The 69,863-nt window shown below is 39.2% G+C and overlaps 8 protein-coding genes and 1 pseudogene across 15 annotated transcripts in view; 2 read left to right on the forward strand and 7 right to left on the reverse strand.

The window, feature by feature from the left end:
* Positions 1–8,972: 8,972 nt before the first annotated feature.
* LOC133727116 (probable mannitol dehydrogenase) lies at positions 8,973–16,208 on the reverse strand (annotated as a pseudogene).
* Positions 16,209–20,368: 4,160 nt separating this feature from the next.
* Positions 20,369–24,295, reverse strand: LOC133714074 (GCN5-related N-acetyltransferase 6, chloroplastic). Of its 5 annotated transcripts, none has more exons than XM_062140118.1 (10): positions 24,074–24,295; positions 22,554–22,771; positions 22,224–22,434; positions 22,058–22,110; positions 21,618–21,654; positions 21,462–21,527; positions 21,207–21,311; positions 20,959–21,112; positions 20,798–20,874; positions 20,369–20,684 (listed from the first exon to the last, which is right to left on the reverse strand). In XM_062140118.1, the coding sequence occupies exons 2-10, from the start codon at positions 22,655–22,657 to the stop codon at positions 20,619–20,621; spliced, it is 873 nt and encodes a 290-aa protein (XP_061996102.1). In that variant the 5' UTR covers positions 22,658–22,771; positions 24,074–24,295; the 3' UTR covers positions 20,369–20,618. The 5 variants fall into 5 exon arrangements, with proteins under 5 accessions (XP_061996102.1, XP_061996092.1, XP_061996111.1 ...); XM_062140108.1 differs by having other exon boundaries at positions 22,554–22,774; XM_062140127.1 differs by lacking the exon at positions 24,074–24,295 and adding an exon at positions 23,438–23,593.
* An 847-nt stretch (positions 24,296–25,142) lies between these two features.
* LOC133736091 (uncharacterized) lies at positions 25,143–25,628 on the reverse strand. The gene has a single exon (XM_062163554.1). The coding sequence runs from the start codon at positions 25,626–25,628 to the stop codon at positions 25,143–25,145; it is 486 nt and encodes a 161-aa protein (XP_062019538.1).
* Positions 25,629–26,063: 435 nt separating this feature from the next.
* Positions 26,064–28,139, reverse strand: LOC133727117 (uncharacterized). 2 transcript variants are annotated; one of them, XM_062154740.1, is made up of 5 exons: positions 27,895–28,139; positions 27,359–27,511; positions 26,956–27,131; positions 26,429–26,576; positions 26,064–26,241 (listed from the first exon to the last, which is right to left on the reverse strand). In XM_062154740.1, exons 1-5 carry the CDS (start codon positions 28,027–28,029, stop codon positions 26,224–26,226), a joined length of 630 nt encoding a protein of 209 aa, XP_062010724.1. In that variant the 5' UTR covers positions 28,030–28,139; the 3' UTR covers positions 26,064–26,223. The 2 variants fall into 2 exon arrangements, with proteins under 2 accessions (XP_062010724.1, XP_062010723.1); XM_062154739.1 differs by having other exon boundaries at positions 26,064–26,244.
* Positions 28,140–30,908: 2,769 nt separating this feature from the next.
* LOC133736175 (uncharacterized) lies at positions 30,909–31,709 on the reverse strand. Its single transcript, XM_062163652.1, has one exon. It carries the CDS (start codon positions 31,707–31,709, stop codon positions 30,909–30,911), a length of 801 nt encoding a protein of 266 aa, XP_062019636.1.
* A 1,026-nt stretch (positions 31,710–32,735) lies between these two features.
* Positions 32,736–35,519, reverse strand: LOC133714085 (protein OXIDATIVE STRESS 3 LIKE 1-like). Its single transcript, XM_062140154.1, has 2 exons — positions 34,841–35,519; positions 32,736–33,440 (listed from the first exon to the last, which is right to left on the reverse strand). Exons 1-2 carry the CDS (start codon positions 35,125–35,127, stop codon positions 32,960–32,962), a joined length of 768 nt encoding a protein of 255 aa, XP_061996138.1. The 5' UTR covers positions 35,128–35,519; the 3' UTR covers positions 32,736–32,959.
* A 2,293-nt stretch (positions 35,520–37,812) lies between these two features.
* Positions 37,813–42,661, forward strand: LOC133714088 (uncharacterized). The gene is made up of 15 exons (XM_062140165.1): positions 37,813–38,214; positions 38,328–38,561; positions 38,654–38,778; positions 38,881–39,097; positions 39,291–39,416; positions 39,514–39,770; positions 39,891–39,998; positions 40,114–40,255; positions 40,360–40,525; positions 40,731–40,888; positions 41,092–41,415; positions 41,572–41,646; positions 41,746–41,815; positions 41,940–42,097; positions 42,201–42,661. The coding sequence occupies exons 1-15, from the start codon at positions 37,936–37,938 to the stop codon at positions 42,348–42,350; spliced, it is 2,589 nt and encodes an 862-aa protein (XP_061996149.1). The 5' UTR covers positions 37,813–37,935; the 3' UTR covers positions 42,351–42,661.
* Positions 42,662–50,758: 8,097 nt separating this feature from the next.
* On the reverse strand, positions 50,759–52,884 carry LOC133714096 (trimethyltridecatetraene synthase-like). The gene is made up of 2 exons (XM_062140175.1): positions 51,928–52,884; positions 50,759–51,586 (listed from the first exon to the last, which is right to left on the reverse strand). The coding sequence occupies exons 1-2, from the start codon at positions 52,828–52,830 to the stop codon at positions 50,960–50,962; spliced, it is 1,530 nt and encodes a 509-aa protein (XP_061996159.1). The 5' UTR covers positions 52,831–52,884; the 3' UTR covers positions 50,759–50,959.
* A 14,694-nt stretch (positions 52,885–67,578) lies between these two features.
* The window catches only part of LOC133727118 (uncharacterized), a 3,252-nt gene continuing 967 nt past the window's right edge, over positions 67,579–69,863 (forward strand). Inside the window, exons 1-6 of one of the 3 annotated variants that reach the window (XM_062154742.1) lie at positions 67,579–68,176; positions 68,299–68,896; positions 69,015–69,278; positions 69,389–69,480; positions 69,587–69,679; positions 69,787–69,854. In XM_062154742.1, the coding sequence (XP_062010726.1) occupies positions 68,563–68,896; positions 69,015–69,278; positions 69,389–69,480; positions 69,587–69,679; positions 69,787–69,854 (851 nt within the window). In that variant the 5' untranslated portion in view covers positions 67,579–68,176; positions 68,299–68,562. The remainder of the gene's footprint in view (positions 68,177–68,298; positions 68,897–69,014; positions 69,279–69,388; positions 69,481–69,586; positions 69,680–69,786; positions 69,855–69,863) is intronic. The other 2 variants (XM_062154741.1, XM_062154743.1) reach the window with 2 other exon arrangements.

Below are 69,863 nucleotides of genomic sequence, written 5' to 3' on the forward strand. Positions count from 1 at the left end.
CTATGGAGATCTGGAAGATGAGAGCTTCATCTGTCCACCTTTCAGCTTTCACCTTTCGTTATATTGGGTTCAATGTTAAAACAGCTTATGCAGGTGCAAATATAAACTATATCTTTGCTTTTAGCAACCTCCAATTTTAGACATGCAGCTTCTATGTTAACTGTTATGGAGTGATTCTTTTAACCACCACCATGTTATCAACCCAGTCAGGGGTGGAGCTAGTATGGCTGCAGAGTATGTGCAGCTGCACACCCTCACTCTTTAGTTTGTTTCATTACTTTACATGTCTATGATGTTTCATTGATTCAGTTTTGTTTTTTCTTTGATTCTACTTTTGCAACAAGGAGCTCTACTGCTTGTTTTCTTTCTTGTTGGTTTTATTTCTCGGTATCAAATTGATTTTGACACCTTTCCCTTCTTTCTTTGGTCTCTATTGGTGCTTCATCTGGGATCTAATTAACATAATACATTTCTCTACAAAAATGCTAATTTTATTTTGTTTCTGCTTCTGCTTTCATTTTCCTATCAGCATTGTATCATTGGGATTTTACTTGGTTTGAGCTATTTAGCTCAAAAATTTGGGAACTTCACGAGTTAATTAATGAAAAAAAAAATTAGGATTTCGCACCCCTTGGTATGAAATATTCCTAGCTCTGCCACTGGACCCTGTTTATGCACATTGTGACATTGATATCTATGAGGCCTGAATCGTTGTATCTTTATTAAAATGTACACTTGTGGCTTTTATTCTATCATTTTGAAGTTCCCTCAACTCTGCATGTCATATAGATAAATACTGGAAGCATTAGTTTCTTTATTATTCTGTCAAGGCCACTGCTGCTTACAGCTCTTCTCTCCCCAAGTTCATTTGGTGTGGGTAAGTCTTGACAGATCAAATCTGTAGGCACTTTTGCTTGTTTATAAATATTTGTGAAGTTAACAATTTTCATGTCTGAACAATACCAAGAAAAGAGGGCTCAGGAGATGCCTGTTGGTAATGAGTTCATCATCTATCCATTAATTAAAATGATAGAAAAAAGTTGGAAATATAGATTAGTTTGTGCTAACTGGGGAAACTGAAATGCGCCTGAGCTTAATAAAATATCACTGGCCGGCCTGCCAGCCATATTCCATCGGAATTATATATACTTCAACCGGTGCATTATTCTTGATGATACAAATTATCTGTTAGGTTAAGTGCATTGTTTTTTTTTGGTCAACTATAATATTAAACAAATTCTGTAGTTAGGTAGTTGAAGCCTTGAAGGTGTATATCATGCTAGATGTGCATATGGCAAAGTTCACAAGGCAAATACCCCACAGGAAGGGCCTAAGATAATCAAGTCACTAAATAAAGTGGTACAACAAAGACCATAGCGTGTCCCATTCTGCATTTCTTACTTCAATTCTCCCTTTTCTCTGTTCACTCCAATTCTGTTATCAAACTTGTTTTCATTAAGAACATGGCTAAAGCTCTAGTTGACACTCTCTTGCAGCATTTGGCTTCCATCACCCTTGACAAGGTTGAAAGAGAGCTGAGACCGGTTGTAGGTGTTGACACAGAAGTTGCAAACATTACTCGCAATCTTGAAGCTGTTCGAGCTGTGCTTGAGGATGCTGAGAGCAGACAACTGAAGGAGGACAATGTGAGGCTTTAGCTGAATGATCTTACACAACTTTGCTAGCAGACAACTGAGTTAGTCGACATCCCCAGAATTTCATGTTTCTCTTTTGTGCTTTAAAAACTAATTTGTTGAAATGTGTGCTTTATCTACTTTCTTGCAGGCACTATGTAGCTTTACAGAAAATCTACCAAGCCAAGGCTAAGGCTGATTTTCTAGTATTGACCAAAGGGTTAGGACTCTTCTAAAGAGAATTAGTAGAGATCCTAGTAGCAACTCAAAGGCAACTGTTATAAGTTTCTGCAAGAATGCTAGAAAACTCAAAGTAAGTGTGTGGAGTTTTAATGTTTTATAGTGTCATTTACTTGTATTTGATCTGTTTGATTGTTGGTTTGATCTTATTTGAGCTCCTGAATTTGTTTCTTTCGTTCAAATTTTGAAGACTGTAAAGAGTTAATTGGGACGGGGCTTGGCAATTGGATCCATATAGATTCCAAACTACTTTTATTTTCCCTTCATCTTCTGTTTTGAAATTGGTCTTTGTTGTTTGGTTTTTAAAATGTTGGACGGCCATTTTGATTGAGTTCTTGTTGTTAGATAGTTTCTTTTGATTCCTCGTGCAGTTCGCATCTGTTTCGTTACTTTTTCTAGAGCTATGAATTAAGTATATGTGATTTTATTTTCTACTAATTATGTAGGCATTATGCTATTTGAATTTGAGTTTCTGTAATTATATATGAGAATAGGGTGAAGTTTTTGAAGAGTTTCAAAGAGGCTATGGGCTGCTGAGCTAGAGTGGAATATAGGGCAGCCTATAGCCTCTTTGAATCTGATTGTTTGGAAGCTTAAGTAGATCAGTTAGGGATTTGAGTATTTCTTCGATTTCTGATTCTTTGGAGGTTGGAGAGGATACATTGTGTCGGGATTTGCAGTTTCTGATTCTTTGATTTCTTTGATTTTTGATTCTTTGGTGCTGTTTGAATTTGGGTTTCTGGATGCAGGTTTGAGATGGTTTTGATTTGTAGTGACTTCAGTCGAGATTTGCAGCATTTGTTGCTGTCTTCTTTGCTGTTGGTGTGTTTTGTCTTTGTCTTTTTTTTCTTGTTTTGGGTACAAAGGAAGCCTAAGGCTTGGGAAGGGGAGGGCAGGGGCTAAGCTGGCTCAAATTTGTTAGATCATGCTGAGAGATTTGTATAATCTGAAGTTTGGGTTTGGTGCAATAGCTTAGGATATTTTAACAAAAGTTTTTGGCATGTTTGGAATATAAATAAGAAGGTAAAGATAAATTAAGTTCCTTGCAACTAAATGGTGCTCTGTTCTCTCTATTTGTAGGTAGATTTCCAAGGACCGTCTCCTTGATGCTCTGTTTGGCCGCTCAGGTAAATACCTGTAATTAACGTTCTCTTATATTTTGGATGTCAGAAAATTTAAATACCTGCAATGGTGTTGATTACTTTCTGGTAATGTCCAACGTAAAAACAGTAGCAGCCATAATACCTGCAATGGTGTGGATTGTTGCCAAACGTCTCTGTTAATTGCTTCTTTTTCCTTCTCTCTTAAACTATCTGCAAGTAGGTAGCTAGCTGGAAAAGCAATTATATTAATTCTTAATCTTTCTTAGAATAGAAATAAGAAGGTAAAGAGAAATTAAGTTCCTTGCAACTTGTTGCTGCTTTGTTCTCTCTATTTGTAGGTAATTGATCTTTGTAATTTTTACATGTGTTGGTAAGTCGTCGATGAAATTGATGAAAACTCGGATCAATGTGATTTTCAATATTACCTACAAATTTCTGAAATAATTGATTTGTACAATGCAGATGGGCTACATGCACTTTGGCACAGTCAAGATATATGGTTCTGAGGCTGCCCTTATAAACACTTTTAACAGAGACGTACGTTTCAAGATGGGACTATAAAAAGAGAGGACATTTTTGTTTCCTCTAAATTATGGGGTAGTCATCACTCATCACCATGACCCTATTTCAGCTCTGAGACAAACTCTAAAGTAAGCACATATACTAGATTACTATACCTACTAGCACCAAATTCATTTCTTAATCTACTAGAATTAGATATGGAAGAATTGGATTATTTGGTTTAGGATTATTGGTCTCAATAAACCTTTTCATTTTTCCTCACATTTTTATGTAAATATCGAGTCTTTAGCTTCATTTTGATATTGGCTTTTGCTATTACTATGTTTGTCTCACTTTCTGCAATCAAGTTTATGTTTTTGCTGCTAAGGTTTGGAATTCTCAGCAGTATATGTTATGGGTTGGCATCAAGTTTGGTATTTGAGTCTTGGCAAAGCATATTGGTATTATCTGCAGGGTTATGCATATATGCTCACGCACCCCGGAATACCTTCCGTTTTCTATGACCCCACTTCTATGATTCGGGTGATTCCATTCATGATCAGATCGTGAAACTTGTACAATTAGAAGTTCTTCCTTTATTAAGCATTTGGACTTCCAGATTAGTATATATGGGCCATTTTGAACTGATGCTCATTATTAGGTTTGTGTACATGAGACAATTGTGGATTAATGGAAATTGCAATGAATGATTTTGGATGTGGATTTTATGGTTTCATGAATGGGCAATTTTAATTTCCAAAATGCATGCATACCAATTGTAACAAAGGACTACTACTATGTGTTATCTCAAATTGCAAGCTACAACAAAAGCACACTAATGTGTGGTTGCAGCTGCACAAAAGCAACACAAAAACCAATTAAAATTCTATTGTCTTTTTGGCTTTGGGACGACAGAAAATTGTAGTCTAAATGGTAAAACAATAACATAAGTTAGATGGAATTGTTGGATGAAGCATATAATAACAACAAATAAGTGTGGTTGGACTTGATCACAGACAATATAAAACACGTACTATTAGTGGTCTTTTTTATATTCAGATCACAAATATTTGTTGTCTTAAATAACCTCAAACGACAGTAAATTGTCGTTGTAATGAGACTGACATAACAGAAAGAATATGATATCTATTGTCTAAACCATTTCCTAACATCACATACGTATAATTTCAAAACCTTTCACACAACACTTAAATGTCATATAAACCTACCCTAGAACGACACTTAATTGTCCTCTGATGCGCTTTACGACCACAGATAATTGTCGTTTAAAGTCAATTGGCACAACATTTAATTGTTGTTGTATGAGAGATCACAATGTTCCCAAAATGCAAAACTCATCAGACGACACATTTTTTATGTCGTCTGAAAATTCAGACGACAGAACTCTTCTGTCGTTTGATACGCCCAAGACACGACATCGTACTAGACGACACATTTTGGTTCGTTCAGACGACAGAACTGTTCTGTCGTCTGAAGGCCTTTTTGACATAGTGTACGTCCACTTGAATGTGTACTAGTGTGTCGAGCCTTGCGGCCTAACAAGATTACAAGAGATGTAATGGAGTTGTGATGGAATGAATGGTGTTTAAGTGGGAGGAGAGTTCCTTTTATAGGTAAAGGAATGCTCTTCCTTTACATGGTTTTCGATGTGGGACAAGCAACCACACAATTCTAGCTAGTCCAAGAAGCATGTAGAAAGCCATGTTGTGGAGGCATCTTGGCAAGGGCGGAAATGTGGCTTCCCGGCGTCGGATTTGCGACTTCCGGATACCGTGGCGTAGCTTGAACATAGGGCTACACGATGGATGTCGCGGTTGGGCCTTGCCATGTCTCGTGGATGTCCCAAAGTGGGTGTTACTTATGCTTGGTGATGTAGGGAACTAGCTTGCTAGTGTAGGTATAAACACCCCGCCAGCGGAACTTCTCCCTTGACATCTTCCAAGTGACGAGGTCTCCGCTGAGCGAAACCCCGCCAGCGGAACTTCTCCCTTGTCATCTTCCAAGTGACGAAGTCTCCGCTGAGCGAAACCCCGCCAGCGGAACTTCTCCCTTGACATCTTCCAAGTGATGAAGTTTCCGCTGAGCGAAGCTCCGCCAGCGGAACTTCTCCCTTGTCACCTTCCAAGTGACGAAGTCTCCGCTGAGCGAAACCCCGCCAGCGGAACTTCTCCCTTATCATCTTCCAAGTGACGAAGTCTCCACTGAGCGAAACCCCGCCAGCGGAACTTCTCCCTTGTCATCTTCCAAGTGACGAAGTCTCCGCTGAGCGAAACCCCTCCAGCGGAACTTCTCCATTGTCATCTTCCAAGTGACGAAGTCTCCGCTGAGCGAAACCCCGCCAGCAGAACTTCTCCCTTGCCATACTGCAAGCGGGGCGTCCTCCGCTACACACCCCTAGCGGAACCCCCTTCATCTTGCAAACTGCGTGCTTTGTTCAGCGCAGTATCGCTCAATAAAGTACCGTCAGGCACGTCTACTGGACGCTGCTTCCTGCTACAGTCAGCGGGGGGATATCCGCTAGCGGCGGATCCCGAGGCCACGCCTCACTCTGACAACGCCCGCCACGCGGCGTTACGGTCAGACCTGTTTGGCTCCAGTTTTTCTTGAGCTGGTCAACAGTCTCTTTTCTTGCGTGGGCGTGCCAGCACCGTTTGGGTGCGGTCGTTGGGGTGTCCCTTGACCTGACTTCTTTTGAGCAACTGTAGACGAGGAGAGCACCAACCTCGTCGCAGGATTCTTTGTGCCTCGTGCTGGAGGACTTTGTCTTGTGTCACCAAGTCGATACTTAATGTTGTAGGTTAAGCAGAGCGAAATCACCGGGAAGTAGAGAGAAGTACTTGCTAAAGCGTGACTTTAGCTTGGCTGGGTTGCTAGGGCGTTACCCTTGCTTGGCTGGTTCCGTAACCGTTGTGGTCGCGGTACTACAGTCGGCTCCCGAGGAGACTAGGACCGAAGCATTTTGACAGAGGGTTTGGTGGCACTGATAGTCGGCTCCTGAGGAGACTAGGACTTAGAGTGTGATCACCTATAAGAGAAAGAGAAGGAAAGGAGTTGCTCTTAGAGAGGTTTGCTCTAGAGAGAACTTAGATCATCTTAGAGATGTTTTGATGTATGAATGAGTCTTTTGTATTGGTTGGTCGTGGTACTACAATCGGCTCCCGAGGAGACTAGGACCGAAGTACGTTGACAGAGGGTTTGGTGGCACTGATAGTCGGCTCCTGAGGAGACTAGGACTTAGAGTGTGATCACCTATAAGAGAAAGAGAAGGAGAGGAGTTGCTCTTAGAGAGGTTTGCTCTAGAGAGAACTTAGATCATCTTAGAGATGTTTTGATGTATGAATGAGTCTTTTGTGGTGTTTTTGGTCGTGGTACTACAATCGGCTCCCAAGGAGACTAGGACCGAAGTACGTTGACAGAGGGTTTGGTGGCACTGATAGTCGGCTCCTGAGGAGACTAGGACTTAGAGTGTGATCACCGATAAGAGAAGGAGAAAGAGAGGAGTTGCTCTTAGAGAGGTTGCTCTAGAGAGAACTTAGATCATCTTAGAGATGTTTTGATGTGTGAATGAGTGAATTGTTCTATGTTGTAGCCTCTATTTATAGGCTACCAAGCAACACTATTTGGCATTTAAACAAATCATAATGGAGCACTTATGAGTTTATGGAGCACTTATGAGTTTATGGAATTGTTAGGTTCAAGCACTTAAACACTAATGGAATGTTAGGTTTAAGTCATTTTCTGCTCCCTTATCCCTCAATTTTTATCTCCACTAAGAACTCAGATTCAACCTTCGATTTCTTCATATGAAATGATCCACCATGAATGTAGATTATTGTGGTAAAATTTCAGAATTTATTTCCATGTGGTTGGGCCAGAAATGCTGCTGGACCTCTTACAGGTCCAGTTTCCAAGTTTTGCTTCTGCAGAAAATTGGACTGTTTGTTTGAAGGTTTTCCACTCCGAACGAGCTTTGGCACTCTTCATAAGAAATGATCAATGGGATGTCTAGAATGAATCTGGAAAGTTTCAACTCATTTGGAGTTCGGATGGTTAGTCCGCCATCCCTCATTTCTTGTCTAGCTCGCTTTCTCCTATCTGAAGTAGGAAAATGTGCTAAAGTTGATTTTTCATTTCCATGTGTGGTAGGCCTTATTTAGCCTCTTAATAATATATTTTTGAACTTATCGAAAATATATATGTGAGCCACTGATATTGGCTCAATTTCTCCAAGACACGCTTTGTCAAACCAAAATGCTCATTTTGGGTCCAAACAAGACCGTCCCTACGGGACACGGGGACTTATCAACAGTCTACGACGGCCCTGATCAGGCACGTTGACCCCCGTCACTCGGGTACTAAGATTGGGTTCGCTACCCAACACCCTCTGCTCTGAGCAGCTCCCCCTCAACAAACAAATTGCCGACCATCAGGAGGTCTATCTTAGCCGGGGAGTGGGGGACTCCCTGGGGGGCCTAGCAGGGGCCCACCCGAAAGGGTATAAAGCGTTTGCTCATTAAATCCATGGTTGACAACGCACTGACGCTAATTATGCTCTTGCAAGTCTAGCGGAACAAAACGCTTCAAACCGCCGAGCAACTCCCCAACCAAGATTGCCCTCCTTGACTGGGGACTTGGGGGACTTGTACATACATGTACATTTGCAAGCATAATTAGCTATAATGGGCCACGCTCATTGTACCGCCAAATGTACTAATTCCAACCAAAGGAGTGACATGCAGATACACCGCCAGGCGGGCTACAACCTCAGCGTCGGATCACCCCCAGGTCACCGCCGACGCGCCGCCACGCGCCGTGCCAAAATGGCATCAGTAGCTCCCAGAGCTGGGAACTGAAGCACATCAGTCCCACATCGAAAACAAGGAGGAGGTCAGCCTCCTCCTCACCTATAAAAGGTTCTCTCCTCTCTCCTCATTAATGACGCATTCAATACTTACCTACTGTTACTTTGTCAACATAAATACATTGACTAACTTAGGCATCGGAGAGTTGAAGACCGCCCAGCGCGGTCTCCCTCTGACGCCCTTTGTATTTTACTTGACAGGTAGCAGAAGCTTTGAGAACATCACAAGTATCAATCCGCCCACCGGATCAGCGTTAACAAAGGTTCAGCTACCGCCGAACTTTTAGACATTAACATGTAGATATTTAATTGGGTCACCTGTTGACCAGTTCAATAGGTTTTCACTGTATTAATTTATTAAAAGTAAAAAAAATAAAAAATAAAGATATGACATACATCAAGGTACTCTAGACGACCCCCACTGAAATATATTGCCTTTTCATGTATTCATTTATTCAAATCATCACAGAAGGCAGTAACATTATTCATGTAATCATTTATCTCAAATCATCACATTACATTCTGCTTATACTGTGATGAGGATAAGAGAGTTTAAAAGAAGAAGAAGAATGAATGTAGCGAACAACAAAAAATGCTCTGGAGAAAGAACAACACTGAATATGACCCCGAATCAGTCTCGACTTTCTGTTCTTGTTTCTTCATCGATACAATCTGGGTTGCAGAATTTAAGGGTTGGCCTTCAGTGTGTTTCCAATGTCAATGACAAAACGATATCTGACATCTGCTTTGGCAAGGCGCTCCATGGCATTGTTCAAGTAGTCAATTGGGATAACCTCGATGTCTGCTGTTATGTTGTGCTTGGCTGCAAAATTGATCATCTCTTGTGTCTCCTTCATACTGTTTAAGCCCAAAAGTATTTTTGGCAAGATCCTTTAGTGGATTTAGCATAGCGGGCCGATACCTGCGGCCCAAAAATAAGTCTACTTGGGTTTTGGGTTACAGCTTCACCCATTCCAAGATCCATAAGGAAAACGAGCCCTTATTGGAGTGAAGTAGCGGAGATTGAATAGGAAACTTCAATCAATAATCCTTCTATGGCAAGGAACAGTCGAAACCCTAGGTATAAATACCAGGTTTCAAGGACGAATCAAGGACAAATCTCAAATCAACTAATCGCACAGATTATCAAAGCCTCTCCGGAGCAAACTTACCTGCAACCTAGTTGCAACCCAGCAAAGCAAGGGTAACGCCCTCGCAACCCAGCGAAGCTAAAGATACGCTTTAGCAAACCCGTGCTTTCTCCAAACTTCCCAGTGATTGCTCTGTTCAACCTACAACGTTGAGTATCGATTCGGTGACGCGAAGAGATCACAACACAAGTCCTTACCAGTAAGGCAAGAAGTCCTTTTCCGGAAGGCATAGAGAAGAACCTGGTGACGAGGTTGGTGCTCTCCTCGTCCACAACGTTTGATTCAGAAGTCAGGTCAAGGGATTCTCCGACGACTGCACCCCATGGTGCTGGCACGCCTGCGCACACGCTCAAAAGAGACAGTTTGTACCCTTACTAGTTTTGGAGCCAAACACATACCTCCAATGAAGCTACTAGCTACCATCTTCCTTCCTGTTAAGTCGACCATTAATAACCCTACACTGCAAAAGACAACAGGTAAAGGCACCTACGTACTCCTAGTTACATGCTTACCCATGATCGAGTAAAGGAAAAACTGGAAGCTCAGAGGCTTTTCTGGTGCACCAACCATAACAACTTTCCATGAGACTTCAACAAACCAATCAAAGGCAAGAGAGGATGTTGTGCAGAAACCATGTCAATGATCTCATCCATGGTACCAATGGCAGCCTATAAATTAATCAATGAAACAAACATTAAGTAACTTGTTCATTGTTTAATCCACTTAAAAGTCGTAAAAGCAGTAACATTACCTGCATTAGATCTTGGTCACGACTAACCAAAAACGAGTCAGCTCCAAGGTGTTTAATAGCTTCCTCCTCTTTCTCAGGGGAAGTACTGATCATTGTAACCTTCACTCCCATAGCCTTGGCAAACTTCACCGCGATGTGGCCTAAACTGCCTAGGCCAACCACACCCACTTGCATTCCGGGCTTGTCTAGTCCATAATATCTCAAAGGGCTGTAGGTTGTAATCCCGGCACATAGGAGTGGAGCAGCACTATCAAGCGGTAGGTTGTTTGGGATGCGGACTATGAAGTGTTCATCGGCCACCATAATGTCAGAGTACCTCCATAGGTGGTGGTTTCGTCGTAGTACTTGGCACCGTACGTGAGTATTTGTTTGGGGCAGTAGTTCTCAAGGTGGTTTGTACAACTATCACAAGATTGGCAAGCTCCCACTAAGCATCCAACACCGACTCTGTCTCGAACTTTGAATTTTTGTACATTGCTTCCTACTTCCGTTACTTCACCAACAATCTCATGGCTGCATTGCCGAATTGTTTTCCTATTAGATTACTGAGGAGGTCTCATAATTCAAGCAATAAAACGTAAACATCTTTTACTAGTATAACTAGTAAAGTGTGTCCTGGAAAATCCGAAAAAAAAAGTCTATCGTACCCGGGAACCAGAGCATAGGTAGAGATGCCCCATTCATTCTTGACATTGTGAAGGTCCGAATGGCAAATCCCACAGTACAACACTTTGAACGTCACGTCTCTCTCCGGTTTCCCTGCAATCAAATCGTTCCGACTTTAGAAATATAAACAAACACTGTGGTGTAATCTGACGAGGAAGAACAGAGGAGTGTTATACTAGTTGACAATGTACCTGTAGGTACAAGTTTTGGTGTGTTGGCATTCCATACAAAACTGGAAAGTATCTTTGGGGTTTAATGGGTTTAATATCTTTTATTCATTTAAAGATATTTTTCTTTGTGCCAAATTGTATTATTGATTTCCTAAGTATTTTAAGCTTTTGTGTCCTTACACAAAAATATTGGTTTTTTCCTTGTAGAAGGGGATTAGGTTAAATAGCTGTTTTGGTTTTTTTTGTTTGGGACGGCAGCTATCTAGAAGAAGAGAGGAAAAACAGACGGCATAGGTGTGGACGTGGAATGAAAGAAGATTTGGAGACATCTTGTATGCTTGCTAATTGAACCTTCACAAGAATCAAAACACTTGTCCATGCATAAGTGTTCTTGATCATTGTTTCATATGTATAACTTCTCTTGAGATCAGTTGAGGAGCTGTGAAGAAAGGATAGCGATATTTGGTGATCGTTCAAGTGAAGAAGGAGTTCAAGACGGAGGACAAACTTCGTATTAGATTTTGTCTAATCATTGTAGCCGAGCTAGTGCTATTCAAGCTTGTAAAGAACATATCCTTCATCATAAGTTAATTCTTATTTTGGGTTCTCAAGAGTAAGAGCCCCGCAGTGTTTTTAATCTCAGAAGTTGAGATTTTCACTGCGTAACCAAAAATCTGGTTTCTGTTGATTATTTTAGTTTCTGCCCAGCAGGGATTGATCAGTGCACTACAATCCCCATTTTCCAGAAAATCATATTTTGTCCTTGTATTTTCACTTGGCATCAGAGCAGGTTCTAAAGCTTTTTTAGTTGATCCATGGTCAAGGATGGAACGTGAATATAACAGAGCCTCTAGTTCTATAAATTGCCCGCCTTTGTTTGATGGTGAAGACTATTCACAATGGAATATTATGATGAGGGATTTTATCTACTCTCAGGATGAAAACATGTGGAATGTTGTTGAGAATGGATGGGAACACCCAACAAAGGCAGAAGAATCAAAGAAAGTGGAAGGGTCATCTGCAAGAGTACTTAAGCCTAGGAAGGAATGGACAGAAGAGGAGGTTTGGAATAGACGTCGTTGTGATTTCAAGGCACGGAATTCTTTATACACAGCTTTATCCAAGAAGGAGAGGGTGAGAATCAGCCACTGTGACACAGCTAAACAAGCATGGGATCTTCTTCAGGTCACTTATGAAGGAAATAAAAAGGTTAGAGGTCAGAAGCTTCAGAGTCTTGTTTTGGAGTTTGAGAACATGCAAATTAGGGAGGATGAATCAATAGATGACTTTCATGCTCGTCTTATGAATGTGACAAGTCAATGTCACAGTCTTGGTGATCCTTTTGAAGAGCATCGGATTGTCAAGAAAATACTTAGGTCTCTTTCATCAAAGTTTCAATCCAAACAGACAGCTATAGAGGAGACTCAAGACCTGGACACCTATTCTCTTGACGAACTTAATGGTAATCTCAAAACCTTTGAGATGAGGATCAAGCCCGAGAAAAAGGTAAAAATTATTGCTTTCTCTTCTGTTAAAAAGAAAGATGATGTTGATGATGATTATGTGGATTTATCGCTGTTGACAAAAGAGTTCAAAAATTTTCTGAAAAACAAAAAATCCTTTGGAAACTCTTCGAAAATTGTTCTTAACAAATCTAAATGCTTTGAGTGTGGTGGAATTGGACACCTTGCTGCCAATTGTGGCAATAAGAGGTATAATTTGCGTGGAAACAAGGCTCTAAAATCTACATGGAGTGACAGTGATGAAGGCTCTCAATCCGATGGCGAAGAGGTAAATCTTGCTCTTTCTTCCTCTTTTGATTCTGAATTATGTGATGTTTCTGATTTAGAAGATGATACTCTTGATGAAGAAACAAATGAAAAGTGTAAGCAATTGTATTATGCTTCAAAAATTGTTCTTCGAAAAAATTACAAACTTGAAAAAAAAGTTGAATCATTGAGAGTGGAAAAAGAAAAAATTGAGCAAAATTTTGAAATTTCTTTGAGAGATTGGGAAGAAGAGCGTGCTAACCTTGTTGATAAGATCAAAGTTTTGCAGGGTAAGGCCGGGTCTCAAGATTGGGACAAGGAACATGATGAGCTCACTAACAAAATCAAAGTTTTGCAGGTTGAAATAAAAGCTCAATCTAATCTAAATGTTTCACTAACCCTTGAAAATGAGAAGTTGCAGGATGAATTATTGAGGGTCAAGGAAAGCTTGAACAAGTTCTCTATAGGGTCTGAAAAAGTCTCAAAAATGATTGGATTAGGCAAAACTCATTGCAACAAAGAGGGATTAGGATACAATGGTGAGACCTGCAAGCCTTTGAGGTTTGTAAAAGGTGTGGAATGTGAAAGCTCATCAAGTCAGCCACAAAGTTCTTGTGAAAATGGGTCTGGTTCCAAGTTGCTTGCAAAATCAAAACCACGTGTGGCTCACCAAACACTTCAGAAAAGCTCCTCGGTAAGTCCTGACAAACTTTGTCAGCCTAGGTATATTCACAACCCCAAAAACTTCATTCCTACTTGTCATTATTGTTTAAAATTAGGACACATACGTCCTAGGTGCAATATGCTTCGCAGGGCTACTCAAAATCAGAGGAAAACGTTGAGAATTAACTCACCTGCCTCGTTGCAAGCTGAGTTGAAAGAGGGTCTGAATCTGATCGCCAAGATTGCAAAGCTGGCTTCAATCCCCGTGGATCTGGAAACAAAAACAAAGCAGAAGCAAATCTGGATTAAAAAAGGTTCAAAAAATCATTTTTCTGCTCATACAGATAATCTTGATAATATGCTTGAGCTTGCTTTCATTCCTACTGAACACAAATTGGCTAATTCGTTTACTAGGCCGTTAGACAGAACTCAATTTTAATTACTTAGAAGCACCGTTGGTGGATGCTCTAAGTATTGATACTCTCACTTCATTTGATCCATTTTGCATGCATTCATGGTGTATGTCTTCATGATAGTATAGGTGCATTTTCTTTACGTTTCTGCATTGTTAGGTTCAGTTTTTGAAAATTCAAGATTGAAAAATAGTGGTTTGTATCTCCGAGTGTCTGACAGATTATTTTGAACTTAGATTGACAAGGGCCATACTCTTTTCCTTAAATCTGTGTGCAATGAGGTGCCTAGCATGTTTTGAATTTGCTCTTACATCACTCTGTAATTGTGAGCTTGAACAACATATTCTCTGTCACTTTGAATCATCACATGCACACATACTCTAAGTGGTGGTAAGTCATATTTGTTGGTTGGCCTGTTCTCAATTCTGATGTTCGAAATTATTCCTTATTTTTGCTGCTCCTTAAAAAAAAAAAAAAAAAAAAAAAAAAAAAAAAGAGAATGATTTATGGAGCATGGCCAGGCTATTCCCAAAGTAAACAGGCCTCGGTCATGACGAACGATATGAGGATTGGGAAGAAACGGGAATGGTTTGGTCACCCCGGTGGATTGTGAAACTATTGACTCGAGTAGATGTGCTCTTTGGGATGTCCTTGTTACATCTAGTACCCTAAAGTCATCTGACTTGGGAGCTGCTAGCATAATACTCGTTACATGGGTCGTAGTCTTCTTGAGCAAAAATGTTACTTTGTGTGAAAGGCCAAAAGAAAAATTCAAAATCATGTCTACACGGTGTTATAAGGGGGAATAAAGTTTATGTGCTTAAATGTGTTTCGTATGTGAGCCTTGCTTTTCAGGTTTCCACAAATATTACACACCCCATCTTGAGATATGTTCACTCAAGAAGAGGTATAGAATACTCGATCACCCTCTATCTTACCTTGTGATTGTCGGAATAAATTCACTCGTGTGAACTTATTTTGTTGCACTATTATTTATGGTTAAGTGGTATTGCTCTTGTTGGAAAAGCTATGCGAATTAAATCTGTTCTTAGCATTTGGATACCAACCCCCTCATTGTGTGTTTGCATTTCATTCTTGCATCTTTCATAACATGATCACACTTAGGGGGAGTATTAATACTTGGACTATCTTCCTCATTCTCCATTGCTTCCGCTACGTAAGTTATCTTTGTCATTCCTATTCAAAAAGGGGGAGAAAGCAGATTCTTAACTGTGATAATGTTATTCTATCTTATGCATTTTAACCAATGTGTGAGAACTGTTTCAGGAATGAATGGATGAAGAGTTGTGATGTTCCTCCTGTACTTGTTGAGGGGGAGAGTTTGTCCTAATTTATGTTTTGTATAGGAATGCCAAAGGGGGAGATTGTAGGTACAAGCTTTGGTGTGTTGGCATTCCATACAAAACGGGAAAGTATCTTTGGGGTTTAATGGGTTTAATATCTTTTATTCATTTAAAGATATTTTTCTTTGTGCCAAATTGTATTATTGATTTCCTAAGTATTTTAAGATTTTGTGTCCTTAATTGTTTATATTTTCTTTAACACAAAAAGATTGGTTTTTTCCTTGTAGAAGGGGATTAGGTTAAATAGCTGTTTTGGTTTTTTTTGTTTGGGACGGCAGCTATCTTGAAGAAGAGAGGAAAAATAGACGGCATAGGTGTGGACGTGGAATGAAAGAAGATTTGGAGACATCTTGTATGCTTGCTAATTGAACCTTCACAAGAATCAAAACACTTGTCCATGCTTAAGTGTTCTTGATCATTGTTTCATATGTATAACTTCTCTTGAGATCAGTTGAGGAGCTGTGAAGAAAGGATAGCGATATTTGGTGATCGTTCAAGTGAAGAAGGAGTTCAAGACGGAAGACAAACTTCGTATTAGATTTTGTCTAATCATTGTAGCCGAGCTAGTGCTATTCAAGTTTGTAAAGAACATATCCTTCATCATAAGTTAATTCTTATTTTGGGTTCTCAAGAGTAAGAGCCCCGCAGTGTTTTTAATCTCAGAAGTTGAGATTTTCACTGCGTAACCAAAAATCTGGTTTCTGTTGATTATTTTTAGTTTCTGCCCAGTAGGGATTGATCAGTGCACTGCAATCCCCATTTTCCAGAAAATCATATTCTGCCCTTGTATTTTCAGTACCTTCTGGAGAAACGGAAGGGAGAGAGAACACTAGATGAATCTCTAGCTTGCAGCCCATCCAAATGCCTTCTTGGGGTGTTCTTGCTCGTGAGACATCACCATTTTCTTTGTTGCAGATTCTTACTGATGGTTTTGGTGTTGAAGCTTAATGCAGTTCGAGTAGTAATTAAAATGTGAGAGACAGACAGATATGGAAGTGTGAGCTACCTTCAATGGAGTTATGATATATATAGTTGGAGGAGATGGGCTGGGGTTACGTACTTGGTGAGAAAAATAGAAATGTCGAAGAGGTGGTGACGTATTGGGTGACCCAAATAGAAAGTCCAAGAGATTAAACTGACGTCACCGGTCACCAAAATGGTAAGAACTCAATAAAATAAAATTTTTGCACGTTGTTGAATGTGACTAATTCCACAACAAATACAATATGGATCGATTGATCTATTCTAGTCTTTGATCTAATCTATACCTTGTCCTTAAGTTTCTGGCTCTGTGCAATCAGTGTGTACTGTCTTACTTCAAGAGCTAGTTTGGGATTGCGGTGACTTTTAAAAAAAAAATGTCACTGCTGTGTTGTGAGAATAATCAACTGTGAATTAAAACAGTTTTGTATTTGGTAAATAATGTTTTTGAAAGTGTTGTTAGTATATAAAACAACTGCATAGCGTGTTTTGATCCACAGTACAGCTTATAAAAGCAATCTCTGGGCTACTTCTAAAATCTGCTGTCAGTGACCTATAACTTTCAATTAAAGATGCTTTTTATTTATTTACCAAACACGATAAAATCTAAAATTTTGAACAAAAGCTGATTTTTTTAAAAGCGAAGCAATCCCAAATGGGGCCCAAGTCTAATATAGCAACAAAAGTTGGTTAAGAGAAGATTTGAGGGAAAACATGTCTATACCAATGAGAACCTCGAACATATTCAACGGGGTTCATTGAACATATTCAAAGAATCATGTGTTTATGGATGCTAATTTAAGCAAACCAGAGTGCATTTGTGCCGATTTATTAAAATTTACATTGTCAATTTGTAAAGACGGAGAAAAAGATTTGTACTTCGAACCTCATTCAGCATTGTAACGAGAATAAATTTGAGTGTCTTGAGCCGAAACATAAACAAGGAATAATGCCATACACTTACATTTATAGATTGATCAATTAATTTTATGTACATGGAGGTGCATGCTCTACAGGTCAAAGGTGTATTACTTTTATTTATTTGTTTTTTCAGGGAAGACTCTGGCAGATTGAATGTTGAAGAACTCGGAGAAGATGATAGGGTCTTGTTCACTTTCACAGATCCTTCTAATGTGGATAGGGTTTGGAAAGGAGGACCATGGGGATATAACCGGGCTCCTATAGCTTTAGCACCGTATGACGGTGTCAGTCCGGCAAGGGAGATACCACTGAAGAAATCATCCTATTGGATTACACTGCAAGGAGTGCCACCGGCCTTCATATCTGAACATATTATGCGCCTGATTGGGAGTACACTAGGCGAGTTCATGGATTTCGATCGCCCGGCCTTTCGGACTAGAGTCTTGCGCATCAGGGTCGAGATTGATTATGCCAAGCCTCTCCTGTTTTGTCGGCGTTTCAGGGTGGAAGATGAGGTCCAGTTCATGGTGCAATTTCGATATGACAAGTTGTTTGGTAGGTCCGGCACTTGCGGCCTAGTTACCCATGTTGGCCTCCCTTGTTCAGGGCCGGATTTGGAGGAAGACAATGACATACCTGTTGGAACAGTGGAGCAGCCCACGGCTTTGGCCGTGTTACGGGGACAGGAAAACCCTAATATCACTAGGGTAACGGTAAACAACCAAACATTGATCTTCAAGGCTCAAATACCTAATAGCATACCTGAAGCTATCCTTCCTCAATCTGTGATGGCCATGCGTCGACATCGAAGACAAGTGCAGATTAGAGAATTGAGTGAACCAAGACTCAATGAAGATCCGATCACAGGACAACGGCGTAGTAGGAAAAATGATGAGGTAATTATCTCTCCAAAAAATTGCGTTTAAGTCTTGCTATTGGAAAGAAAAATTTGGATGCAGTGACTATGGGCTTGTTGGAGGGACCTTTGAACAACAATGATCAACCTAAGAGAAAGAGAGGACGTCCTGTTGGAAGTGTGAACAAGCTGCCATATGGAACAGCAGGAAAAGGAAGAAAGAAAGATGGAGAACAAGAAAAGACAAAGAGCAAAAAGACCAACCTGATGCCGAGGTTGTTAGCTGCTGATGAGCCTGAAACAAGTACTAGCTCTAACCCTAAGGGGAAAGAGAAAGTACTTGCTTAAGGTACAAAATTTCAAGACATTCTGGACATTGAGTCTTCTCAAGTGGGAGTGATTTCTATATACTTTCTAAGATGTTTCTAGTTGATATGTGTACCACAATTGAGTGCTGGCAGATTATACTAAATGAATTGATAGGAAGTGAGATTACTTTTACTTAATTTGTTGGCTTGTTGTTCCAGCGAGCGATCATTTTAGTTTTAATGAGTTTAGGTGTGACTTAGATAGGACGCCCGGTTTAATTCCGGATCTTCTTATGTAAATTCTGTTAGACTCTGGCCGATTTTCATGACTTTGATATCTAATAAAATCAAATCCTTTCAAAAAAGACCAAAATCGGGTTCAATTGATTCTATTAAGCTCGACATAAGGTTTTTGTTTACTAAGCAAACATTGACCACTTAATCTCAAAGCACAAATTATAAATAAATAAATAAATAAAATATTAAAAACAAAAAATTTAACCAAATTTAAAACTTAAAAACTTAAATTCAGATCCAGTTGAGACCTCAACCTGTTAAAAACTTTAAATTCCATCTCAGTGACAATTGACAAATACGTAATTCTCTCACACAGAGTGAGCATTGTGTTAGTCCTGTAATACTATGGACCACCTCAGATATATGTGACTATATGAGAAGATATAAAACAACAAAACAATTGCAATAGAACTACTCAGTTCCAATTTTTTTCCAAAAGCCAAAAGAAAAGAACGCGCCTCACGCGCGGAAACCAAAACAGAAAACAGAGATCGAGCTTCTCCCGGCCGAACGCCGGCGGGCCCCCTGCCGCTGCGTTCCGGTCCGGGAGGGGATGAGGATGGAGACTAGCGGCGAGGCTCTTTGGCGGGGATCTGGCTCGGGGAAGGAGGTCGACTGCTTTGTCTTGGATCGGGGCGGTTCTTCCAGATCGGATTCTTCTCTCTGTCGTGCGTGGGTGGGTGCTGGCAGGGATTCCTGGAAGCGTGGTCCACGGTGGGTGGAGACTGGGTCGATCTGGGTTTGGGTGGATCTGAGGTCGATGACGTGGGTTTGCAGGCATGGTTCCGTGTTGTTTCTGGGGCAGTCGGAGTGGCTCTGGGACACGGCTGGGGCGTTGCAGCGACGTTGGGTTAGAAGGTGGGTGGAGACTGGTTCGATCTGGGATTGGGTGGATCTGAGTTCGATCTGGGTTAGGGTTAGGACGTGGGTCTGCAGGCGTGGTTCCGTGTTGTTTCTGGGGCAGTTGGAGTGGCTCTGGGACACGGATGGGGCGTTGCAGGACACAATTTGCTGGCTGCTTCTGGCGTGCAGTCACCGGAGGCATCCTTGGGGGCGGTGGTGGTTGGGCCGGGTCGATCTGTTTGGGCCTCGCGGTTTGCTTGGGTTGTTGTGTGTAGTTTTTTCTGTTCAGTTTGTTTGCTTCAGTTGTTTACTTTCCTGCAGGTTTTGGGTCTTTCTGACCTCAAATAAGTCCCTTCTCTTTCGAGTAAGGGTAGTTTGGAGTGGCCTCTGTGCCGGTATGTCTTATGCCTGGTCTGCTCTAGGTTGGTGGCGAGCTACTTGCTTTGTCAAATGGTCGTTGCCTCCTAGTGGTAGGTGGAAACCTAGTGTCGCTGGATGTTTTTTCCAGCGGCAACATGATGGGAAATCTGTTTTTATGGAAATTATGCTAAGCTGTAATCGCGTTACAGATCAGGTTATTTTTCCGTCGTGTCACCGTTATGTCAAAGCAATTCGAGATGCCAGTAGTGCGCTCGTTGCTAGTTGGTGCTTTTTCGGATACATGTTTGTAGTTGAGGCTCCTGGTATTATCTCAGGAAGTTTTCTTGATGTACTTTGTTATTTGGGGTTTAGGTCTCATGTCCCCCCCATGTATTCCATGGTTTCATTAATGAAGGCTTAAGGGCAGCCGCACCGGCCCTTATTTCAAAAAAAAAACAAAAAAACAACAAAACAAATCAGGAAAAAGAGACGGACTGAGTAACAAGTTTTCACTTCGCAAAAGTTTGGCTAACAATGAGAGACAAGTATATTCTATACCAAGAACCTTTGCAGGGTCATCTATCTTTGAAAAAGTGAGGAGCTAAACGATTTCTGTACAAGACAGGATGTAAGATTGTTGGATTTTGACCTAACTTCATGTCACATGCAGACATGAGTATTCTACGGTATTTGTTTGATTCCAAGGAGAAAAAATCAAATTCATGAATATGTGTTGAATCTGCTTCTAGATCTTCAAACAAAGCAAATAAAGTTCATCTTTTTCCAACTGAGGGTTCGTGCTTTCAATGATCTGAAAAGATTGTAAAGTTGCATTAGCTATTTGAAGATTCATCAGCCCCTTCCGGGTTTAAAAATTAAAAAGTGGTGTACAGCCTCCAAATGCACAACACTGGTAGTAAATACCTGAAATCCCATCTTTTCGTACAGATCCTGTGCATTTTTGTTCTTTCTGTCAACATGCACATATACCCGTTCTAATTCTGAGACATCAGAAAAAGAGTGATCAGACAGGGATTCATATCCCGGAAAACAATTAGGCATGAAATGCTTCATTTTCATCTTACCATCCAACTTTGCTTGTTTAATAGCAAACTGCAGCATATTTCTTGCAACACCCTGGCGACGTGCTGGTTTGATTACACACAAGTTTGCAATATAACCATATCTATTTGAGCGAGTCATTGAGAAGCTGCTGAAGATGGAAGGTTTTACTTGTTCCTGCAATAGGTGATACCATGGCCAGCTTAGCAAAGACACTAATTGGACAGACCAGTAGATAGAAGTCCTTAGTCTTTAAACAAAAATAACATACCTCTGGAAAGGTCTCTCCATTCAACAAGTACCGGATCCTCAAATCAAGTGTTCCAACCATGCTTTTCAGAACAGTGCGTTTCACGTTCTTTGAATCCTTCTTCATCTGACAAATTTGAAAGCGGAACATGCCGACCATCAATGGAATATTTTTAATGATTGAGGACTTCAACTAAATAGACTTTGTGCAAAGAAGGTTGTATGATACAAGTTCAAAGTAATAAAACTAGAAATATGCTCATTATTAACGCCATACCGTCACAATGCATCTGCATTTTTTCCCAAACTGGACATTGCTTCGCCTTTTGATTTCATTAAACTCCTGGAAATAAAATGCATTTCTCAGAAACTCATTAGACATATATTCCATGTTCAAATATTGGGAAATTAATAGTGAATGAGCCATGCCTACCTGCTCTGTATATTTCCTTATGTGGCTTTCAACATATCTGTGTAATCAAGCGTAGCTAGAATCAGCAGTGTCTAATTCTCCACTCTTTTGATAAATACTCATTGAAGGCTTGCAGCCCACTAAAGACTGCACATGCAAAGGAAGGACTGTGACCCACCATTGGCAGGATTTAGCCATGGGGGTATCCTCAAAATCTCGATTGAGGTCAGAACTAGAAGTTCTGAGCCATGCTCATTCTCTTGTTTTATCTATCAGCTTGATGACTCCAGATGGTATAGACCATCCAGTGGGCGAGTTCAGATGGCATAGACCATCTAGTGAGCCTATGATAGGAACCTTATGTTCCTCATTTAGTTAGAATAATGTGACTAACAAAGTCTCCCAGAGAGAGGAACACACATACACACACACAGGTGGTGAGGGAAACCTGAAATACTCACCGGTCATGATTTCGATCTTCCCAGCGAGTTTCTGCACGTAAATATGCTGCTGTCTACCATAAATTGAAAAACATGCAGCCACCACATATTACTCATGGGACACAAATAACATACACCTTGACAATTCCATGATCAAGATTTTATCACAGAGAAAGTCATTACTTACCCAGTATTCTTCATCGCACATGCCTTCTCGTGCAATATATCCTCCAAATTCAAACACATCGTCAGGATCTAAATCTTTACCTGAAGGTTGTCCCCGGTTAAATTGAAGAGCACGGTCCCTAGACGAATCAGGATGAGGACTAGGTGGTGTTGGAAGCTCTACTGACAATTCTTCAATCTTCCTGTCATGAGAAAACTTTGACTCCATTTTCCTGTTCATTTGGTGAAGAAATGGAAGAATAAGAGATATGTAGCACTGCAAAAATCTTAGTTTACAAATAAAAGGAATGGCCTTTAATTGAATGACAACATATAGAACCAAATAACTCACATAGACCAAACGAAATCAGTCCTGTCAAACTTTTGAGGACGCCTTGTTCCATCATGGGAAAATCTCACCAGTCCAGGTTTCGGAACTGAAATCGTGAACATCATAGAAGTTCTTCCTCCAGACTCGACTATGACAGAATAAGAACTGTTTCTTACAGCTTTCTTATCTCACAAGGATGGAGACAATGATTCTCAGGATGCGAAACACTTGTTCTATCCCTGCTGAAAGAGTAGCTGTCTTTTAGAACAAAAGCAATATTATTTCATGAGACATAACTATGTTCTATCCAGATGTCAACTGGTAGACCATGATGATGGATAAGACAAGATGACAAAATGTTGGCTTGACTAGTTACTGATTCATTCATAAAAAGAAACAACAATTATAAAAACAAAATAAAATGGCTTCAAAGCCATCCTGCTTTTAGGTATGAGGTTAAAAAAACCATTGTTGTGAATACCCAAAATCTGGTGTGCCAAAATAGAGGTTGGATTTTAGACCTCCAGCATTGAAGGGACTCAAACTCAATAATTCTCCTATCCAAAATCCAAATTATTTGTGGGTCTGTTTTGGCTCCTGAGTCCTGACAGATAAACCCAAAAATGGTTTGTCTTTGTGCCTAACTGATGAAGGAAACAACAAGTGGGTATGCAGCAAACACACAGATTAATGAAGCAAACCAGTGGCAGCTGTTATGTTTAACGCTTATGGATATCATTTTCAGCAGAACATGTGAATCCCCCTCATTTTTTTTATTTTTTTTTTCACTCAATAATATACTTTCCTATAAGTATTATTCCTAACACAGAGAAACAAAGCTGGACATCGAAATCTTGCACAATAAGTTCCAGGCTTAATGTATAGATACATAACACAACACATACTTTGTGGGACTCGAATGAGATTTACTGAGGACCCTTCAACCTCCAACAGAATTCACCAATGCGGGGGGGTTTGTAGCTCCAATCTTTCAGAGCATTCAAACCCCACACAAGAGTTCACTAATCGAATTTTTGAAAAACTCTTTCCCCTTCTTGCTTTAGCTCCTTTATACCAAATTCAAGACAGAATTTACCAAATAAAACTAGTGGATCAAATCATTATCCTATTCTATTTTCCGCGCGCAATGTGGGGAAAAAACTAATTTAGAAACTTCAGTGGACATGGCCACATGACAGCCGCAAATGCATATAGTTTTTTTATTTTACCTACAAAAATATACATATTAGCCACTCAATAATTATACCCAATCAACTATATGCATTAATTCCTAACCTACATCTTTCTCCATCAACCAAAAAAAAAAAAAAGAGAGAGAGAGAGAGAGATACCAAAAAAGCATGAAAAATGAAATCTTTCTTTAACATTCTTGTTGGGTAGAGAGAAAAAGCTACCAGTAAACCTTTATCTACTGAGTTCAAGACTGAGTTAACTCTCGAGCCCAGACAGAAAAGCACGCCCAAATTGACAAAGACATGGCTGAAATTCGGAGGTGATTTCGAATTAAAGAAGAAGCTTACCCAATTGGAAACCAAGCTCGGAGATGCGATTGTGCAGCGACACGATAAGGGATTGGAATCGCAATGGGTTTGGTGATTGGGCTCGGCGGTGGTTCTGTTATGGTTTGGATTTTGGGTCTGAAGAAGAAGAAGAAGAAGCGGTTAGTTATTTGGCGGATGGGTTTGTTATGAATGGCGGGGTCGAATTTCCAACGCGCTATTATACGCTTCTTTTTTCTTTTTTAAAAAAAAGAAATTAATATTTTCATTTCTGTTACAATTTTGAAACTGCCTTCTGGTTTCTCTGTGTGCTGAATGACTTTTGTAGGCGGCTTTCATTTTTTTTATTTATTTTTCTATTTTAAGGAAATGACGTCAGTTTTATTCATTCATATAATAACACAAAAATCCACATATAGTGGCAAATGCTTAAACAAAAGTGGGATGTCGGCTGGTTTCAAATGGTACGAACATGCTTTGTGGTCGATTTAAGCTGCCAACAGTAGTACTATGTTGGATGCATATCTGGGGACTGTAGAGACAGGTACGTGTCTCATATCAGTCCTTCTAGATCGAGCTTGTAGGTCTGCCTTGATAGGAAAAAGTCAACTACTACTTCAGTAATTTCATTCCAAACTAACTAATTTGCATTTTGTCTTCTGGATAAGGTATTTATTTCTCTTCAATTTGAACCAACTTAGAATTAAACAGAAAAAAGGACAAGCCTCTAATAATCGACACAAACAGAACAGCCCCAACTTTTAAGCTCATCCTGGGGTCTCTTTTTTACTTTTTTTCTTTAGAACTCACCATTTTTTTTCTTTTCCCTCATTTTTATCCAAGTCCAGAAGAATATTTAAAAGTAAAGTGACTATAGTCTGGCTTCTTTCGATGTAGGAAAAGTAGAAAAAAGAGTATGATCACATCGAGTAATCACTGATGGAGATGCTCCTCTGCAAACAAATATTGAACACTAGGAACATTCAAATTTCAAATACATGAAAAATAACCCTCACAAGTCATAAGCTTTACTTCACATACATAACCCAAATGGCCACAACCACAGTGACCATACAAACAACTCAGAGACTCAGGCTTCAAACTCAGGCTTAACCCTCTGTCCATACTTGTTCTTCATCTTCTCATCAAACTCTTTAGCCTTAATCTCTGCAATTTTTTCAGCATTGGCCATGGACTCCTCTTGAACCTTGGCAATGCGCCGACTCCTCTTCTTCGTCATGGCCTCTCTCTCGGCTTCCAATCCCTCATACTCTCTCACCCAGCAGCTCTGCACCGCACAGCTCAACATCAACACCACCATCTGCATCATCAGCATTGCCATCAAAACCCCGCATTCCAACCTCACCAATAGTTTGGCCTCTTTCGGGTCCCTGGGGGACTTGAGCATCGAAAGGGTAGCACGCTCCTTGGTAAACAAGGCCAGTATGCCAAGAATTTGTCCGATCAACGACGCGAGGAGAAGTGAGACGTGGGTTATGAAGCAGAGGTGAGAGTAGAAGCTTACGAATGAAGAGAGCAGTGAGATTCCGGAAATCATGAGGAATGCCATACCCATCGAAGTTGGGGGCATTCGGAGGAGGATAGTGGGGACTAGAGATGCGACAGAGAGAATGAAGAGGATGAAATTCAAGCATGCCAGGAGGAGATTTGGGAAGGAACAAGAGCTCCTAAGATTGGATTTCGAGGAAGACATTCTGGGATTCGGGTTTGAATTGCTTCAGAATCTGAAATGTTTTTTTGGTTTGTAAGTAGGATGGGGGAAGATTTTGAATATATATATATAAGAGGATGCAGTAGCATTTGGCCGTTGAGTCCGCAACGGCTAGGTTTGTGATGACCCACATTTGTCCTCGAAGTATGATATGTTCCTAATTCCTATGTTCCCTCCTCCAGGTTTTAAATTCTAAAGGCCCACAGTAATTATCAGATACAGCCCTAGCTGTTTGATAAGGTTAAAAACTTGAACTACAATTACAGAGAAAACAAACGGTAAAAACACTTGAAAACTTTTAACTGCTTAAATTTAAACATCATTTACATGATGACCCCATATTGAACGATCATTGAAAACACTAACAAGCTTGTGGCGTGAAGGTCACTCCATTTTTTGAGGAATGGTGTGCTCACTGCAATGAGTGGCTTCATCTGTTTCAGTCCTCTGCTGGCTCCTGCTGAAGAAAGAAAAATGCACTCAAAAATCAAAGATAACTATAGAAGTTATTTTGTACAGTTTCAACGTAAGTACATTTTCAAAACTGGATTTTAACGTTGTCGTTTCATGTACATCTCATCTCCTACATCAGATAAAATTTCAGCTATCATCTTTTAGGTCGTTGAAGTCAATAATAGTTATACCTGGTCTTTATAGTCATATAGATCGGGTGTGTCATTGTGAGTTAGAATGCCCTTATCATTGTGCGTTAGAATGCCCTCAACTCTGTCCAGTGATGCTTCCAATTTCCCACTACTCATGTTAAACAATGCTTCGCCAGTACCCAGAGCCCTGATCATTTCAATATTCAACCAGGAAGCACCATTAATCATCACAAATCAACAGTTGATGAGGAACAAGACATTCCAGTATGTAATTTTAAGAAATAACAAGTTTATATTAATCAAAAAAGGACCATGAAAAATGAATACAGTTTGGCTTTATGATGTACAGTGGTGACCGGACATCTTGCCTTCTGCAATTCTTCTTGCTTGTAATTTTCATTTTAATCAATGACTTGATGTTTCTTACTAAAGGGATATAATAAAAATGAAATGCTAATAAAGATCTATCTTGAGAACTATCTTTAAGTGAGAATACATCGAATTTGACACTTATATGGCCACATAACTCTTACATTCTTAAATGCACACAAGAGTAAGCAACTTACCCAGTAACTTCTGGAAGTACATAATCCGCCCTCCACCCAAAGCGCAAATCTACACCAGGGCATACGCCAAGTGATGTCTTATTCCGAATCCGAGATATGCCATCTCCACCAAAACATGTAGTAAGCTTCCATTTCCATCCAGTTGCATTCATTTGAAAATTATGGCCAACGCCAACCTGTTCGTTCCAACAGTTTGTAGTGTGATTACTACAACAATTTAACAAATATGGCTTGGTGCAGGAAAGTAGGCGTGCATGCAGAATAGTATGATTACTGTAAGATTAAGGATTATCAACTCCTATTAAAGTTGGTAAGTTAAGCAATATCCGTGAGATGGTGTAAAGGGCCTGGAATTTACTTTGATAATGCAGGGAAGTACTGTATCAGACTGAAAGCATCAAACCTGAAGATTTAGAAAGTTAGTTAGAGGAATCTTCTTGGAAAGAACACGGACATCTTGACGGATAGGCTCATAGATGAACTTCCACCTCCGATCCGGAGCTAAGGGCTTCAACACAATCTTTGCTTGATACTCATTGATTGGAGCATTATAGAACTGAACCAAAAGGACCACATCAATAGTTGAAGATGCCAAGACAACCATACCTTACAGCAGCTAATATTTAACAACTTATACATGATGACTACACAAATTCCAATCTACAATGCCAAACATTCAATGTGACGAAGCCAAAACACTACCGAAAACACAATCATGTTATCTACAAAAAACAGAACTAGAAGTCAATGGACAGGATTGCCTAACTGGCCCAGGAAAAACAGTAACCATCACTGGGATAGAGTAAACCCATCAAGCAAACCTTCATATTTAACATATCAAACACAGAATTAAGCATTGTTTATCAAAAATTCCAAACCTGGCGAACTGGGCACATAATAGAACAGTTCAGAAACATGAAAGAAATAGAATTTATATACCTCCAAATTGAGACCGACCCTTAAACCCTGTAGTTCTTTCCTGAACTTGAGAAACAACTCTGATGGTATCAAATTGATACTGTAAAGCTCTTCCCACGAACTGGGTTCTTCATCACCATTAGAATTCCTATCCATTTTTCGAACAATCACGACTGTAAAGAACAAGTCTTTAAGGGGTTTTGAATAAACGCAGAACCGAGTGACCGAGTGAAGCTAAACTTGTTCTGGGAATTAGATACGTCCAATGAAGCTAAACAAATGGGCCATGTTCCATAATTAGGTTTATCCGTTTATGGTCCATTTGGGTCGATTATACTGGCCCACCTAAGCTTTCAGTGTGTTCATTGAAACTTACAGAGATGTGAACCTAATCTGACTTGTTTAATTGTCAAAGATTTATGTTCCATTTGAGTTTAGGGAAGTGATCATCCCATGTACAGCGGTGTTTGGCCCTTGAGCGATTACAAGAAGAGTACTAAGGTTGTCCATCTTTAAAATTAAGTTATTATAATCCGACTCATTTTATTCCTAATATCAAATGAGTTAGCGTTATTGCGATTCTTGTGAAAGTGTTTTATTCCTAATGCCAAATGACTTAGCGTTATTGCGATTCTTGTAAATGTTGAAAGATCGGTAGTTTGATTTCATTCATTATGGTGAGAATGAGAATTGTTTTTGCAAGCTTTGTTTACACACTTCCTTGGATAGGGTATCAACTAAATTGCAAGCTTCCTTTAGAATTTAATTAGACTATGACCTTCCAAGTTACTTGATGACCCAAACAAGACCTATAGAATAAAGTCAGTCACCCATTAAAAGGGTGTCAATTATAGTAGTCTTGGACTGCAATTATTTGTTCATTACTAATCCCAAACTCATCATCATTAAGTAAACTTGAAGTTATTTCGAAAAGAGTTGGGATCCCAGATTATGACTCAAATATAGCATTTCCATACCAATAAGACTTGCGATATCTTACTACTCTCTCCCTTTGTTAAGTATCCATCTTAAGATCAAGTCTCTACATAAAATAGGTAGCTAATTTCCATTGTAATTGTTTGTATGATATCCAAACAATATGAAGAAGATGATGAATTCCAGTTAACAGTATTCAAGTTTATACATATGGTTTTCACTGAACACTTTGACATGATATGAAGTTATGAACCAACAATGAAGTGACATTATGTAAAATTATGACATATAGACGGTGTACTTCTGTTGGAAACCTAAGAACTAAAAAGGAACATAGATATGGATGTGTGATCGAATTGATCAAGGGAATTCAAGCTTATATCAGTTTAGGATGATTCACACTCAAAAATATACATACATATATTGTGTGTGTGTGTTTTTTTTTCAAAGCTGACAATTAGCGTTAGGGAGCTTCTATTCATACCTCCAAATTTGGCATTTGGACTTCCCTACTTAATAGACCTCCAACTTACTTTTACAAATAACCAATTTGCTATCTACACCTCTCTAATTTTCCTATAATGCCCATCATCCAATAAAATCAATAAAAGACCTTTTTTCTGTTTTTAGATTCTATTCATACTTTCAAAAATCAGTAGTTGGATCTCCTTCAGTTTTTGAAGATTTGGAATTGCAGCAATTTTTTTTTTTTTTGGAAGTTCATCCTCCATATATGAGTAACAGAGGTGCTAGCATTTTTTCAATGAATTGTCGACTCTTGGTTAGCGTAGGCAACAATACCATGTTTGCTCATCATCTCGTATAAATATGTTTTCCAAGTATTATTTTCATTGCATTTAGGTGTCATTGTCCCTAAACTGATTCTCTCCTACTTGTTTCCATAGCAGCTTGAAGTGAACATGCATGGCCTTTTTGTTTTAGATATGTATGGGATAGTGGAGGAAATTACGATAATCGACCATGAGTCTAGTGCATTCTCCATAGATTTATATCAGATGGTCGAATTTTTCGTCATATCTATAGAATAGTTCCACATAAAATTGCTCTGCACTGATGATGTGCGGGAAGATCTTGTGGAAAACTACCCATTGTTGCGTTTGTCATATAAACGTGTTGGAGTACTGTTTTTTGTCGCCGCTCGTTCACATGTTTGATTGCATTCAGAATGAGTAGGGCTTCATCAACTGAGGTGTCTTTGTATTTCCCATTTTCTCTCCTTTTATTTTTTTATTTTTTTTATAGTGCAGTGATAGATCTTGTAAATTGTCAGCTATGTGAGTAAGGAAGTCTATCACTTTACGAAGACAAAGTCAAATTCAGAAAATTTTGACTTCACCGTTAAATAACATTTGGCGATATATATTTTAGGGTTTACATTGGAGGAGAAAATTTTTTCCAAGTTGAAGACTATTACTGTTCGTAGAGATAAGAAGTGATTTATTTTTTCCTTATTTGTGTCTTTATTGGTAATTTGACATGAGTTGACAAAGTCAACTATTACTTGAAAAAAGTGAGAGGTCTAAATACCAATTTTAGAGGTATGAATAGAAGCTCCCTTAGCGTTATAATTGGTAACAAGAACTAATTTTCATAGATTTATCCACACATATTTAGCACATGAGTCACGTTTTAAAATCTTATCTCCGCATATAGACAATTAGACATCGTAACGTAAAAGAACATGAAGTGATAAAGACTCAGACAATAAACAGACATTAATATGGCGGCATCATCTAACATGTCAGATCTATATAAGATAATGTCATCTCCATCGAACACGTGACATGATTTGAATCAACTAGTAACAATCGATACATATCTTGTACATTGCATATCTTTGTCAGTACTAATTGCCAAGAAGATCACTACTTCCCCAAGATTTAGGCACACACAAATTATAAAAGTCACTTGAGTCGTGAATCTCATTTACTCAACACAGATACACCATACAAAGATCGTCACAGAGAACAAACTATAACCTGCACAAGCTATGAACGCCACATGAGTCGCGATCTAATTTCTCACTTATTTTAACAGAAATCCACCATAGAAAGATCCCCACAGAAAACAAACTATGATCAAAGGTTTTGAGGCCACATCATGGGTGGAACCGAAGGAGCCCTTGTGCGTCTTGCCACATATTTTCTCACCCATACATGCTTCCCATTTATGGTGAACTTTGCCTTGCTCATACCATTGAGTATGGCTTCAACAGTATTAGCAGAATAAAACACAATTCTCGCATACAGTGCTTGCTCAAAAGGCTGCACTTCCTGCATCTGCAAAGACTCAATGCAATCTCCACAAAGTCTAGTAAAGAACTGTATCACCTCAAACTCATGAACTGGGTACCCCTTAGAGAATGTGACAAACATGGTCCTATCCTGTGGTGGCACCTCGTTTCTTCTCACCGGCGGTGGCTGTTGGCGAATATTGGAAGGTGATAGCATCCCCTGGCTTTGATTTGCTGCTGTTGCGTTCTGATAAGCAAGGTTATTTCTTTCAATGGCATGTGCCATGATGTCACTTAAAGCTTTGACGCACACATCCCTGCCAACTTCGGCGATACCCATGGCAGCAACCAGGCGGTGTTCATAGAAGAAGTGTACAGAAATTTCTCTGGTCATGAAGGCTTGTAGGAGTGGAATGTCATAGCTTTCGGATAAGTAGGAGAAAAGGGTTCCATTGATGGCATTGAGGCAAGTGACTGTCTCATCTGCTAGTTCATTGATCAAGATGAGAGGTAAAGCCAGCATCCTCTTCACAACATTTCGAAACCCCAACTTCTCCAGCCAGAGCCACAAGGCCATAACCTTCATAGACTCCACTGGATCGCGACAGAGAAGGATCACCAGAATGCTGTAGAGCTCTCTGTCCATTACATGAAATAGGTACACCTCCTGTTTCGTCAAAAAAGAAGGTACCGAGTTTGAAGCCATAATGTTGCACCAATTAATTGTACTAGAACCTGCAAAAAAATTAAAAATCAGCTGAATAAAAGAGAAACAAAGAAGAAAACACACTGGAGTAAAGAAACCTCTACCTTTTTTTTTTTTTTTTTTTTCTCTATGGTCTAAGAAGCCTGGTTCATTACAATAGGCACTGACACACCAGCAACAATAGGTTATAGGGACTTTGGTCTCGTCCTATGAAGCCTGGTTCATTTAAAGGGAATAGTATCAGTCCAAAACTGTAAACTGATGCTGAGCTGCTGTCATTATGGTATTCTTATCAATTTGTTTTGCTAATTTGGATGGTTTTGTTGGTTTAAAATATCACTTTAAGCAAGAGGTCATTTATGGCAAACACACCATAAATGTGTTCAAGGCATCTTTGCATGGCAACTTTAAGCCTGGTGTCACTAATCCTTCAACTCGTTTCTGAGGATTGTATATTTGGCATTGAGGAAATCTCGCAATGCCATTGTTGAGTCTGACACTTTAGTCCGTTTAATTGCTCATTACTGCTTTTTATCTCTTTGGTCAAAATCTGAGCTTATCAGTTTCTGCATGCACCTACCTCTTTAACACTTTGCAAAGGTAGTTCAAGTTAATTGTCTGCTTCCTCCGCAGCAGATTTATTTATAAAACCACTATGTGATGAAATAGAGTGGTTTCCTGTTTATGGGGCCGAAAGCTGGTTCAGGATTATATGTAATGGTTCCTAGGTTCGATACTTCCCAATGTGAAGAGAAAATAGCGCACTTTCAGAAAACTTGGTTGCAACTGAGTTTATAATCAAAAGCATGCCCATATCAGGGGTTTGCAGTTATGAAAAATTAATCACCCATTGCTGCGCATGATCCGATTAAGGTTGACGAGCGCAGTGGACCTTTCAAATTTTTACTGATGTTGATATGAACTAATGAACATGTGTGTTTAGTACAGGAGGGCATGTTTCCAAAATTTGGAACAAGAAACATAAATTTTGATACTCTGTATAATACAATGCCATCATTATAGTCATTAAGCATTTAAGCTCATTACATATCAACTAAAGCCTATATGTGGAAACACTCGGATTAATTTTCAAGATGACTGGACGTGGTCTGCAGATGGAAATGAAACTTCAACTTCAACTTCACCAGCATTCTTCCAGAATCAGGAAAACGAAACATGAAGCTAAAATGTTAATGTGGATTGTTGTCCATATCCCCGTTACAAATTTCAAAGCCAGTAATGTTGGCTGTTGGTGCAGCAGCGCATTGTAGATCAGACAGTGAGAATGATCGCCAAGGAGCATTTCGTTGAGGAGGAGAAGGCGGTGAAGAATCTGATGACCCATTACCAGGTGATCTTTTACGGTGCGGATGTAGAGGAGGACGACAAGAAAAGGGTGAAGGTGAAATAGACTTGGAATCGTCCCCACTGTTAGAGCCGCTAAGAGTCTCCCCAGCAAGATATATGCCTCGACTAGAGCTAGCTGATCTCCTTATCCCACCACCACTATTCTTCAGATCCCGGAAATAACTATTGGCCAACAGATTCTTGCGCTTCTTGTTATAAGGATTTACTGGCTTCGCAAGCTCCTTAACAGTAGAAACAGATGACGCATCTGCTAAGCTCGTGAAAGACTTTGATTTACCATTATAGAACTTAGATATTCCTCTCCTGAAATGAGACGGAATATAACACTATAAGAGATCAAATGCATAAAAAATGACAGCATAAGATGTGTGTTTTGTCCAATCACTCTTGTCTAGTTGTCCATATGTTTCTCAAGCTTGAAATTTGTACTTAATAATCTTAAAACCCATCTAAAGCATGTAGAAATTAGCTCCTACAAGAAGAGATCTCCTATAATAGCATCTGATTATTTTGTATGAACTGGCTTCCTTCAGAATCTTACAAAATGCTGTTGACTTTAAACTTGAGAGCAATTGCTCTCATTTTCCTTCAACCTCATCCATTCATTTAGGTCTAAATCTCCAAAGCAAATTTAATGGTTCTCTGTTTCAAGGAGGGAGAAGACTACCGATACTGAAACAGGGGATATCCAAAGCAAATTTTAAAACTTGAATTTAATGAGATTTTAAAGGGTTACTAACTCTATCTTTCTTCTCTTTCAAAAGAAAAGGATGCAACACACTGATTGATAAAACATTAATCCAGGTGCTGTGTGGATAGACTTCAAGCACGTCCAAAATACGACCTTGACAATTTGACATAGAAGCTTACTGAGTATAAGAACAAACCAACATATAATGAAAGCATCGCCTTCATTTTTTAATACCCTCAAAGTTATTCTAAAAGCTATGAATGGTTGCTGAGGACACTGGAAAACTAGAAAAGTTAAACATGTTACCCATCACTGGATGATTCGTAAAAGACCAAAAACAAAGCCCAAGGAAGAGACAAAAGTCAAAACAAAAACAAACCCCGAATGAACCCTAGACAGAAATAATAACGTGCTTTGATCAACTTCCCTTGGGACTTCTCACAACACAACAATAACAACCACATCCAGAAGGCTCAAACATAGAAAATTCTTCTCATTCCCTCTAGTTTCACGAAGACTAAACAAAGCATATACAACCAAATCCAAATTTCTGATGAAGTTGTGAGCTTTCTATTCTAAATATCCAATACAAGTATTTGGGGTTTGAGTCCATATTGGATCATGAACAAAGAAACACACCAGCTAATAATTCCTCAAAGTCAAGTTTTTATTCAATAAGAACTAGTAATATGCTAAGCAAGCAAGCATTAAACTATTACCCCAACCAATACTAGCCAGTAGGTACTTCTTTTCTTTCTTGTTTCAAATCCCATTTGGGGCTTTTCTGTATAATATGGAATCACTAACAAAGAAAACCCACAAGCTAGTAACTCTTTTAAACCAGGCCAGTATCTAACAAACACCTCTAACATGCTAAGCAACCGATAAAGCTTCAAACTTTTAACCCAAATTCCAAAACCCAATTCACTAATTCAGCAAACCAACAACACCAAGCAATCAAAGTCCAAATTAAATCAAAACCCAACTAAGAACAAAGTACCAACTAACTTACTTGACAGGTAAAACCTCCTCAAGCTGGTCCATGGTGTCCAAAGGCCCTTTAAACGAGCTCTGAACCTCACCCTCCTCACCCTCCGACGACCCATTAGACTCGTCACTGTTATTACCAACCGACGACGACCTCGAGCTACTAGAGTCCTCCACCAACTCCAAACGACGATCCTGATCAAACCCTTTTGTGTCGTAGATCGAAATACAAGGCATCCCATGGATGAACCTCCCGGACCGTGGGATCATACCATTCCCACTATTCCCATTTCTGTCCAAAGCAATAGACATGATGTGGGTTTTGGTTCAAAGTTGCGAGCTTTGATTTAAAGACTGAAACTTTGGATTGAAAAACAACAGAGAAGAAAAATGAGGACAATTGGGAACTAATAGCTGGTTTCAAAGTTGAGAGCTTTGATTGAAAATCAACATAGAGAGAAAAAAAATGACTGGAATTGGGTATTAATAGCTGGTGAGGAAGAAGACCCACATGGGTTGGAGACTAGGAGTTTTATCTGAATCGAATTCAGGGACTTTAAGTATAATAAGCAAAGAGATAAGAGGAAAAGAAAAACTCAAAAAGGTTAAAAGAGAATAAATTTGGAGAGGCCAAGCCTTATCCTGATTGAAGTGTTGAACCAGAGAGCTTAAAATATTCAAGTATGGCCTGTGTAGAACAGTAAACTAAATTATCTGTTTCTATTTATTTTATCCAAGTTTTTTTGGGGGGCTGGGATTGTGTGTGGGGCGGTCTCAGGGAATGCTGTGGTTTGTTTCCGAGGTTGTACATGGATGTGGTTGACCATAATGTGAATTGGTGATGGGGATGTTTCCTTCTACTGGTGATTTTGATAATGATGAATCTTTGCCCTTTACTCTTTGGCAACCTCAGAAGTTTAGGGTCGCTTTTGCCCTACCTTATAAGGGAAAAAGGATAATGGGGTCCCAGACAGGCTTATCATATTTGTGTTCCTTCCTTTTCTGGTGTGATATCATATTCGATCGAGGTTTGGAGCACATTGATTGATATATATAGAACATGGTTTCCCATACCATAATATCTACGATCTTTATGGATTTTTAATCAAAATCTCTGACCATTGCCCAAAAAAAAAAAAAAAAATCAAAGTCTCTGACCTAGTTTCAAGTGCAAAATATTAAATGAGTTCTGCATATGTATATCAATCCGTAGCCGTATATTTCACTTAGGCCTTGTTTGGTTCATGAAATGGATTTTTTAGAAAAGTTGTTCATTTATATTTCCATCGGAAAAGGAAATTAATATTCATACTAGTGTATTTGGTAACACTAAGGAACGGAATCAATAATTAATAGTATAATTGAAGAAAATTGGTATTTTGTTATTTTATAGAATTATTTTAGCCATAAAATAGTGTAATAAATGTTAGAAAAGTGTAATAAATGCTAGGAAATGAGAAAGGAAAATGGTTCCTTAGGAGAATGGAAGGATTCATTTTCCTTCCTACTTTTCCTTGCAAGAGGAACCATTTTCCTGACCTTGCACTTACCAAACACAGGAAAGTAAGCACTTTCCCTTTCCCAAGTTTAAAATCCGTAAAACAAATAAGGTCTTATGTTGTTGAGTTGTTCTGTGAAGATTGAATAAAGTTTAGAATACGTATAGTAATTCATAGCCATATGTTGTATTTAGGTTGTTCTATAAGAGCAGCTCCACTTCTTTGTTTAGTGTTGATAGGGAGACTGAAACATTGCATCCGGAGGAAAACATAAAAGAGGTAATTAAAGATTTGTTTGAATTTTCTCCAATTAGGTAAGTATCACGCTATTAATTTATTATCCCATTAATTTTGGTAGATTTATACTGAACATATCTTGAAACTCACTAAAAAAATCCCAACATGGAATAAAGGTGATGAGCAAACACTAAGACTACCAAGTTTTGGGAGACTTGGTTTCTAAGATACCATTATCCCATAAAACTGTGGGATTGAACTACGTGTGCTTTGAAAACAGTTAATTATGCAATCTTTTGTGCAACTTTTTGTTATTTGGCAAATCAAGAAGCACAGAAATTGAAAGTTAGCCGTCTAGGTATTAAAATACTCGATCCATGAGAAAGGGAGAAATATCTTGGATTTCATTCTTTGAACATTCGTAGTAACCTAACAACTTGGCAGGTTCATTGCATATGTTAATTTGTAGGAGCATAATAAGATTTCAGAGGACGTAAGAGCTGATGGCACCTCGCAACTTCACACATGTTGTGATCGGCAGCTTGTTGGCCTAATTTACAATTGGATAACAGGCCGACAACGTAGTCCTTGGGGTGGCACTAGTAATTCTTCCGATGAAAAGAATAGTATATGTCTGCTTTTGTGATTGATGATAACGAAATATACAAGCCACCTGTTGTTTGGAGAAGTTATGAGAGAAAGTGAACCTTTTGTTGGAAATTAAAAGACAGAGACTCAAAGTCAAGACTGTCGAATGAAATGTATTATAAGATAGTAAATCAAAATTTTCTCTTCAAACTCTTCAGAAAAAAATTTCTCTTCAATTTTTGACTTAATTGAGAGGGGTATTTCACGACCGGCGATGTTATATGTGTGATAACATATTCTCAAAATCAAAGACAAAGATTAGATTATCAAAGCAAAACGTACTACTGATTAGTAAATCAAAATTTTCCCTTCTATGATTTTTGGGATTCGTCTACTGTAAATCTGTAATCAAGCAGACTAATTCAATTCAAAGGCAGACTAACTCCAGATATTGGTATACTAGTTTGAGTATTCTCTATTAATATATCAAACTAACTCCACTTGATATATTGATACATTAATGTACAGTAGAATTTCTGCGGACTCTTTAAAAGTTTAAAAGATGGGGAGTCTCTTGGGATTGGGTTTCGGGAGAAAGTTGCAATCCTTCTCACACCACACCAAGCCCAATGGACTTTCAAACAAACAACGCCCAACCCAACATAGATTTTTCAAAGGCAAGTTCCACCAGAGTCCTCTCGAACCTCCCGATTCTTCTTCCTACTCCTCTCTGTCGCTCAGCCGCCAAAAACAGTCACAGAAACAGTGAAACCTCGTACCTCAGTCCACAGTGACAATGTCAGCACCGGCAAAAAGAATTGAAACCTACGAAGACTTCGTGAAAGTTCACGGCTTGCTTCTGGCAGCCTCGGGATTGCCCCAGTCCCTGCACCGCCAGCTCTTCCAGAAGCTTCTCTCCGACACCTTCGACGGCGGGTCCCACTTCCAAATCGAGCCCACCTCCGACGGCCGTCAGCGCCGCCTCGTACTCACCTCCGGCTCCATGCCCCAAAACTCCGACGTCTTCCTCGTTGACCACGCCTGGACCTTCCGCCTCTCCGAAGCTTCCAAACAGGTTCTGCTGCTGTCCCCTAATTCCTAGGACCCTGTTTGGCTTCCCATAAAATAAAGTTTCAATTTTTATTTTCATTTGCTGAAAAAAGTTTCAATCTTTACTTGGTTCTGTAGTTAAGGGAAGTTCCGGGATTGGCTGAGAGAATGGCGAGCATAATGTGTGTGGATATTGATTTGAATTCAGAAGAGAACCAAGTTCTGAGTGAGGGTGATGCAAAACGCAGCGTTTTGGGGGTACTGGAAAGTGAGATTAGTGAAGCCAATGGGAATGTTAAGTGGTTGGAGCTTGAAGAACTTGGCATTGACAATGAAACGCTGTCGTCTTTGGACTTGTCTGCTAAGTGCCCTGTATGTGATTTGTAATGCTCTAAGAACCCAATTAGTATTATGAGGAAAAATGTGTTGTTTGGTTACTGAAGCTCTGGTGTTTGTGTGTTCAGGGTTTGATTGCATTGTCCTTGTGTGGGAATAAGATTGACAATGTGGAGGTAGTTGTTGCGGAAGTTAGCAAATTGAAAAACCTAAGAGCGCTTTGGCTGAACAACAACCCGGTTGTAGAAAATCGGTATGTGTGTGTTTACTAATGTTCGAAGAGTTGGTAATTTCTTGCTTTAAACAAATTCATTTTTATTGAGAGGTTTTGTTTCTTGTGTTTTTGAAATTTCAGTGGCAATGAATTGGGGGATAGGATTCTTCAAGAATTGCCGAATCTTGAAATCTGTAACTCAAAGTTTACCGCCAATTTCGGTGAGTGGGCACTGGGGTTTTGTGGAGGAGTGTTTGACAAGGAAAATCCGGGCAGCATTGATCTGCCTGACCGTCCATTGCAGCAAGTCACGGATCTTGATCTTTCAGATAGATGTATTCAGAATTTAATCAATAAGGTTCAACTCTTTTCAGTAGTTTTTGTTGATTTTACTATCTTGTGCTGACTAAGTCTGATATTCTATCCGGCAATATACATGATAGCAACATATGATTATTAGATTCATATTGTCATGCGTACAGGATTGGTCAATAACATTTAATGGCAATCTAGTAGCATTTCATTGATATGTTTTCGTTTTGTTGTTTTAGGCATTTACCCCTTTTCAGTTGCCATGTCTTTCATACTTGAATCTTCGGGGAAATCCTTTAGAAGAGACCTCACTGGCCGACTTGTTATATGTACTGTGGAATTTTCCTTCATTACAGTCTCTGGAGGTAGTCTGTTTTTCTAATACAAAGGTTCTTTTGTTGGACATTACATTTTAATATGAAAGCTTAGGATATTTAGAATGTAAACTTGTTTGTTTTATAGGTGGATATTCCTGGCCCTCTTGGAGAAAGTGCTCTAGAAATTCTTGAATCTCTTCCTAATCTTTCTGTACTGAATGGTGTCAATGCATCAAAGATATTTGAAACTGAAAAGCATGTGGTTGACTCAGCACTTCAGCCACGTCTTCCTGAGTGGACTCCTGATGAGCCTCTTCCTGATCGTGTTATAAGTGCAATGTGGCAATATCTAATGACATATAGACTTGCGGACGAAGAGAAGATAGACGAGACCTCTGTGTTGTATGTTTTCTATTTGTATTGTTATATATCTTGTTTGGATTATACAACATCTAGTTTACATGAATTAACAAATAATTGGTACTTTAAGCTGATGATGCTTTGTTTTGGAGTTCCTTGTAGGTACGTGATGGATGAGCTAGGTTCAGCTTTGAGGCATAGTGATGAGCCAAATTTCAGAGTATCTCCTTTTCTGTTTATGCCAGAGGGGACATTAGCATCAGCTGTGAGGTTGTCACTTTGTCTTTCTTCATTTATTTTTTTTGTTTTCTGAAGAGTCTAAAGTTCCTCATCTTCTGTTTTTTTTTTTTGGGCGTAAACTAAGTGCTGAATTTGTTATGTTCAGTTTCTGCATATTATGGCCAATCAAGAATGTTGAAAAAGGTTGTGAATGCACTCGTGATTATCTTTTTGGTATTGGGGAGGACAAGCAACGTTCTGCCAGACTTACAGCTTGGTTCCATACACCAGAAAAGTATTTTATTCGAGTATGTTTACCTATACAAACATTGTGTTTGGGTCAAAGCTGTACTCTATTTTTAGATTTTGGCTTGTCAAAAAACTTGATATGAATTCATATTTCTTTCTGCAGGAGTATGAGAAGCACTGGCAGAACTTGCGAGCAAAAAGTTTAACTTCTCCTCCGATGGAGTCTTGTGCAACTAAAAGTTTGAATCATACTGAAAAACGCGCTTTACGTGTGTACTCTGATATACCTCAAGTTGTTGAACTTTTGACACGTCCAGAGTTTGTATTCAGTATGTATTGCAGTTCAATATTTGCACGACTTGCTATTCTTAAGCTCTTGCTTAATGCTATTATTCCTTGCTTAATTGTTCTTTATTATAGTGTAACATGCATCTGTGTGTATGTGCTCTATTTCAGAATACTTTTACTCCATATGCTTGAAGTTTATATAATCTGACAGTTCTTTCTCTCTTTCTCTCTGGGTGGTGCTTACAGCACCTGATCCAAAGGATGCCGAAATCATATGGACAGGTGATCAAGTGGACGAGGATATGAAGAAAGCTTGGGGAATAACAGACAATCAGTTCATAAACCAGTTTCCTTTTGAGGCTTGTATAGTCATGAAACATCATCTGGCAGATACCATTCAGAAGGTTAGCAAGTCAGTTTCACATTGCATTCAAATGCTAGTGTTAATACTAATTCAGTTTATCACCTTGATCAATTATCAACTTAATTCTTCCAAGTTTTTTCATCGTGCTGATTAGAATTGTTTACTGAAATTTAAATGTCAGACTCTTCTCACCCTACCTCTTAGTACATACTCATAATTTTGAATGTTTTACCCTATTAACAGGCACTTGGATCTCCTGAGTGGATGCAGCCAACCTATAATCTGGAAACACATCTATCCCAACTTATTGGTGACTATTGTGTACGTAAAAGAGATGGGCTTAACAATCTGTGGATCTTAAAACCTTGGAACATGGCACGAACTATAGATACAACTGTCATTGATAATTTATCTGCTATTATTCGGCTCATGGAGACTGGACCGAAGATATGTCAGAAGTATATTGAGCACCCAGCCTTGTTCAAAGGGAGAAAGTTTGATATCCGCTACATAGTTTTACTACGGAGTTTGAACCCTATGGAAATATTTCTGTCAGACACTTTCTGGGTATGCACACTGTCAATACTGAGTAGACTCTTTCTGCATGCCAGTCATATGAATGTGCTTGTTTAACCGTCTGTAAAGTTTGTCTGCAAGTTACCGTTCTTTAGAGTTTATCTGTGAGATGTCTCTATTAAAGTAGTTATTTTCATGGCATTGCAGGTTAGGCTGGCAAACAACCAATATTCTTTAGAAAAGCACAGTTTTTTTGAGTATGAGACTCACTTTACTGTTATGGTATGTCTTTCAAACCATGTTGTAGATTCAAAGAGTATACGCTTTGAACTATCGAATATGTTTTATCTTGCTTCATAATCACTTTACCACGTCTTTCAGAACTATCGAGGGACACTGAATCACATGAACACGTCGGAATTTGTAAGAGAGTTCGAACAGGAGCACCAAGGTATGATCACCTGTCTAGTTTATATCATTACTTGCATCTTCCCCAAGTGAAAAGGTTTTCACTATTTTTAGCATGCTAAGCGTACTTGAATGAACTCTTATTTTTATTCTTGTGTTTGCTGTAGTTAAATGGTCCGATATTCACTCTAGAGTCAAAAAAATGATCCGATCAGTCTTTGAGGCAGCTGCAAAAGTGCACCCTGAGATGCACAGTCCAACGTCGAGGGCTATGTATGGTGTGGATGTCATGCTTGATACTTCTTTCCAGCCAAAGTTACTGGAGGTTTGTATTGCCAGAAATTTCTTGTCCTTCCCTTTCATTATCGATGACAATACTTTTGAAGTCTAGGCTTCTGCAAACTGAGAATTTGTTGTCTGTTCTGTAGGTGACTTACTGTCCTGACTGTACAAGAGCATGCAAGTATGATATGGAGGCAATAGTCGCAGGAGGGGAAATGGTTAGAGCTCGTGAATTTTATAACTATGTCTTTGGTTGTCTCTTTTTGAATGAAGCCACTCATGTTAGTCCATTGTAATTGAGCTATATAGTCTTGTAACAATTGCATGCGGGCAATTTTAGGATAGCGTCAAGAGATATTATTGCCTAACTTGCTGTACTATGAAAAGTTTTGTAACAGAATTGAGCATTTAGATAGGTTGTTTGTGTTGGTGCTTGTAACAGGCCGCATTATGTTTCTGAGAAGTATTGAAATGTTTTGCAAGTTCAAGTTGGTAGCAATGACTGGAAGATCCATTCAAGTAACTGCTGGAATCTTCTCCATAATGATTGTTCCTGTACTGTGTTAATCTGCTGTAGTGATCAATGTAACGCTTCTATTCATTTTGAGTTTTTCTATTGGAACCTCTAAATTTACTCACTTGACCTCTTATGCTTTTTACACCTCCTATCAAATTTTCAAATATTAAATTTTCTCACTAAACCTCACTAAAGTTCCTCAAATAACCTCACTCATATAATTTGCAAACAAACTATTATCTTCAAAATAAAACACTTAGACATAAATCTCTTTTTCAATAAAAAAAAAATCAAGTATTGACTTTCAAAAATTAATTTCTATTCAACAAGAAAATAACATGAACTATTCTGTGATTTTTTTTAAAAACTTTTTTTTATTTTTATGTTTTAGCTGTGCACAAAATAATGAAGATTAATCATTTTTTCTTAATGTTTATTTTATTTTTTCTATTTTCTATACCTCATGATTAATTATTTAAATATTTGTTTAGTTTTTTTTTAATTGCTAGCTAATTTTTTGTCTTATGCAAATATAATGGATAGACTTAGATTTAGGTCATAATATGATTTACTTTGTTTTCCCTCACCAATATGTGTTCAACATGTATATCATACATTTTTATGTCACATGATCTTAATCATAGTTTTAATTCTTATTAAATATATATGAATTCTTTAATGAGTATGTAGTGAAATTGGAAAATGAAAATAGATAAGGAAAATAATAAAAAATGCAATCTAATATTATTGAATTGGAAAGTCTAGTGAAAATCAATATAATATTTTTTTGATATAATTATTGTCCTTAATAGTCATTTTATAGTAGGTTATATATGTCATTTAATAGTTCATAATAGAGTGAGGTCAAATGAGCAGATTTGGAGGTCCCAATAGAAACACTCTTCATTTTTAATCTGTGAGTCTACTCAGTCTAGTGTATAGGTGTAATGACAGATTTAATTACCCTAGCCTCGAGTAAAATCAGTGTACGCAAAAATCTGACTGCATTAATAATTTCTTTATGTTCATGCCTACTGGTTTTCACTCAAACTGCCTAGTACATTAAACTCTGCTTTGGACTGCAACTATTGGCAAGCAGATTTTAGTAGCTATCGCAGCCCAAATTGCATTATGGGATATCACTTCAGACTAAAAAGAAATTTTTTTTTTTTCGAATAGGAAAGGAAATTACAAACAAAAGTCACAGACACAACCAACTCCAAGATTGTCCAGAAGAAAAGCCGAAGAGGCTGAAAGTGGAAGAGCTCTGTTCAAGTTCTGAGCGCATCGATTGTAGCCAAGTTTAGCTATGGCATCAGCTAAGAAATTAGCTTCCCATTTTATGTGTTGGAAGGAAACAACTCTTGTGAGATGGGCAAGAGAATTGACATCTCTCACAATCTGAGAAATTCTCCAAGAAATGTGAATCCGTCTATTGAGAAAATCAATTAGGAGTTGTGAGTCTCCCTCAAAATTACAGAAATTGCCACTGAACGAAATTATTAACCCACGCTAATCTACCTGTTGACAAAAAAATAATGTTATGTATTCCATGATTAAAGCTCTTTGCATTATTATTTTAATTGTAGGTTTTGTAATCCCTAACTTTAATATTGTCATCAATATTGCTAGAATCATGCAATTTGGTCTTTTTTTTTTAATTCAAATGGGTTGATTGCTGGGTTCACAAACCTTCTATCACATAGTTAATTTATTTGATTCTTACTATCGATAGTAATTGTTATCATATTGAGATTGTGGAGAACAGTGTTTATGATATATATATATATATATATAGCCTGAGCAAAGTTATATATCAGCGCTTCTCCACTGCGGACGTCCGCAGTTTTTCTTAGGTACGGATTTGAGGTTTTGACCCACTTTTCGATCATATTTTCACATCTTAACCGTTCAGTTTTTAGGTCCTAATGTATAGATCATCTCTGCAAAATTTCAGCCAAATTGGTGATCGTTAAGGGATCCAAAACTGCAATTTACAACAATGTACACGAACGGTTCCGGTTCGGCAGATTCGGTTCGTTCGTGTAAATTGCAGTTTTGGATGCCTTAACGAACACCAATTTGGTTGAAATTTTGCAGAGGTGATCTATACATTAGGACCTAAAAACGGAACGGTTAAGATGTGAAAATATGATCGAAAAGTGGATCAAAACTGGAAATCTGTACCTTTTTTCTCAGGTGCGAATATCCGCACCTGAGCAAAGTTATATATATATATATATATATATATATATATATTGGTGGTGTACTTGATGCATTGAATGCATGTTACTAAGAATTCAGTTTGTATAATAGTTTTTATTAGCTGGATACCTACCATTGAGGTTTGTTCGACTATACGTATATACCATACCTATTATACCTATGCTAACTCGAGGAGTTAGGTAAAACTCCTGACTTTCAGGTGACGATTAAAAAAAAGTATGTAGTAGATAGACTTTCAAGTTCTAAAACTTTAATGCCTAGTGGTTTTTATTTTTATTTTTTTTATGCTATGAGTTTCATTGGTTTACCTTTTTTTTATTTTTTTTTATTAGTTGCATACCTACCATAGAGGTTTGTTCGACTATGCGTATATACCATACCTATTATACCTATGCTAACTCGAGGAGTTAGGTAAAACTCTTGACTTTCAAGTGACGATTAGAAAAAGGATTAAATTTTGTTTAGTCCCTGTACTATGACTCTGTCATTGTTTCAGTCCATGACATTCTAATTTAATCTAAAAAGTCCCCGAGGTCACAATTTCCGTCTAATAGGTCCTCGCCGTCCAATTATTCCGTTAACAGACTGACGTGGCACAACCTTAATTGAGTGCCACATCAGCAATTTAACAGCCCAACTTGACGGAATCTTAACGACGAGGACCTATTAGACGGAAATTATGACCTCAGAGACTTTTCAGATTAAATGAGAATGTCAGGGACTGAAACAAAAAAATGGTCAGAGTACAGGGACTAAACATAATTTAATCCTTAAAAAAAAGTATGTAGTAGGTAGACTTTCAAGTTCTAAAACTTTAATGCCTACTGGTTTTTATTTTTATATTTTTTATGCTATGAGTTTCATTGATTACCTTTTTTTTTTTTTTTTTTTTTTTGTGGTGCACTCAATGTATTCGATGAAATGTTATTAAGAATTTAGTTCATGTATAGTTTTGTTCGACTATATGTCTATAGTCTATACCATACCTATTACACCCATGATAACTTGAGGAGTTGGGTAAAACACCTGACTTTCAGGTGACGATTAAAATAAATGTAGTAGGTACGATTTTCAAATTCTAAAACTTTGATGCCTACTGATTTTTTTTTTATGCTATGAGTTTCATTGGTTACAATTCCAAATGTATGACTTTTAGCGATGTTCATGGCTATGAGGTAAGTTGCTTTATGTCATGAAGTTTTTTTCAATACCTTGTAAAAGGTATAAAGTTTTAGATGTCTCATACCTATGTCATTTATTGGTTATCTGTTCTAGAGGTTTGTTATCTAATGTCATGGCTATGAGGTAAGTTGTTTTATGCTATTATTATTTTTTCAATACCTTGTCAAAAGGTATATAATTTTAAATACCTCAATATCTGTCATTTATTGGTTACCTGTTCTAGAATAAGGATTTCATTACTAAAGGCCAGAACGACACGAATACATATCAATCCCTGCCTCATAGGGCTAGTTAGACAGCGATATGCTAGCACCACTCACTAATACAATCAATGCTCACTTATTACAAGTGAGCCTATTAACTATAGAAAAGCATAGTCGATAGCCTAAGTCACAGACAAAACTTAAATCTTGGGGAAATGATCATTTACTCAATTTTGGGGTTAATTAACCCCACTTACCCAAACACTCTAAGAGATTGCCCACTTGGCCACTTACCCAAACACTCTAAGAGATTATTTCCCTAATACCCAATTAAATATTTTTTTATTCCTTTTAATTTATTTTTGGGACAATTTTGCCCTCTCCTTCTTTGTCACTTAGAGAGAAAAGTCACCAGAGACCTTGCTGGACTCCGGTGACCAGTGGCCGGCCGCGGACTCCGGCGACCGGTCACCGGAGTCCCGAATCCGGCTACCTGACTGGTGACCGGATTCTGGCGTCTGAATTTATTACCCCCTAATAATACCCAATAACCATATTATTGCCCCCCAATACTCTTTGTATTGCCTCCCAATAATCATATTATTGCCCCCAATAATCATATTATTGCCCTCAAGTGAATTGCATAAACTCCCAAAACCAAAATGAATACACTACAACACAATTGATCAATTTATATGTTCAACTGTACACGTTCACTTTTTTTTTCTTTTTTTTCCTTCCCCATTCTCGGAGCTCACAGTATACCAAAAATAAATAAAATTGGCCACCCAGAAATTGCTCTGGGCACCAGATCCGATCAGGGGGCGAAGACACCGGCGAAAATCTCAGAAGCTTTGATCAAAAAGAGGCTTCTCCTCCTAAAATCTTGAAAACCCTTTCTTCATTCTCACACTGACCGAGTATGGGAGACCGAGAAAGAGAGACAGAGAGAGAACAAGACTGGGACCGAGACAGAGACAGACGTCGTGACAGAGACGACCGTGATCGTGACTGCGACCGCGACCGTACCACTCACGCTCCCTCTCCCGTTCCCGCACTCCAGAAGACCGCTCCCACTGCAGCCCCTCCCCTCAGTCGCGGAAGCGTGCGCGGCGTGAGTCGACGGTGGAGGACGAGAAGGATTGGCAGAAGGTGGTGTCGGAATTCGTGGAGGGGATTGCGAAGGAGCAGCAGAAGCAGAGCAACGGTGGAAAGGGAAGTGCGGACGAGGATGAGGTTGAGATGATGAAGAAGTTGGGTATATAACATGGCGGCTGGAGAGAGAGAGAGAGAGAGAGAGAGAGTCTGAGAGGAGTGTAGTTTGTTGATTAAAATGAGGGCAAAACTGTCAAGAGATGTTAGATTGGGTAAATGGGAGCAAAAAACTCTTAGTGGAGTAAGTGGTCAATTTTTAAGCTGAAATTGGGTAAGTAGTCACGACCCCTTAAATCTTCTCCTTGCCCTTTGCACTAGGTCTCGGAGGCTTAGTAAGGTACTCAAAGCAAGTCACCTGCGCAGCAGTAACCTTCTTAGACTTGGAGGGATTTTTATTTTTCGACCCCAAAGGTCGTCCAATCTTCTTTTTTGGTTTCGGGACCTCCACAATCGGATCCTTGGGTATCAAAATGCTTCATGGCGCTTCAGTGAGGCCCAGAGACCGGGCAGTGAATTTGCAGGGGAAGCTAGGGGTCTTCAGCTTCTTGAAAGGTGCATCTTGTATCTCACTTTTCTGGAACAAATCAGGGAGCAGAATTTTCAATTTCTTCGAAGAAGCCCCTGACATTGGAGGGCGTTCTCTTTTCTCAATCTTAACCTTGTCTTCAGTTGGGGCAATGCAATGCTCTTGTTCCGCACTCACCGCAGACTTCTGTGACACCATTACCTCCTCAATTGTTGATGGAGCAGGCTGCAAGGCCTCAGGAACCATGACCAAAGCCTTTGACGATGAAGTCAAGTGCGCCTGCTTAGAAGGAGACTGCAAGATTTCAAGGATCATAACCAATGCTCTATTCGGTGAAGCCACAACATGCATTATCTTACTCGGGGACTTGTGATTCTCTTGAGGGTCCAAAACTAGAACTAGTGCCAATGAGTTGTCTGCAGGTTGCTTGGGAAGCAATTTTTCAAGTAGAATGACTGGTTTACGTGAAGTTGTATTGTTCTTAAACAAGACACAATTGATCGATGGTAATACCGATGTTTGCACTCCGTGGAAGCGGAAATTACCTGTAGTAAAACTTAAAGACGGAGAACCAATCTCAAGTTTTCAACAGGAGTACGATTCTGGCTTGCAGATTCCATGCTAACTGGGCATCTCTCTCCTTCATGCATGAGGAAGTGACAAGAGTTGCACAATCCAACCAAATTCTCAAAGAAGAAGGAAATTTCTGGTTCAACCCCAGGAGCAAGGCGTAGTTTCTTCTTGAGGAGGAAAGGCTTGGCTTGGTCATGAGAAACCCTAACCCGAACCTTCCTCATATTGTTAAACAGTTTATCATCCATCTCTAAAAACTTACCAGCTACAGATGCAATATCTACAATGGTATCAGGATCTTCAAAAGCAAGAGGAATGTCAGAGATCTTCACCCAGAAGAACAGTGAGCGCATGTCCATAGATTGGATCGGTGCTGCACCATCATATTCCTGCATCAAATTGGGAGCGCGATTAATCCTCCAAGGTCCACCACGGAGAACCTTGTTGCGATATCGGAGTATATCAAAACTCAGGACAAAGTGGTTGTTCTCTCTCTCTTGGATCTGAAAACTTTTGTCGAGAACCCACACTCTTCTAAAGAATCTTCGTAGATCATTCATCACAGGTGGTGGTTTTGCCAGAGGCTTAGCTAGAAGGAACGACTGTCTTGGACGACGGTGCGCACCTTCAATACGCCTGGACAGATCAATGATCTCATTGCTAGCCAGAGAAAGAGATGCAGCAAAGGATGCCGTGACATCTTCAATGGAAGCCATGGTGATTTGGATGCATGTGGGGAAGGAAGAGCAGCACAGGCCTCCTTCAAGGTTTAGGGTTTAGGTGCGTGCAGAGAGAACACGCTTGGAGTTTTTTTCCTTGTCTCTATTTCAAAGGAGAGGTTCTAGAGGTATATGTTATCTAATGTCATGGCTATAAGGTAAGTTATTTTCTAATATGATTTTTTTTTTCAATACCTTGTCAAAATGTATTTAGTTTTAGATACCTCATACCTATGTCATTTATTAGTTACATGTTCAATGAGTAAATGCTAAAATTAATGACCAGTTATCATTTCATATTACTTTTCACTACCCAAAGGGTAAATCAGGCATATAGGACAACATGAAAAAATATTAATTATACATCAACACTCTACAAGGAAGATTTGCCTACGTGGAACTACCCTAAGGCTTCGTTTGGTTCACGGAATTGAAATCAATTCCCTTGCCTTTCCCATGGGGATGGGAAATTAAAATTCTGTCATGTTTCATTTCCTATGTTTGGTAAAGCAAAGAAAGCATTCAGGAAATACCGTTTTATTTCCCTTCCGGTGTTTGGTTGGTGCAGGAAAGAAAAGCAAAAATATAACAATGTTTCAATAATACCCTTGTATTTTAAAATAACCCTTATATCTTAAAATAAAAATAACATCATGAAAATTCAAAAGTACACCAATTTTGGCAATAACACATTTGAGCAGGGATATTGTAGCCAAAATTTTTGTAATAAATGCTGGGAAATGAGAAGAGAAAATCAATCCCATGCGATCTGAAAGGAGTGATCGATCTTCCCCCTATTTTCCCCTCTGTCAGGACAATACTTCTAAAGTTTTGTTTGGTAGGCACAAGGAAATAAATGACTTTTCATTCCTGATTCCTCAAATCCGTGAACCAAACATGGCCTAAGGGTAACCTTAAGGGAAATCAAGCATATAGGACAACATGAAAAAATATTAATTATACATCAACACTATACAAGGAAGGTTTGCCTTCGTGGATTCAGTGTAGATTGATAAGAAAATATGTATGGATTTTTCCCAATACCTCTTTAGAATATTGAGTTTATATCTAATATATATATATATACACACACACACACAGGCCCGTTCCAAAGAGGACGTCCGCACTTTGCTAAAGTGCAGACGGCGATGCAGTAGCGGCGTTCCAGGCGGCGCCGGCGGCTCAGGGCTTGGCGGACGGAGGCCGGAGGCTTGGCGGACGGTTCTGGGCAGCATTCGAGGTTGGAGGAGGTCGGAGTTGCAGGTTTCTGGGCAGCGACCTCACCTGCAACTGTAGGTTTTTGGGCAGCGCTGCAACCACGTCGCCGGCGACTCCACCGACTGCAGACCGGTCCATCCGGCAAGCCCCGCCGCTCCGTCGCACCCCGAGCCGAGCTGCAGCGTCGACGTCCGCACTTTAACAACAGTGCGGACGTCCTCTTTGGAACCGCTCCGTATATATATATATATATATATATATATATATATATATATATATATATATATATATATATATATATATATATATATATTGTAACACGTACATTTCTGGATCACGAGCTTGATATATGTACGTACTCGATCGTGCTAGGTATACGAATATAGGATGAAAACCTCAAAATCGTTAATTTAGATATCAAGGAAAATGGCGAAGAATGACTAGATAACCCATTACAAGTCAATTGGCTCAGTGGAATTTTTTTCCTCCATCTGGAATCCTCATTATTCATTCATTGCTATAAACTTTGATACACACATATATAGTTCTTTCGTTTCAGCAAGAAGACGATCAATATCAATGGCAGTTAATAAAGATGGATTGGAAGCCGAGGCTCCGTGACTGCAACAAGTGGGAACTTCCTATGTGTTACCAATCCACAAGCTTCCTCCATCCCCAAATCTTCTACTTTCATGTTTTCAGGTAATTTCCAGTTGAATCCATGTAACATGTTGGCCAAGCAAGATCCAATCATTTTCAGTCCAAGGCTATAACCAGGGCACATTCTCCTTCCTGAACCAAATGGCAACAATTCGAAACTTTGTCCCTTCACATCTATTGCCTTGTTTCCCAGAAACCTCTCCGGATTGAACTCTTCCGGTGCATCCCACACTGAGGGGTCTCTTCCTATGCTCCATGTGTTTATGAACACTCTTGTCCCTCTACGAATATCGAAACCACCCACATTGCAATCGTCAAGAGCCAAATGTGGCGGAAGCAAAACAACCACTGGGTGTTTCCTCATTGTCTCTTTCATGATTGCGTCTATATAAGGAAGTTGTGGAATGTCTTTCTCTTCCACCCATCTGTCTCTTCCAATTACTCTGTCTAGCTCTTCCGTCGCCCTTTTAATGTGGTCAGGTTGTTTTATCAGTTCAGACATTGCCCACTCCAAAGTTGTTGCAGAGGTGTCAGTCCCTCCTGCAATTAAGTCCTGATTTTTGAATGAACAAAATTAATATTAATAGAGCAACACTAGCGTTGATAATAATAAAAAAAACGTACGCGCATAATGTTCTCTTGCTAGACAGTTTAACTGCATGTTGTTATACTAATTAAGTTGACACTATATATATATATATATATATATATATATATATATATATATATATATATATATATATTACAGATAAATTTATTCCTGTCTACCTAAATGTACGTATGATCCAAATTCAAAGTCTTGCAAATTTAAGAATATACGTTTGATACTTTAATATACGATTAATCTAATTTGATCGGATAAGGGCATGCTGCAGCCACACAGTTCATGTGTACCTGGATGAATGCCTTGACACTGTCATTGGTGAGCTTAACTTCGAGATCAGGATCATCAACAAGCTGCAACAGTGAATCCACCATGTCTTTGGCTACATAATCCTTCACTCCTTCACTCTTTGCCTTGTGTTCATCAAGCACATAATCATAAAATGGCTCCGATTTTTTCGTCAAGGCCTTCATTCGCTTTACGTACCCTTGCAAGTCCAAAAAATCGAGCCACGGTATCCAGTCCCCGATATTGAAAACCCCATTGAGCAAGAACACTTCATCTAACATCTCCTGAAATTCTTCGATCCTCATCACCGAACGCTGAAACTCAGGCTCCCTAAAGTACTCCTTCCCCATCACACATCTACTCATAACGCTAAGAGTCAGGCGTGACAGATGCTCTTTCAGCATTACTGGCTTTTCGGACAAGGCACACAGTCGTGAGATAAAAGAGCGAATTTCCTCAACACGGATGTACGCAAAGGACTCTAGCCTTTTCGAGCTGAATAGCTCAGAGAGGAAGATCTTGCGGCCTTGGCGCCAATATGGACCGTGAGGCGACCAAGTGATGTTGAGGTAGTTATAAGTGATATACTTGCCTGCTGCAGTTCGTGGTCTAGAGGCAAAGACATGATCATGTGTTTTCAGAAACTGTTTTGCCATTTCTGCAGTGGAAGCAACTACGACTGGGTAGGAGCCAAACTTGAGCTGCATTATAGGGCCATAAGTTTGGGATAGTTTGTGAAGGGATTGATGAGGGAGAGGACCATTGATGAGGTTGAGGTTGCCAATAATAGGCCAGGGTTTTGGACCGGGTGGAAATTTCAGATTCAGTTTGCGTAGTTGGGAAAAGAAGATTTTTGATACAAGGGCCAGAAGGAATAGCCATGACCAAGAAACTGAAGCCTCCATGTATGTGAATCAGTTATGGTGAGAGTTTGAGGTGGTCTTGCAGCTTGACGTTCATATGATTTGACTATTTTATAGTACTATTTCCAATAATGGAGTCAAATGTCAAAATGGTTAAGGGGCTTTCTTTTCACCATCTCCAACCCAATTTAAATGTTGGCTACCATTACCTCGAGTCATTTTTCCTTTGAGGAGAGGGATTGAGGTAGAAAGCCGAAATGGCTTTAGTGGAGAAGGCTGGGCCCCACGTCCCACTTGCCTGCTGGCAAATGCCACTGTTAACGCGGCAGAAGGAGAAAACAAGAAACAGACGCGCTAGAAGACAAAATAACGCCTGCAGGGTGGGGAACGCGCCAATCACGGGCGCTGAGGTTGGCCGACACTGGGCCCCGCATGCGCCAGAAGCCTTTGTGGGCTTCCAACCGCTAGGAAATCAGCGGCCCTGATTCAATCTCCATTAACTCGATTTAAAATGGAAGGCCCAAATTAATTGATACCAAAACTAAAAAATAAATTTTATATATTAAGCCAATTCTTAGGGAATGGTTAAATTTTTAAACTACCATATATGCCCTCACATAATATAGATATTAATAAATAAATTATTTCTATATGAGGATAAAATAGTCAACTGACTATATCATATTTCAAAATATTGCAATACCTCCTTTGAAAAAAGGAGAAACTGCTGTAACTTTTTTTAATTTAAAAAAATAAAAATAAAAGTCAATTGACATATGCGGAGCACATGTTAAGGGGCTAGTATATATAATTATTTAATTTCTAATTTGACGGTCAGAAAAATGTGAGGAATTAAATTGAACGGTTAATAATAAAGTAATGTAATTTTAAACGAAAAAAAAAACATAAAAAAACAAAATAAAAATTTCTAAAAAAGATGATATATTATATATAATATTTATTATGATATATAAATTCAGATTGTAGTTAAATAATTGTCTTAAATGATTAAATTATGAAATGACTTTGGCTTTTTTGACTAAAGAGGATTGGAGATACAAAATATGAATGAATAGTGATGACATTAAGGGTGCTAAATTTTGCAAATGACCTTGACTTTTGACCCCATTATTGGAGATGCCCTTACTTCCATACTTCAAGTACTACTTTTAAGTAGGGCTGTCAATGGGTCGTGTCGAGTTGGGTTCGTGTCGGGTCAATGTATATGTCATGTCACAAGTTACAAACCTAAACCCAACCCATTTACTAATCGTGTTGAAAATTTAAAATCAAACCCAACCTATTTATTAAACGGGTTACCCGTTTCCAACCCGCTTAACCCATTTAATAAATAGGTCGTGTCGTGTTGGACAAAATGACTCATTTAAGGGTTAACACTGCGACTCATTTAACTAAAAAAATGCATAAATTGATTAAATTCACTAAAAACTCCGTAAGATGAAGAATATAAATAATTATATATAATTCATAAATAATTAAATCCAATAATGATTAAGAAAAATATTTCAAATTGTCCAATTCTAGGATCAAATACTCCAACGTCCAAAATTTCAAGAAGATGTATAGCATAACCGGGTTATATGGGTTCACTTCGTGTTGGCGGGTTGACCCGCGGCCGACCCGTTTATTAATTGGGTCATGACGGGTTGACCTGCGATCGACCCGCTTTTTAATCGTGCTGGTTCAACCCGCTTTATTTCGTGCGGGTTTTGAGTAGTGTTATCAGGTCGTGTCGGAATTGACAGCCCTACTTTTAGGTGGTCTTGGAGAGAAATAAACTTTTCTTATTTCATTTTCAATATTCAATTCAAATCATTGTGCTGCATCAACTGAAATATCTCCAAGATCAATCATTCAAGTTTGGAGAAGTCTGGAAGCCTCCTCCGAAGTTTGGACATCAATAATTTGTAGGCAAGTTTATATTACTGTTGTGATGCCATCTTTTTTGGAAGAAGCCAACTCACCTACCAATAAGCTAAATTGATATCCAAGTAATTTTCGTTAATTATCTGAATTGTCTAATAGCTTAATTTGCCTTTAGCTCCACGGTGAGGACTGAGGAGCAACCACTAGGTCCTGTAATATATGTCATCCCTAGTAGATATGAAGTTTTGGGTTAAATCGTGATTGGAAGCACGTAATATGGTGTGGTGGGATGCTCTACCATCTTTTCTTTTATCGCATTGTCAGAGTGACCAATTGGGTTTTCCCCAATTTCGGTTACGATAGCTTATTTCTTTTCGTTGCTTTTGTAGGGAGGTTTGGTTTGGTCCCCCTCCTATGTTCCTTTTTTTCTTCTTACTCTTTTATTAAATTCAAAAAAAAAAGTTTTGGCGTTTCCTCTAAAAAAAAAAAAAAATATATATATATATATATATATATATATATATATATTAATAATAATAACACGAGGAAAATGAGAATGACTACACCAATCTCTTAATTTGTTGATCTCTTTATGAAAGTTAATTAGGTTTATGTATAATACTATAGTGTATATGAAAGAAATAGATATGAAATTAAGCACTATACTATACGCACTTGCACAGATCGACGTAAATATCAATAATTGAGTATGACATATTGAGATAGTATCCTTGATTCCAAAACCTTGGTAGCCATACATTTCGAGTATGTAAGTGACTGACACCCTGAAATATTACTCTCGTGAAATGTCGATTAATTGCATGATTTATTGCTTTGCTTTTGTTCCTTCGTGTTCTTGCTTTGGATCTGGGAATATATATGTCGGATAATTTGTTATTAGGGCTTTAGCATTCTCTTTACTTCCGAGTTTTGATGGAGTAAATCCTGGTGTATGTACCTAAAATATACTGTACATGAATGAAGTTTAACACTACCATATCAGATAAATCATATTTGAACAACTTTATTGAGGGAATCTACTCATCTAGGTTGGATTAGCCCAACTAATTATTCATATGATAGCAATACAAGATTCTAGGCCCTCTAATTTTTTCAACCCCCGGCCCAATGGTTTTGAGTACAATTTGCCTCAACATTATTTTCTCAAAATTGATTCATATATTATAGAACTTTTCAGGGTTGGCACTCTCTAATTGTACTTACTTTAACAAATGAAAAAATGGCGTAGTTGCTGGGGCGCAGTTAGGGCTGGATTCGGTTGAAAACCAATCACTAAATCTGTTAACCAGCTACCGACCGACGTTGGTCGGTTTTCCAGAATCTAAAACCGCAGCCATACCGCCGCGGTCGATTACCCAGAGGTCGGTATACCGAGATATCGGCATGATTCGGCTAGAGTTGATGGGTATACCGATGTTGGCAAGAATTCGGAGAAAATAGCCGGAAGAAAAAAGAACTTGATGAAAGAGGAGAAGGAGGAAAGAACTGGAAGAAAGAGGAGAGTATTATGTAGTCGATGAAAGAGGAGGAAGAGGAAAGAACTGAAGAAAGAAGATGATTTTTCAATGGGGATGAATGGATGATATGATGATGTTGATTTCATGATGGAATATATGGTAATTGGATGAGGAAGATCTGATGTTGACTTGATGACGAATGGGCCTCAGATCTAGTCGGTGATTAGTGGAATATATGGTAAATAGAGAACTGCAGAATGGGGATTGGGGAGGAAGAAAAAAGAAAAAGAAAAAAAATGAGAAAAGAAGAGATGAAGCAACATTGCAGAAGAAGAACAAGAGTCAAAGAAGACGACTAGAAAAGATCTGAGAGAAAAATAGAGAGTAGAAAGTAAAAGAAGGTTTTGGGTTCTATTGTGTTTTAATTCTACCGCATAAGACGTAATAAATAGAAACTTTGCATATAATATTTTGAGAGCTTCTTGTGCTCTAGTGGTTGGGAGCAAGGCTTTCGTGTAAGTGGTGAGGGGTTTGAACCTTACCTCTTACTTAATTTTGTATATTTTGCATATTATTCGGTATGTACGTACATATGGTCGGTATGGTATACCGATGGTATACAATACTATACCGTACCGACCCAAAACATTGAATCGGTACGGCTTAGTCGAGCCGAATAGTCGGCTTATCGATTTGTCGGTCAATCTCGGTATGGCCAGGTTCGAATTCAACCTGGTTCGACCCACTCGGTCCAAAATGCCAGCCCTAGGCACAGTCATCTGTTGCGGAGCGGATACTCTCAACTCGGGTTTGGGTCTGGGGCGCAACGTTGTTGGGGTTGCAGGCGCAGATGTGGATGCTTCCAACAAATCCTTTAGGGTTGCGGCGTGGCGGCTGGGTGATGCTACCGTCATTCAGCGTATTGTGAGTCTGAGGCTCGTCTTGACTTGGGCTTGGTGTTGTTAGGCTTGGATGGGTATGGAGCTGCTGTTATTGACTTATTGGGCTGCTATGTTAATGCATGCTATATCTATTCCTTGACTTGTTGCGCTTCTCATTTTTAATTTTATTCTTTCAATTAAGGAGTCCGGGGAAACCTTTTCTATGTAAGGTGTTTCTTTGGCAACATGAATAATTGCGAAAGGGTCTTAACTGTGTTCAGAGTCTTCCTTAATAGTATCAGATTACTTGGTTACTTAGAACTTTGCTGTAGGGTTGCATTATGTTAGATTGCTGTAGAGTTTTTATTTTAAAATTTTCTTTCATGACTATTTTTATAGAAATCCGGAACTCCATTTTAATGTTTCCCTCAATTATTATTAATGAATTGACACTAGGTTTCCCTAGATTGCTATTAATGAGTATTTTGATTTTAAAAAAAAAAGGAATTAAAAAGGAATAAAATTTCATGACACGTTTACTTACTTGGAATGGAAAATAATCATGAATCGGAGACAAGTGGAATGGGAGAAGAAAGGAATCGGTATTGATTCCGGAGGAATGATTCCTAAACTCATCTCCCCCCTTCGTAATCGAATTCCTGAGTATTCAGGAATCGATTCCTGATAAATAGGTGGGACCTACACCAATTTCCATTCCTTCATGTGTTAGTAAACACAGAAATTCTTTTACCTGGAATCATTCCGATTCCTTTATGTGTTAGTAAACACAGGGGTATTTTTACTCCGTAATTATTCCATTACATTCCATTCCATTTCAAGTAAGTAAACGTGCCATCAAGTCCTCTAAGTTTATTCAACCCTACTGCACCGATAATATGGAATACAATATATTACGACACACAACATCAAATATAAAGTAAACAATGAAAATTATGTTGGTAATCGAATTTTAGTCTCTGAATAACCACGGTTATGAGATGAATCATTAAGCACATATAAGAAATCAATACAGACACACATGAATATCGACTTTCATCGATATGATAAACATGTTTAACTAATATTCACAAATCATAAAAAAGCTTGAGAAATTTTCGCATCTATTCACAGATTGTAATACAAGGAAATAATAGAGACTCCATGAATGACGTTAATTCTCTATAATTTTGCTTACGGAAGAAAAAAAATAGGAAATCAAACTTAGAGAAAGAAGAATAAGGCTTAGTATAGTTTTAATATGTAATAACTGATCAACAGACCATTAGAATTAGAACATATGTCGCCATCTATTCTGGTAGGGCTGGGCATAAACCGACCCGAGGTTCCAAAATCGGCCGAACCAGCCCAGAAAGTTCGGATACCGAACCGGATAAAACAAAGCTGAAAACTTAACTTTTCAGAACTAGGCCGGACTAAACGGGGTCAGAATCAGGTTGGGCCTTTGAATCAACAGGAATAAAACCGAACTGGCCTATTAATTAAGTTATATTTAAATTAATATTTATTTAAATTAATTTTTTAACGGCTGTTGAATTTTGATTGGGTAGAAACAAGTTTTATGTAAAACCTATCGCACTAGATCCCTATCAGCTATAGAAAACCCCAAGCCCCGAATTTCATCTCTCCTCTCTCATCTCTCTCTCATCTAGATGCTGTGCTTCGTCTTCATAGCAGGAGACAATGACGCTAACACCAAATCACAACTCAGGGTTGAAGACCTCAGATATTGACCCCCATCTAAACCTATCTCTCTGCATAACGAAGACGCTAGCATCAATCTCACTGTCTCAAAGCTTCAAATCTTCATTGTGAAGAAGACGAGGCCGATGACGTTTCTGACAACGTCCATAGCAGCGACATTGTCGACAACGGTGACAACGCCGAGGGCTAGACAGCGCAGAAATAAATTAGGGCCGACTTGGCCCAGTGTATTTTCATTCAATTTTCGGCCCTAATTTTAGGCCCACCGAATGATTCGGATCGAACTCGGTTTTGGCCCAAAACAGAGCCAGGCGACCCGCGCCCACCCCTAGTTTCTGGTATAAACTTGGTAAGCACCTACTTTTTTTTATACCTTGACGTACTCTCAACAAATACAGTTAGTGTTAATGCTCATCAAGATCTGACAATAGTCAGGCCTTGCTAACGCAGACCCGAGTTTGGACCTTTACTAGATGATGGATAGCGCTAGCATCACCTGTCAAGTAAAATACACTAGCGTCAGGAGGGAGACCGCGGCTGGTCATCTTCGCTACTCCGATGCCTAAGTTAGTCAATGTATTTGTGTTGATATAGTAACGTTAGCCAAGTATTTAATGCTTAATGAATGAAGAGAGAGGAATGAACATTTTATAGGTGAGCAGGAGAGTGAACTCATTTGGTTTCCAATGTGGGACTGATGGGGATCAGTTTTGGGCCTTCTCATGCTTTAGCGAGTTGATCTTGACGCGGCGTGTGACGGCGCGTCAGGGGCGATCTTGGCCTGAACTTGAGCTCAAGCGATAGTCCGCTTGGTGGTGTTCCCGGATGTTACACCAATGGCAGCACTAGTGCATGTGACGGTAGCAGGGGCTGACCCCAATGTCTAGCTAATTATGCTACGCAAATCCCTATGTAAGTACAGTTAGTAATGGGATAATTTCACTAGTTTTAGTATATTTTATACCATTAATTAAGTTAGGTTGATCGAGCACTTTATTGGGGAATCTTGGTCACCACTCGATCAATGGAAATATAGATTGAACTATATAGTGAGATTTTCCAATAATAGAAAGTTTTGAACAATTGCGCTGAAAGAAAGAGAGAATTTTACAGGTACGCCAAGAACTTATTCAAATTATTACGCAAAAAAAAAAAATTATCAATTTCCCATAGAAAGAAATTAAAAGATGGATTTGGCGGTGGATTTCTTGGCAAATCAACCCTCTGATGAGGTACTCTAGTTTGACAAAAGATGATTTTAAGAATAAGGGCTTGATTAGCTAGAACGAACAGAGTTGTATTATTAATGTTTCTGATCTTAGATTAGATTGGGGTGTAGAATATCAGATACCGTGGAATGATTTATTACATTAGAGGGTTATTACAATAGTACATTTACCCACTTCATATAGGAAAGGGAAAGGCAAAAAAAAAGGCCGTAAGCAAGGTACATTGTTATAATTAATAAAGATGGTTTAGGAGCTTAGGCTCCATGACTGCAACAAGTGGTGTGGTCGCTAAGGTGTACCTTTATATTACCTCTAATGAATGTGGAAGGAAACGCATTTTAGAGAAACTAATGAGTCAATCTAGTGGACTGTACCTCACTACTATTCGGATAATTGAACCTATGCTGTCACCAACAATGAAATGTGGGACACTGACTCATACATGCTTTGGCATGACCGCCTAGGGCATCCTGGTCGTGACATGATGATCCGTATTTTAAAGAACTCACACAGACATCCCGTCTTTCTTTCGAGTGAAAAATATAATGGGACAAAAATCCGCCACACTGCAAAGTGTCGGTCCTAATACTGATCAAATACAGCCATTGCCTTCTGAAGTACCAGAAGTACTACCGCCCTCCCATTATGCCTCATTGACTATTTCAAAGGCACATCACTCGTTTTGCAAAGCCTGCTCTTTAGCAAAAACAGGATCGAGACCTTCCTATGCTAAAGATACAAAACAAAACATTCCATTCTTACAAAGGATACAAGGAGATATTTGTGGACCTATCCATCCAGAATGCGGACCATCCAGAAGTACTACCTCCCTCCCATTATGCCTCATTGACTATTTCCAAGACACATCACTCGTTTTGCAAAGCTTGCTCTTTAGCAAAAACAGGATCGAGACCTTCCTATGCTAAAGATACAAAACAAAACATTCCATTCTTACAAAAGGATACAAGGAGATATCTGTGGACCTATCCATCCAGAATGCGGACCATTCAAGTACTTTATGGTTCTGGTGGATGCTTCGATACGCTGGTCACATGTCGCATTATTGTCCACAAGAAATGCTGCATTTACAAAACTCCTAGCACATATTATACGTTTAAGGGCTCAGCACCCTGATCAACCCATCAAGTATATAAGGCTTGATAACGCTGGAGAGTTTACATCAAAAACATTTGATGATTATTGCATGTCTATTGGGATCAATGTAGGGCACAAGGTTTTAAATCTCTGCGATATTTCCGATATATCCCCCGATATCTCCTTTTTTCAACGGACCGATATATCTAGGGGGTAAATATCTTATCTTTTACCGTTTCTGCGAAATTTCTCCGACATCGTCAAATATCCCCGATATATTAGATATTTGCGATATATCCCCGATAAAGTGAAGAAATATCTGTAAAATTTGAGGTTAAAAAAAAAAACTCGGTAATTCTCTAAATGAAAATCTATGTGAAGAGAGATCTCCTAAAGGCAAATCTGACTATCTGAGTGATGAGAAATTCCTTCAAGGTGAATCTAGGTGAGGAAGAAAAATCTCCTCAAGGTGAATCTTTACCCCGGAGAAATACCCACAAGGCGATTTTGGGTGAGAAGTAATTCTCTAAAAGTCTAAATGCAAATCTGTGTGAGGAGAGATTTGGTACTATATAGTCTATGACTATGTATGTAACTCTGTATGTAGTTTGTAACTCTGTAGTTGAATAATAGAAAGAAGATAAAGCCATAAAGGTTCAATTATTCAAATGAGGCCAAATGACATTGCAAAAGGAAGTCAAGGAACCATATATGGATGACATGATGAGAAGAGAGTGCAGAGTACGGAGTATTAAATTTTCGCTATGCATCTTGAAAAAGTGAGGAATAATGAAGCTACTGTGTAGTCTGTGAGTGTATAGTCTGTAGTTGAATAGTATAAAGAAGCTAAAAGTTCAAATGCTAAAGTAACTATCAAATGGAATAGGTGAATAGGTATATAGATCTACTTCATGTGGCAAGCGAGCCGCTTGATAATGGCATTGATCCACTTCATGATTGGATTATGCCTGCACACCTCGATGATGAAGCTGGAAGACCTCTTCCACAAGTTGTAGAAACTGCAACTAATGCTGGAATCAACGTAGAGAGAGTCTTATCTGAAGAAGTTGTTAAAAACCCAGAAGATAATTCAGATAGTGATGATGCGTGGAGTGGTACAACAACTCCAGATAGTTCTGATGATGGTGGAGAGGGTGGAAGCGGAACAGGTGGGGGAGGTGAAAGATATGAATATGGACAATCTTCTGTGGATGGAGCTAGGATTCCAATTTACATGTGAAGGTAATTTTGATCATGCCACCCAAGATGAAGACCACGGAGTGAGAACAGCTGGTCATGGTGCTCAAGAGAAGACATGATATGGGAGGAGGACTAGAGGTGCAACTGATGATCAAAGTACCCCATATGATGTTTCTTCAATTGCCTGAAGTTTTGACTCTATCAGTTTAGGCACATAGCGCAGTGAGATCTCAAATGAATCTCATGAAGGCAACAATCAATTTGGTTATGATGCTTATGGATATAATCAATATGGAGAAGTATATGATCAGTCATCCAGTTGGGTTCATCCTTATTATCCCCTTATGGGGGAAACAGTCGGCAGCTCTAAAGAGATCTATAACTATCATGTTCATCACTACAATTCGCACTATATAGGTCATATATCTTGGTCTGATTATTGCATTTTCGTAGACCAGCGAGCGGCTTTTCAACCGCCTAGAGTCTCTTTTTTAATGTAGATAAAGTTGACATTCATATGTATTTATATGTAGTTCTAAATTTCTAATAAATTGACTTTTTTCAAAAACGATATTTTCGTACCCTGTATCCCCGATATTTCCGATATCTCCCTTTTTCAAAGTACCGATAGATATTAAGATACCGATATTTAAAACCTTGGTAGGGCATCCTATACCCCATGTGCATACACAAAATGGTCTCGCAGAAGCCACCATCAAAAGGCTACAGATGGTGGCTAGGGCATTGGTTATGCGCACCAACCTGCCTATATCTGCCTGGGGTTATGCAATATTGCACGTAGCTTTACTTATTCGTTTCAAACCCACTGCTAGCAAACTATTTTCTGCATACCAGTTGGTAACTGGATATGAGCCTGACATTTCACACTTACGCATATTTGGTTGCTCAGTGTATGTGCCTATTGCGCCCCCACAGCGCACCAAAATGGGTCCTTAAAGACGATTAGGTATTTATGTTGGATACGAATCTCCAACTATTATCCACTATTTGGAACCCTTGACAGGCGATCTCTTTACCGCTAGATTTGCGGATTGTCACTTTGATGAGACAGTTTTCCCGTCGTTAGGGGGAGATAGGAAAAAGGATTTTCCAAGGGAACGACATGAATTGTCGTGGTTTGTCCCCACTCTGTCTCATTTTGATCCCCACACTTCACAATGTGAAAGTGAAGTGAAAAGAATAATCGATCTTCAGAACGTAACAAATTCGATGCCTGATGCGTTTACTGATATCGCAAAAGTGACGAGATCACATATACCAACTGCAAATGTGCTTGCAAGGTTAGAAGTCCCCAAGAAGGGGCACATCGCCGTAGATAGAGGCGCTGCAACCACACTTAGTGGAGGTATGGTTGAGGCCGTGGCTCCCCAAAGGAAGAAGGGGAGGCCACTTGGTTCGATTGACACTCACCCAAGGAAGAAGAGGGCGAGTAAGGCACAAACCGATCCATTAATCATCAATGTAGAGAATCCCTCTCATGAGATTGTCTCTGATTATAGTTATGTCCATGAATCAGTACTGGCGGATGCTCCGATGTTTGAAATGATTCCAGAGAACAAAGAAATCTCAATGAATTATGAGAGTGCGTATGAGTTGATGGAAAGATCTTCCATACACATTTATGTTGTATTTGCATACACTATTGTTCAAGAAATCATAGAGCACGATGATATCGAACCACGCTCTATTGCAGAATGTCAACAAAGAGCAGATTGGTCTAAATGGAAAGAAGCAATCTAGGCAGAACTAGATTCTCTGGCAATTAAAGAGACCGGTGTTTGGTCTGGTAGTGCTAACCCGACCAAGTGTAAAGCCTGTAGGACATAAATGGATCTTTGTCAGAAAGCGTAATGAGAAGAATGAAGTCCTGAGGTACAAGGCTCGCCTTATGGTGCAAGGTTTCTCACAACGCCCTGGTATTGACTACGAGGAGACCTACTCTCCCGTAATGGACGTTATAACGTTCCGCTACTTAATAGTTTCTGAAGGATTGGAAATGCAGCTCATGGATGTGGTTACTGCATATCTCTATGGGGATCTTGATTCAGAGATATATATGAAAGTGTCTGATGGCCTTACATTACCCAAATCAAGTGACTCTAAACCACGGAGTGCGTTTGCAATTAGATTGAAACGCTCACTTTACGGATTGAAACAATCCGGGCGGATGTGGTATACCTATCTAAGTGACTACTTGATTGGAAATGGATATAAGAACGATGAATTATGCCCCTACGTATTCATAAAGAAAACAAGTTCCGGATTTGCAATTGTAGCTGTATATGTCAATGATATGAACATAATAGGTACTCTTGATGAAATAAGAGAAACTGCGAGCTACTTGAAATTCGAATTTGAGATGAATGATCTTGGAAAAACTCGATTATGTCTAGGCCTTGAACTAGAACACCGAGTTTATGGAATACTAATCTACCAGTCTGTGTATGTCCAAAAGATGCTCAGGCGATTTAACATGGACAAACCGCATCCTGCTAGCACTCCCATAATCGGTCGAAGTTTGGATGCAAAGAAAAATCCATTTCATCAAAAAGAAGATGACGAAGAGGTGTTGGGAGCTGAAATTCCCTATCTAAGTGCAATAGGCGCATTATTGTACTTAGCCCAATGTACTCGACCAAACATTGCATTCTCAGTGAACTTAGTAGTTAGATTTAGCTTAGCGCCAACGCAGCGTCACTGGAATGGTATCAAGAACATTTTTCGATACCTAAAAGGAACCATTGACTTGGAACTGTTCTTTCCCTACATAGAGACAAGAGGGACCGCAGATGGAACTGCAATCCCTAAAGGAAGCATTGATGGCGAAAGCGCCACTCACTACACCGAAACCCTAAATTATGTTTTGGTTTTTGCTAATGCTGGGTACCTCTCTGACCCACATAAATGCCGTTCCTAAACTAGTTATGTATTTACCATTGGGAACACGGCGATATCTTGGAGATCAACCAAGCAAACCCTTGTGACTACCTCCTCGAACCACTCAGAGATCATTGCCCTACATGAGGTGGTTCGTGAGTGTATATGGTTAAGATCTATCATTACACATATACGAGGGACTAGTGGTTTGAGTTCTACCACTGAAGAGCCTACTTGCATTTATGAAGATAATGCAGCTTGCATTGAACAGATGAAGCTAAGTAATATCAAGGGTGATAATACAAAACACATATCGCCAAAGTTTTTTTACAATCAGCAATAACAGACTCTCCTCAAGATTCAAGTGAATCAAGTAAGGTCTGAGGAGAATGTGGCAGATTTGTTCACCAAATCATTGCCTAAGGCCACATTTGAGAAACATGTGAAAAACATAGGAATGCGAAGACTTTCCAAACTCTCTTGATTAATGTAAGGATCAGGGGGAGGTGTAGACGTCAGGGGGAGTCTAACACACACATGTCATCCTCAAATGTAAAAAGTGCGTTGTGCACTTTTCCTTCGACCAAGGTGTATTTGTTTGTCCCACAGGGTTTTTATTGTTACTTGGCAAGGTTTTTAGTGAGGCAACAACTCATGCACCATTTCGTCTTTGACTTGACACAAGGGGGAATGTTAAAGGAAAAACACATTATGTGTCTTCGTCAAAGTGACTGACGAAGAGGGAATCAAAGAATTAGCAATTACCGATCAATTAACATCGATTACAGATCAATCATCATTTAATGTCATCATTGATATTTCCGTTGTAATTCTCTCCATATATAAAGGGACTATGAAATGAAATGAGTAGACCAATTCCAATTTACTTTGGAAAAATTTTAGAAACAGCACATGAAGTTAGGCCCACTATACATTTCTGTACACGAAGTTACAAATTATGAACTTTAGTACACTAACTTCTAATCCCGACCAACTATTTATACATGCCGTGACTAACGCCGTTAATCAATTTGCCACCTAACATAATTTCAGGGGTAATTTGGTTTCTTTACATTTGTACTCTGGGCACCTACCTTTGTCTCTCTCCCTTACTCTGGGCACCCATCTCTCTCTCTCTCTCACCTGCATTTTTTTTTGGCAAAGCTGTCTCTCACCTGCATTGAAGAACAAGTTTTTCAAAATCCAGAACCAATCTCTTCCCTTTACCCCGACTTGCCGGCAGCGAAGTGGGCAAATAATCCAAATCCGACGCCATTACTTCCTTCATAATTGAATCAAACTCAGCTTGGAAGCAATGGAAGGCGAAATCTCCACCATCCCAGACCGACCCAGTTCCATTAACCCTCTCGAAATCGCATCTCACTCTATTTAAGAACAAAAGCGCCTCAGATAGATTGATCTAGACTAATCCAGATCGTCAACCCGAAGACCCGCGACGGCGACCCGCATGGTTCTCCGCCGTCCAGCGACGATACTGTGGAGATTACTATTCACGACAGCCATTCCGGAACTTCTGAACTTGTTCCCGATGTTGATTCTCGTCCCAGAATTCAAGAATTGATGCTTGGGTCCTTGCTGCACTTCGGACTGAAGAAGAGAATTGGGAAGGGCTCTGCTCGACTTTCACAGTGCACGGTGGCTGCAAGTTTATGCTTGCTCACGATTTGTGTTAGCACAGTGAGCCATTCAGAACCTCAAATCAAAATTTGTTCTTTTGGGTAATCCTCGCAAATTGGGTGTACTGCCTGTTTCGGTTAGTGGTGAATTTCGACTATGGTTGTGTTTGAAATTGAGATTAGCTCTACTTGGTATTGTTATTAGAATGGAGATATGGGAATTGAATGATGTTGTGATTTTGGATCAAAAAAGAAAAAACAAAAGCGCCACAAATTGATTGAGGTCTTGATTGAAAATGCAGAAGATCTGGGCAAGAGTTTTCTGGGTTTGGGTTTAGGGTTTATCTCTTCTAGGTGAAAAGTCTATTCTACCCTTCATTTTATGGATAATGGCATACGCGCTAACTGAGTTATTGACGTCATGTATAAAAAGTTGGTCGGGTTTAAAAGTTAGTGTACTAAAGTTTATAATTTGTAATTCCGTGTACATAAATGCATAGTGGGCCTAACTTCATGTACTGTTACTAAAATTTTCCCATTTACTTTTACACTTTCAACTATTGTGTGAACTCTGTCCCATGCATTTTCCTAAAACCAAGATCTAACTGAGTCCAACCCATCGGGTCAGCTGGGGACTCAAATCTTGGTTTTGGAACGATTGGAGAAAGAAAGAAGATTGGGTCAACTTAAAAAAAACAAGGTCAACTATGAAAATGACATAAAAACCAGAGTTCGATTCAGCTACTCCTAATCAAGTGCCAGTATGAACTAGTTCAAAGGACCACCTTCTTCTCTTCTCTAGATCTCCGTCTCCGTCACATTCTACGGTTTTGTGCAACTGAAGGCAATGGACACCCTAACCGCCGTAGACGACGGCAACATGGGCACCTCAATACTGATGCGCTTCACCGACCCCAACAACCAAGTCGACCTCGAAATCCGCAAACTCATCGTCGTCATGGCCCAGCTCTTCCGAGACCACAACGCCGCTCCGACGCCAGAAGCCTACCTGGGCTCCACCTGCTCCTCTCTCGACCTCGTCGCCTCCACCTTCGACTCCAACCCCAAACGTCCCACTGACGTCATCGACGCCCACCTCACAATTCTCTCCATCGTCATTCCGAAAGCCCCCGCCAGATTTCTGATGAGCAATCTCCAGTTGATCGTTGCTTGTTTGAGGCGACCTCTCCGGTCTAAGTTTCCGTTTCCGTTGGACGCCACTAGCTACCTGCTGCTTAGGAGTTAAATGCCTTGCTCACTTGATCATCGTCCTTATCACAAAACGCTTCAACAGCTGGTCAGATGTTTCCGAACTCTACAGCTTCTTACTCACCTTCGCTACCATGACTGGCACCGGCCTGGTACATTACGTACTCTTTATTTTGTCTAGCTATTAATTAATGTTTGATTATCGATACACTTCAGTCCCTTGTTTGGCTGGCTAGCTATTTAAGAATTGATTAGTTGATGTTCATCTGTGTAGACTTGATAATTGATTTACTGGAAGGGGAATTGTAATGTGTGTTAATTGGCCGGATTCGGAAACAGGTGACAGACGAAGCGTGTTCGTGTCTTCATCATGTACTACAATGTTTTCAAGGCACGCCTCTGCTTGACCCTGCAAGCAAACAGATTATTGCTCACTTGTTGAATAAGTATCCTCCGCCGAAGCAAGCAATCCAACAAGATATCTGCAAGGAGAGTCAAGTAGTTCAGCGCAAAGTTTTTAAGGCCGTGCTTGCTTTGGATGCTGTGGGCAGTACTTCTTCCCGTTATGTCAACCCAGGACAGAACTGCTGTGCTCTTCTACTATAAAACTCTGTTTGAACTGCAACAAGGCTATGTTACATTTCGCATAATAAAAGGTGTGCATAGAGTTTGTCTCAACCCATCTCCAGACGTTTCTCCTGAATTGTTGCTTGATCTAATATGCTCGATATGTCATTCTGTCTCCAAACATGAGACAAATTATATTGTGGAAAATATATCTGCATTGCTGGGTACTGGAGTGGCGAAAGTCTATTCCTTGAACAGGAAAATCTGCGAAACTAAGCTCCCTATTGTGTTTGATGCACTCAAAGGTATACAGTTGTTTCCCCCATGAACTCTACTCTTAACTAACTTTTGTTGCATACACCATAACTCCAGATACATTAGATTTGCCTTTCTTTGAGTGACAGACTCTTTTGCATTTGTCAGTTATAATGGTAAAGCCTGAAGAAGAAGACATCGCTCATGCAGTGCAGGCATTTAAGTGTTTAATTCGTGCTTGCATCGATGAAAGCTTGATCAAACAGGGAGTTGACCGTATTCTGTTGAATGCAAATATGTATAACAGAACAAACTCTGAGCCAACTATAATTGAAAGATTGTGTGCTACTATTCAAAGCTTATTTGGTTATTGCGACACTGCTATCCTGTACCTTGCTTTTGAAATTGTCTCAACAATGTTTGAGAAACTAGGTTAGTGTTTTCTGTCTTGTAGATATTTAAAATTACTTAACTACTTTAAACTTTCCATGCGTTTATTTTTTCCATTTGTTTTAATAAGTGTGATAGCTGTTGTTGTACAGGGGTATACTCTTCTTATTTGATGAAGGGTACACTGAAGACCTTATCAGACATGCAGAAGTTGCCTGATCAAGAGTTCCATTTCAAGGAGGAGGTGCTTATTTTTCATCTATTAAGTTTTAATAGATTAAGGATGCTCCTATCACTTTTTCATATATTATGTTTTAATAGATTGATGACTCAAATCTGAATTCTTTCAGGTCAAGCTTGTTCTACAAGTGGTTGTTGAGAAATGGGGGCGTGATGCTATAATAGCTGTCTTGCCTCAAGAACACATGGAACTGCTTGCAGAGGTCTGTTGAGAAACATGTTGCTAGAATGAGATTTCTCATGCTATCAATACTTTTTCCTATCTTATATATTGTTAATATTTCTTTTTTCTTTTTTTGGTTAAAAACAGATCAATGAACAGCTGGGTTCTAAATCTGTGGAGGCGAGATCTAATGTGTCCACAGCAACTACTGTCAGGTATCACCT

This window comes from Rosa rugosa, chromosome 1 (assembly GCF_958449725.1).
Source record: "Rosa rugosa chromosome 1, drRosRugo1.1, whole genome shotgun sequence".
Lineage (NCBI taxonomy): Eukaryota > Viridiplantae > Streptophyta > Magnoliopsida > Rosales > Rosaceae > Rosa > Rosa rugosa.

Bases quoted from the DNA above. Each gene is read 5' to 3' on its own strand.
- LOC133736091 (XM_062163554.1), bottom strand. From the start codon at position 25,628: ATGGGTATGGCATTCCTCATGATTTCCGGAATCTCACTGCTCTCTTCA.
- LOC133736175 (XM_062163652.1), bottom strand. From the start codon at position 31,709: ATGGACAGAGAGCTCTACAGCATTCTGGTGATCCTTCTCTGTCGCGAT.
- LOC133714074 (XM_062140118.1), bottom strand. From the start codon at position 22,657: ATGATGTTCACGATTTCAGTTCCGAAACCTGGACTGGTGAGATTTTCC. The intron at 21,312-21,461 runs GTATGGCGTTAA...CAAATTTGTCAG, and splicing joins AATGCAGATGCATTGTGACG to ATGAAGAAGGATTCAAAGAA. The intron at 21,113-21,206 runs GTATGTTATTTT...CACCTATTGCAG, and splicing joins ATGGAGAGACCTTTCCAGAG to GAACAAGTAAAACCTTCCAT.
- LOC133727117 (XM_062154739.1), bottom strand. From the start codon at position 28,029: ATGGATAGGAATTCTAATGGTGATGAAGAACCCAGTTCGTGGGAAGAG. The intron at 27,132-27,358 runs GTTTGATGCTTT...TGGAACGAACAG, and splicing joins CTAACTTTCTAAATCTTCAG to GTTGGCGTTGGCCATAATTT. The intron at 26,245-26,428 runs GTATAACTATTA...TTCTTTCTTCAG, and splicing joins TATATGACTATAAAGACCAG to CAGGAGCCAGCAGAGGACTG.
- LOC133714085 (XM_062140154.1), bottom strand. From the start codon at position 35,127: ATGTCTATTGCTTTGGACAGAAATGGGAATAGTGGGAATGGTATGATC. The intron at 33,441-34,840 runs GTAAGTTAGTTG...GTCTCATTTCAG, and splicing joins GAGGAGGTTTTACCTGTCAA to GAGAGGAATATCTAAGTTCT.
- LOC133714088 (XM_062140165.1), top strand. From the start codon at position 37,936: ATGTCAGCACCGGCAAAAAGAATTGAAACCTACGAAGACTTCGTGAAA. The intron at 39,098-39,290 runs GTTCAACTCTTT...TTGTTGTTTTAG, and splicing joins TTCAGAATTTAATCAATAAG to GCATTTACCCCTTTTCAGTT. The intron at 39,771-39,890 runs GTATGTTTTCTA...AGTTCCTTGTAG, and splicing joins ATAGACGAGACCTCTGTGTT to GTACGTGATGGATGAGCTAG.
- LOC133714096 (XM_062140175.1), bottom strand. From the start codon at position 52,830: ATGGAGGCTTCAGTTTCTTGGTCATGGCTATTCCTTCTGGCCCTTGTA. The intron at 51,587-51,927 runs GTACACATGAAC...TTCAAAAATCAG, and splicing joins GTGTCAAGGCATTCATCCAG to GACTTAATTGCAGGAGGGAC.